At 35.3% G+C, this 72089-nt stretch overlaps 2 protein-coding genes across 5 annotated transcripts; one reads left to right on the top strand and one right to left on the bottom strand.

Moving 5' to 3' along the window:
* Positions 1 to 6787: 6787 nt before the first annotated feature.
* Positions 6788 to 26393, top strand: LOC18439798 (selenoprotein O). 2 transcript variants are annotated; one of them, XM_020670819.2, is made up of 9 exons: positions 6788 to 7114; positions 11427 to 11536; positions 16644 to 16700; positions 16833 to 17132; positions 18583 to 18830; positions 19461 to 19767; positions 24315 to 24588; positions 25572 to 25722; positions 25849 to 26393. In XM_020670819.2, the coding sequence occupies exons 1-8, from the start codon at positions 6797 to 6799 to the stop codon at positions 25713 to 25715; spliced, it is 1758 nt and encodes a 585-aa protein (XP_020526478.1). In that variant the 5' UTR covers positions 6788 to 6796; the 3' UTR covers positions 25716 to 25722; positions 25849 to 26393. The 2 variants fall into 2 exon arrangements, with proteins under 2 accessions (XP_020526478.1, XP_006850019.2); XM_006849956.4 differs by lacking the exon at positions 25572 to 25722.
* A 2345-nt stretch (positions 26394 to 28738) lies between these two features.
* Positions 28739 to 39875, bottom strand: LOC18439799 (Protein kinase superfamily protein). 3 transcript variants are annotated; one of them, XR_016052726.1, is made up of 7 exons: positions 38927 to 39875; positions 33603 to 33768; positions 33463 to 33513; positions 32963 to 33188; positions 32472 to 32592; positions 29726 to 30462; positions 28739 to 29498 (listed from the first exon to the last, which is right to left on the bottom strand). XR_016052726.1 is itself a non-coding variant. In XM_006849957.4 (7 exons), exons 1-7 carry the CDS (start codon positions 39388 to 39390, stop codon positions 29100 to 29102), a joined length of 2121 nt encoding a protein of 706 aa, XP_006850020.1. In that variant the 5' UTR covers positions 39391 to 39875; the 3' UTR covers positions 28739 to 29099. The 3 variants fall into 3 exon arrangements, 2 of the variants coding, with proteins under 2 accessions (XP_006850020.1, XP_088719002.1); XM_006849957.4 differs by having other exon boundaries at positions 33006 to 33188; XM_088862876.1 differs by lacking the exons at positions 33463 to 33513; positions 33603 to 33768; positions 38927 to 39875 and having other exon boundaries at positions 32963 to 33164.
* Positions 39876 to 72089: the final 32214 nt, after the last annotated feature.

The following is a 72089-nucleotide window of genomic DNA, read 5'->3' on the forward strand; positions in this document are numbered from 1 at the left end:
TCGTGTGTGCATAATGTGCATAGACTAGAGAATAAATGCTTTTTTATTATCGAAACAACCTTTATTAATGGATTATACTATTAAAGTATGCGCACCTCAAAACTTTGCCGAAAGATGCAGTTTCGGTGCCAAGAAGCCTTGTAATGACATGAAAATCTACCATCACGTTTGCAATGGCATGAAACTCTACTATCACCCTTAATAATGAAATATAAAGCTTAAAAAATGATGCAGATGGACAAGATCTACCAACGATAACTTTATTTCAAAATGGATAGTTCATAAAATAAAGATGCATTATTTTCATGATTTGAAATTAATATTTTCATATCCATACATCTTGAGGTTGAGATGATCAATTTGAGAGTCTTTTTTTTCCTTGCACTGGAACAATAGATTTTTTAGGTGAATTTTAATTCAATACTATAAGGTTGACACCTTATATAAGCATTTTCCTTTAAAGAAGGGAAAAGCTTTTATATAAGGTGTCAACTCTATACTATAGAAGTAAGCCACACCGTAAGAATATACTGGAAAATGTTGTTTCAACTCTAGAAAGCCCTCAAATTGATCATTTCAAACTCAAGATGTATCGATATGAAAAAATAAAAGATTTTAAGTATTGAAAATAGTGCATTTTGTAACACAATATCTGGACCAGCCATTTTTATGATTTTTCATGTCTTTATAGAAGTCTTCAATCAACACCATTTATTAAATAATAAATTTCATAATTAAGAATAAAAACAAAGTTTCATGCTATCATGGGGGTTTTCAGCACCATAACTGCATCTTTCAATACATTTTAGGGGTGCTCCATACTTTGGTTGTTTAAGTTTGACGCCTTATTTGAACTACACTCGTAAAAAAAGAGCAAATTATTTACAACACTATTTCCCCCCCTTTATTACCATATGAATTTTTTTTTTCCAAAAATTACGACAAGCAACCCCTTCCCAAGGCAAGCATTTTTTTTTTATCCCCAATTGCCCACTTATTTGACAATGATAACACCAGATATGTGAACAACACAACACAAACTATTTATATTCAAGCTCTGTTCAGTTTTAAAAATACCAGATAGTTCGACTTGAGGATTTCCAACAACTTCAAGGTTGTCAAGCAGTGGCATTGCCGAACAACTTATTGGAAGCAACAACGTCAAAATCTTCTTGAGAATGACATAGGGCCTTGGCGGTAGTATTGCAGAGCCCTATGGTGAGATATTTGACTTCATTCTCACCAATGGGTAGGGCCCCAAACCCCACTGCATCAAAACCTTGTTGCTGGTCTCCTAAACATAAAATGCATGGATATATGCTTTTTGCTCAAATTTGATGAAGTAGTTACATACACACGGTTATTTCTTTTATGGGTGCAGTTAGCATACAGATGCATCCGTAGCTGTAGAGGTAAGGTGCACCTTCAAATTTTATCATTGTATATAATTTTGATGTAAAAGGTCCTTAGGATTATCTCAAAATCTATTTTTATATCTAATTATCAAATTTTAAATTTAAAAAATAGTTAAAATCAAGTAGATCTATAAACATATGAAAATCTTGAAAATGGATGGTGTAGATAATATGTTGTAAAATACACTATTTATTAGACTTAAAATCTTTTTATTTTTCATGGTCATACATCTCGATGTCGAGATGATCAATCAAAGGGTTTTTCAACATTAAAACTACATTTTCCGATGGATTTTTGAGGTGCATCCGTAGTTCTACATATAAGGTTGCAACCTTATATAAACTTTTTCGTTCTTTTATATGGCTTTTTAAAAATAAAAATCACACGATGTTGTGATAAGCCACCTAACAATGGGTTCTCTTTATATTATTTTGATTTGTAATTTGGGTTTTCTCTCTCATGACCTTTTCGACCTTTCCCCTCATTTTCTTGGCACTGTATTTCACCAGTGGGTTTTGGTCATGTCGCTTTTACCTTGGTCTTATTGGCATGAGGTGTTTAGTACCTATCCGATTTTTTCATAGCTGGATAAGCGTGGAAAAAGAGAAGGCCTGTTCTAAGGGTATGCTAGTCATAATTTTCACAACGAATGTTTAAAAATATTTTCATATGGTAATATGTTTTGGAAAACTATACAATGAGATCAAGAATGACCTGGAGCCTTAGCGGTAGTATTGTCGAGCCCCATAGTAAAGTCTCTGACTTCATTCTTACCAAATGGTAGGGGACACAAATCCCCCATTGTCTTTACCACTTTTGGGAATGGGGTTGAGGTCGTGGTGGTAGCACTTCTTGAACCTCAGCTACCGGTCAAGGTTTCTATTCCCATTGACGCATTCGAAAACTATTAATTATTTCGAACAATGGATAGGGGCCTGTATTCCCCACTAGTCTACTTAAAAAAGAAAAAAAAAAAGTATACAATTAAATCATTTGCCATTGGTACAAGGTGGTCATAATTAATCTTGATCATTGGATGTGAAATTGGGTGGTTGTATTTATTCCAATGACCAAGCTCAAAGTTCAAAATAAATTTTATCAAACTTTGTGATACACCCTAGCTATCAGATCACATTAGATGATTATAAATAATTATGACATCCTTGTATCAAAGATAGATGGTCTTATTGTATACAATCCCACATGTTATAATAAAGGTGGGGATTTTAAATTTCTCTTAACAAGGATACGAGTTGGGTTAAGTAGGAAGCTAACGTAAAACGTTATCTAAACTTTTCATGATAATAAAAAATAAAAAAAGGTGTGGTTTCTATAAGGTTGCAACCTTGAACAAGTCAATTAAGGTGCACCTTAAAATTTTATCATAAAATGTAATTTTGCTATAAAAAATTCTTAATATTATCGTAAAATCTATTTTCATACCTAATTAGAAAATTTTAGATTAAAAAAATGGTAAAAATCGAGTAGATCTATAAATATATAAAAATCTTGAAAGTGGACGGTCTAGATAATGTGTTGCAAGATGCACTGTTTCCGAGAGTCAAGAACTTTTTTTTTTTTTTTCATATTCATATATCTCGATGTTGAGATGATTGATTAGAGGGCTTTTTTAACATTAAAACAACATGGTTGGTATATTTTTAGGTGCATCTATGATTCTACATTTAAAGGTTGCAACCTTATATAAACTTTTCCCAATAAAAAAACATATCTATGCATAATGAGGTGTGGTTTCTATAAGGTTCAACCTTAAACTATCCAATTAAGACGCACCTCCAAATTTTATCATAATATGTAATTTTGGTGTAAAAAAATCATAAGATTACCTCAAAATTTATTTTCATATCTAATTATAAAATTTTAAACTCCAAAAATAGCTAAAATCAAGTAGATCTATAAACATATGAAAATCTTGAAAATTGACGGTCTAGACAATGTGCGTAAGATACACTACTTCTTGTATTCAAAATCTTATTTTTGTTCATATTTTATATCTCGATATCAAGATGATCAATTATGAGGTTTTTCAGCACTAAAACAACATTTTTTGACGGATTTTTTAGGTGTATTTGCAATTCTACATTTTAAGGTTGCAACCTTGTATAATTTTTTTCCATAAATAATAATAATAATAATAATAATATGGTTTAGGAAAACAATGATGTAGGATACAAGGTTGTACCACGTGCTATGAATGGTGAATTTTGTCATATAATAAATAAACACATATTTCTTTTATTTGGGTGTAGTAGACACGTACTTGCCCACCACAAAAGATGACAAAACATTTCTGCATTAGAGTGGGGCAAAAATTTTGAACTTTGAAACTCCTTATTTCTTGAACCTTAACAAATACAAGGTCATTGTCCATTCAAATACTCAACAATTATTTAAATGCTTATGCATATCATGCTTAAATCTTTATCAATTGAGGTCCCACATAGAGCATTTTATTTTATGTTGTATTTTTCTTATGACTGCGGCTTTATCATATTTTGTAGAGCTACATCCCGCTCAAAAATGCCGTTTTGCCATCAAAAGTTCATGAGACGGCATGCAAATCTATCTTTGCCTTTGAATATGGAATTTGAAGGTTAAAAATAATGCATATGTAGGGGTGTGTGACAATTTGAAACGATGGATGTTAAAACTGGTACAAGGGAGACTATTTTTAAGGTATGAAAGGTATCTTTTTTAAATTTATGATTGTTGAGATTAAGATTATCGGCTTAATTTCTTGTAGAATAATAGCATTGTTTGGGAGTAACTAGTACAAGAGATACTAGCTTTAGGGTTTAAAATGTATCTTTTTTAAATCCATGATCATTGAGATCAAGATGATTGGCTTAATTTCCTCTATAATGATTGCATGTTCTTGGGATTTTTGATGTACTACTTGTATAAAGGTGTTGCCATACAAAATACTTTCCCTTAATTTTTATTTGCTAGTATATCATGTCATAAAAAATGATGCAAATGTCATGTCACAAATGTATCATTTTTTGAGTTTTAAATTTTATTATCGGTATTAGAAATTGATAATGTACTTTTTTTTATGAGAATTTAAGATCATGCTTTATTTTGTTTTCCAAAAGCCTAGGCCTTATACAAACCTCATCCTTTGACCACTAGTGAGTTTGGGCAAGACAATTGAAATGAAATTAATTTGTAACAGTCACGAGATCAATGAGAAATCTATAAATCGTCGCACAAATTAATTTAATTGTAACATTTAGCTGCCAGTGTGTTTGGGCTTGGGCTTCTGGCTTCAAGGTTTGGGCCCATTGTTAAACTAATTATTGAGGCGTCAAGAAAAGGTTGAACCTTCATTATCTTTGAATGAGCGAGCTAACCACATGAGAGAGAGAGAGGGGCTCGGGCTTCTAGAGAGAGAGAGAGGGGCTCGGGCTTTTTTGGTTTCACGGCTTGGACCAAACTTCAATGCAATTATGAGGCGTTTGGAACAGGTTGGACCTTCATTATCTTTGAATACGCGAGCTCACCATATTTTAGAGAGAGAGAGGGTGTTCAGCTTTCAAAATAACATCGTATTTGAATAGGCGAGCTAACCATATTTTAGAGAGAGAGAGGGTGTTCGGCTTTCTATTTATTTTGAGTGATTAAGTAGGGATTCAATTTTTTTTTTCGAAAATACGAAATACTCTATTTATAGGCGGAAATTATAAAAAAGATAGACCAATTTGTTATGTTTTATTTTTTTATTTATAGTCTATATATTTCTTTAAAAGACACGGTTTCTACGAGGCCATGTAGAAAGTCACTTCTTAAAAATCTATTTTTGAGATGGATTTTTGGATCTAATCTTTAAAGACATGTAATCTCTAATATGGAGATCATGAATATGAATAAATAAATAAATTTTGAAAACTAAAAATAATTATTTTGTTGAAAAAAACATTTAGATGGTTAGCTTCAATTGTTTTAGAGGAACCACCTATTTGCATCTATATTTAAAATGAATGCTTTGTATCTCGGGGACCATAAATATAAAAATGCGGTCCCCACAGCATGAAACAAATTTTCTTCATTGAATATTCCATTCCAAACCTCAAATAACTTCCCATTGAAACGAGTACTATTTTTAGCATGCTCTTGCGGGTGCATAACCGCACTTCCGTCGCAAACAAAGGGCGGCCTACGTAAACCTTTTTCCATCTAAAATTGATTATTTTAAGAAATTTTGAGCTCTTATTTTTTAACGGTAAGAAATTTGGAGCTCTTGCTCTTTAATTTATATACGTAGAAATTAGATACTCTCTATTTTTGTCCTAAGTCAGGTTTATATAAGGCGCCCTTTATATAAGGTTCCCTCCTTATACTATTGAAGTAAGGAACATCTCTAAATTTCATATAGATAGTATCCAAACCTCATGATGATTAGAAAATATATCGTGTTCCCTAACCATGAAATTTAAAATTTTTAAATGGTACAATAACTTGTTATAATATTATAATATTGATCAATAACTTGTTAGACATGTCTTTAAAAACAAAAAAATTGTTATAATATATATTTTTTTAAAATCTTAAAATTGTTTTTCTTAACATCCATACATCTCAAGGTCGAGTTAATCAATTGGAGGGTTTCAAATGTTTCTCTTATCGATGATTTTTAAGGTTTATCTTACTTCAATAGTATATGAATAATACCTTATATAACTTTTTTTTCTTTAATATTTGGATGTATTATATTATAAAATAGAAAATAGTTTGATAGGGCTACAACCATTTCATAATAAGTAAAGCCTCACCTCAAAACTCATCGGAAATTGCAATTCTGACATTGAAAAATCTTAAAATCCATCATATCAACTTTGAAAATTATGTTAATAAAAAAAAAAGATTTCAAATCTTAAAAATAGTATATATTTTAATAAATTATCTAAACTATCCATTTCACCCTAAAAGTAAGTGTTCACGGATCCGTAAGTTCTGCACCATGTTTTAATCTTCAAATTTCATAGTTGGTATTGAATATTGATTTTAGAGTTACCTCATAAATTTCTAATGTTCAAAGTGATTTCCGAGCAAAGATTCAAGGTGAAGCTTTACTTTATTTTTACAAAGCCTAGGCCTTACAGAAACTTCTTCCTTTAAATTTTGTATTATTTCAAAATTGGTCTCTAATCTCTACTTTGAAGAGCTTAGTTGTGCAAAAATAATTGGGGCCCAAAGAAATACTCTTAGAAAGATTGGACTTTATCCATTTGATGCATATTTTCTCTCTCTAAATAAAGTACGGAATTGTAATGAAGAGAGAGAGAGGAGGTGCGTATTTTTTGACCAACTTTAGAGAGAGAAAAAAGGGCTCGCATTGAAATCCCCAGGCGTCGCAGCTATGCTGAACCAGATATTAGCCTTCTCCTCTCCTCGCTTGACCCTCTCTCCCTTTCTCTCTCTAAAACCGCGCGTTCTCTCTCTCCTCCCTCGATCTAATCCTAGGGTGTTATGCAAAGCCATGTCGCTTGATTCCGACAACCTTTCGACGGAATTTGCAGAGAGGGTCGAAATTTCGGGCATGGAAGATGCCAGAAAATGCAGTCCCTCCAAATCTCCGGCCATGGCTATGAGGAGGAGTCTTGAGGATCTTAATTGGGACAATTCGTTCGTGCGCGAGCTGCCTGGTGATCAGAGAACTGATGGTCCACCTCGTCAGGTCGCCTCTCTCTCTCTTCCCTCTTCATTTCTGGCTCTCTCTCTTCAGTTATTATTCTCTCTCCCCCCTCCTTTCTCTTCCAAGCTAATTCTCTCTCTCGTAGCTCATCCAGTCTCCATTTTTCCTTCTCTCTCTCTTTCTCGTAACTCACCCACTTTCGCTCTCTGTCCACTATACATATTTGAGAGAGAGAGAGAGAGAGAGAGAGAGAGAGAGAGAGAGAGAGAGAGAGAGAGAGAGAGAGAGAGAGGATATAGTTCCTTAGCAGTTTTGGCAAAATTGCTTATGTTTTGATGGGACGACATCTGAAAGTATTTAATCACTATATGCTTTCACCGGCTTGGAAACTCGATTAGAGATCTATGGCACATTAGAATTTTTATGGAAATTGATGCCTTTCCTTATTCGTTTCTTAGATACGTAACTTTCTTGCCAGATTGGTTGATGCCTTTGTTAAGCGTTTGATGGATTTGTCTGTTCTCTCTTTCTCTCCCCCTTTTGAATTTATCAGGAAGTTTGGCATGAATTATCTTTTCCTATCTTTTATGGTTTCATAAATTTAATCAAATGGCACTATATTTTATTTCATTTGATTTCTTCTTTGGTATTTTATGGCTCTAGGAGACGGGGAGGTGAACCTAAGTTAACATTTTGATGCCAATATAGCTATGTTTTGAGTTTCCACAGTAATACTTATGTTTTGAGCATTTTCGGATTTGGTGATTTGTTTTCAATTTAGCAACGAATACTCCTTGATATATTAAATGAAAGGTCATCAAAATACAAATGCCTTGTCTTATTTTTGAATCTATGTATGTCTTGTTTTATTGATGTATACTTTTGAATTTGGGGTCAATGAAACCTTCTAATCATGAAATGCCTTTGTATCATTTCTGAGTGACCACCTTGGTCGGTTCTCTTACTATGATCTTTAGTGCAAGAGCTTAATTGTTATCGATTTAGTGCTTTCTCCCAACCCCAGTTCGTAAAAATTTGTATCTAGTATCTACTGCGTTCATGATACGATTCAATTTGGGGATTCCTGTGTATAGCATGTTCTGGATTTTAGATTCATGGCAAAATTCATCTTAGAAGCCTCTGGTTAAAAGTTTAATTTGTCCCAAACTAGCACAATGGTCATTGAAATGGATCAAATTGACTAGGAGGAGGTGTTACCCCATGTATGTGTCACCTTCCTCCATTCTAAATCTCTCCCTTTGTATGTGAGTTTTTTCAAGAGAGGATACATGTAGAGAGGTCACTACAATTCTTGTTGCATGGAAAAATAAGGTGCTCTGAATTGGGGCTTGGATCGTTGTTTTGACATTTCGCTGTGGATAATGCACCTCTTAAATTCCTCAATGGCTATTGCACCTACTTGCTATGCTCGGCAGCCTTAGATTAACTCGTGATCTGCTTGTCAAGCTCCAAATTGACTTCTCGCGGGATGGAGGAGCAAGACAAATGGAATTCACCTACCACAGTAGGCGTGTTTGGTTTCCAATAGATCAACATTATCTGGGAATTGGAGAGTCAGATTTAATAAAGAAAGCCTTCGGAGTTTTAGTGAATATGCGTTTGAGTTTGGAGTAAGAGGGCCTGTGGAGCTAGGTTGTGTAATGTGTCGGGAGTCGGGACTCATGATCTACTTAACTTTTTTTGATGATTTTAATTGAATTTTATTAGAATATTGAATTGTTTACAGTTACATTTAGGTATCAAGGAGGTATCAAGATGACAACTGAATGTCTAATTGTACCCTTATCAACTATAGGTATCTCTATGGGATTTGGGGAGTGAGATTTGGATTTGTATTGGAGAGGTGAGTATGATGACGATGATGTTGTGCTCTTTGTGTTTTCTTTATTTTTTTTCTGTTGGAATTTGTCTGCCTGTGGAGCCAGGTCATGTCAGGTCAGGTCAGTATGTTATGTAGGACACTAAGATCTTAACTTGTAAGTGGAAAAGTTGTGGTGAAGTGTCGGGACTTAGGAGCTACTTTTTTTTTGATTGATCATAAAATTTTATTAGAATAGTGAATAATTTACTGTTACATTTAGGTGTCAAGGAGGTATCAGGATGACCACTGAATGACCAATTGTACCCCAATAGACTGACAAGCATCTCTATGGGATTTGGGGAGTGAGATTTGGCTTTGTTTTGAAGAGTTCAGTATGATGGGAAGGAATTCATGTTCTCTCTATGATGCAAGGAGAAATTGTAACAAACCAAAAAATAAAAATAAAATAAAAGTTTGAGAGATTATACCTTTTCTCTGGGTTTGCAAGGGAATTACCCCAAAAGATATTTTCACAATATCAACTTTTTACTGAATTACCAAATTCTCTTCCTTTCACCTCTCCTACACCCATGCAATCTCTCATTAAAACCAAATGTATCACATCCAACTCCCATAGAGAATTGACTACTATACCCTTTAAATCTCTACAACTAAAGAAGATAATAATAATCCTAAAGAAAACTAAAATATCAAATAACACCTTTTCTAAATAAAAAAATAAAAAATTAGAAAACCCTGATTTTTATTTGCATCATATTCTCCCCAGGTTGGGAGAAGCTCGACCTTGGGCTTATAGAACTCAAATCGTTTAAAGGCCTTTTCAAAAGTTGGTGATGCAATCCTACCGTGCATCTCGATACTTTTTCATTAATAAACCGATTGATCAATTACTTCATGCTTATCTTGAAGTAGGACATTGGGATCTTGGGCTCAATCGTGATTTCTTTTGCTTTTTCAAGTTCCTCTTAAAACTTGGGAAAATCAAGCTAAATGTCAAGATCATGATCATGTGGCTGCTCCTCAGATCATGTATCTTGCATCCCAATGTGATTGTCACATTCAAGATCGGCAACCCTAGTTAGTCGTGGGCCTCTATTCATCTCTACGACGAAATCTAGTGTCGGATCTTCATGGTTGTGAGCACCCCTTCTTAAATAATAGTATTGTCCAACCGTTGTAACCGTTGATTCATTTCACAAACTTCGGTTCAAACATCCTACGTGCTTTTGGTCAAATTTTCTAAAACTTTTCCCAGGCGATCATCCATAGCAGGATTAGCTTTCGGTGGCATTGCAATAGCTGGATCTTACTTGCCCTGATACTAACTAATACGGGGAGAAATAGTAACAAACCAAAAACTAAAAGTAAAATAAAAGTTTGAGAGATTATTATACCCTTTCTCTGGGTTTGCAAGGGAATCCACCCCAAAAGATCTTTCCACAAGATCAACTATTTACCAAATCACCAAATTCTCTTCCTTTCACCTCTCCTACACCCATGCAATCTCTCGTCAAAACCAAATCTATCACATCCAACTCCCATAGAGAATTTACCACTCTACCCTTTAAATCTCTACAACTAAAGAAGATAATAATAACCCTAAAGAAAACTAAAATATCAAATAATATATTTTCTAAAATAAAAAAATAAAAAATAAAAATTTAATAAACCCTGATTTTTATTAGTGTCACTCTATGTCTTTAATTTTTTTAATAGAATTGGTGTGCTGCTACTCTCATTGAAGGAGTGCTCCAAGGGGTAAGACATATTGTACAGTTTGTGGTTGGGGAGTGGATGGCTGCTGCTCCCTGGACCCTGGTTATTGGAAAGGTGGTCTAGGGTTTAGGGTTTAGATTAACTGTTAGTAGCCTCTCTCTGTCTCTCTGTCTCTCTGTCCTCTTCTCTTCTCTCTCTCGCTTGGTATTAAAAGAAGGTACTGGTAGCTGATTATAGGACTTTGTGTTTGTAAAACAGTGGTTGTTGATGAATAGGACTTCCTCTCTACTAGAACCTAGATCTCCCTCTGTTCTCCATCTGAAAAAGTGGGGACTTTTATATCAAAAAAAAAGAAGTGCTAGGAGCTTAGAAAGCTACTATGATTGAAGGCTATGTACTTGAGGGTTTGCTCACATGAAAATCGGGTGTTTCACTTTGTATGTATTTGGAGACAGATGCACCACTCTTCGGGGTGGCTACTTTCTTTTGGCTTGGATACAAACACATAATTTTATGAATGAAAATTAAACTGAAAGAAAGGCAGAATGCATTTTGATATGATACCTAACTTACCTTAATCTTGAGCCATATGGAGGTTTTACGAGTAATTTGTTTACTATGCTTGGTGGCCTTAATATAAGGCATATCTGTCTTTCTTTTATTGTATTTTAAGTTATAAAACTTGTAAGAATTTTACCTTTTTTTTTTACGATAATATGTGGAAGATTTTATTCATTGTAGGTCATTTCCAACTTTTTACAGATGTGCTTCTTGCATTGCTTCATTACTTTGCAGGTACTGCATGCATGTTATACAAAGGTTTCACCATCGGTTGAAGTGGATAATCCTGAGCTTGTGGTGTGGTCTGAGTCAGTTGCCGGGTTACTGGATTTGGATCCTAAGGAGTAAGTGCTTGATGCTTCCTTGACGGTGAAAGTGATGGTATATTAAGAAGCGTTTTTTTTCTAAAAGAATGTGCGATGATTAGTCATGATATTTCAATAGTTTTAGTTCTCTCATTTTATACATTGTTGGAATGTGTTCCAGATGGATCCATCTATGGAAAATTTCACAAGAATTTTCTGTTTCGTTCATCTCCCTTAGAGTCTACGATGTAAGGCAGAATCTGATTGTTTGAGTTTAAGGCCATATATGCCCCAACTCAGCAGTTTTCGAAACCATAGCTCCATTGATCATCCTTTAATTGAATGACGCAGATAATTTAGCTGCGGGCCTTGATGTAACATGCTTACATCATTATCTATCAGAAGAATTCTAAAGTTGTAAGTTGGCAGTCACCTGCACCTGAGCTATAAATGCAAGACTTCTTCCAGATTACCTCCTATTAATTCTTGATGATGTGGCCATTTTTGTCTGTGAAGCTTCAAATGTATGTCCGGACATCAGATAGACGTGTTAGATTACATATAGGCCCACTGTTCATCTTCACATTGTGGCTAGTATATTAATTTGTCCGATGTAGCCTCTGGGCACTAGAGTTGAATAAGATATAGTCAACTGCATAACTATTTTCATGTTTCTTGGTGACTGCCTTAATTATGTGCCACAACATTTGCTATAGCAGGCTTGCCTGTTGATCTATGCTACTTTGGTGCTGATTATGATATTATAGATTGCTTCTTTGACATAGTTGTGGGGGAAGCACCACCTGTTGATGCAAGTTTCTTTTTTGAATTAAAGAATTGTAGGATATGACAGATTATTGGAGATTGCTCGTAGAAAGAGTGGAAGTAAACTAAGGAGGGAGTAAGAGATGTTGTGGAAGAAGAAGAGTAGAAGATGGTCAAGAGTTAAAATGAGGGACTTTTATATAAAAGAAATGTAAGGAATGTTGGATTGAGGAAACAAGGAAATTAAGGCTGGGGCTGAGACATTCATGTATAGAAACTCTGCCTATTGCGTGGTTGTTTAGTCATGAACTGTTGTAGCAGACGAGGCAAGTCTTGACATCTTGGCAATGGGAGGATCTTGTTTGACAGAAGAGCTGTGGGTGCATTTGTTGAGAGAAACGGAAATCAGTTTTGTGTTTTTTTGTTCTAAACGTTAGTAGTTGGTTAGCAATTTTGGAAACCGTCAGTAGTTTTTGAAAGGGGTTAGTGTTGGTAGGAATGGAAACCGGGACCGGTAGCTGAGTCATAGGTGGTGCTACCACCTTGACCTCAACCCCATTCCTAGGAAATTAGTTTTGTTGTTTGCCCTTTTCACTCATTGTGTTTTTTTCCTTTGTGTTTTTTTGGGGGGGGCGGGGGGCTGGGGTGTGGGTGGGTGGATTTGGCGGTGTTTGAAACTCATACACCTCGTAAGTTGGAATTGATCAGATGGCTTTCATAAATCTCAATTTTTTTGGAAATTTGTGCCTAATGTCTTTCACATTTTGATTTAAGAGGTGCAATGGCTGGGATCATTGGCTTCTTAGATGATCGCCATTATATCAATCAAACCAGTGGACAGACTGCAAGGTGGTTGTTGCAATCTGGAATCCCTTTTGTGGCCTGATTAGGACTGTCATTCATTATTCTTGGTGATCAAAAGCTTCAAGACGTCTGTAACCTTTGTTCAGCCAATTTAGTTGGTATAGCAAGTTAGTCTCTAGTATGCATGAAAGCTTGGATTTTGGTTTCCTTGTTGGAGGTGGTTGAGCTAGGATCTGGAGAGAATGCTAAGAAGTTTACCTGGTGGAATTGTGTTAGGAGGTTTTGGAAGCTAGGGATTTTCATGTCCAAGATGGTTGTTGATGGGACAGAATGAGAGGAGATGCGATCAAAGTTCATTGAGATTTTGTCAGAAAGCCTCGGTAGGATTTATGCGCAGAGGGTTGCTTCATGTATGAGAATTTGGATCTCCTATTAGGAAAGCATTTGAGGTGTACAGTGGAAGGCAACTAAGAAAGTGGTGTGGGTAGGTGAAGAAGGATGGGAGGATGACTACGTCAAGTCACTGAATTTCTAGCTTCACAGTGATGTGTCTAGTCCTTTCTTTATTTGAATCAGTGTTCGCAAAACCGGCCGATCTAACCACTTACCTCCCAGTTAGATCGGTGGCCGGTTCCGGTTTTGGGCGGCTTTGGTGATCAACCGGTATTTTAAACATTAAATAGAATATTACTTCAAATTCATATCAAATGTATTAGAATGGCTTATTGGTTAGCTTTGATGTTGAAGTTTCACGTGAATCATGTTCGAATCCTGTCGCCAGCAGCTTTTCTTTTAAGAATCCATTTCTCCTTGGTTCAAAAAAATTACTTTTCTTTTAAGAATCCTTTCTCGTTGGTTCAAAAAATTACCTTGTCTTTTAAGAATTCATTTCGTAGGTTCAAAAAAATTACTTTTCTTTTAAGAATCCATTTTGTTGGTTTAAAAAACATTACCTACCCACCGGAATCGAACTCGAAACAAAAATTACCTACTTACCGGAATCGAACTCAAAACATTTTATAAAGAAGTCTTTTATTATTAGACCTTGTTACCAATACACCATTTACTACAAGATTGGCAAAAAGAAGGGCCTATATATATAACTTATTTTTTTTTCATTTTCTTTTAAAAATAAGAGTTGGCCAAGTCGATTTTTTTTTAACATTATTTTAATATTCTTTACATTATGGTAAAGATTAAAATTTTTTTTGGTCATTGATACCCACTTTTATATTTTCCCATCTTTTTCAGAAACTTTTAACGCCATTTACTACTTAGTTGACAAAAAGAAGGCCCTATATTATATATAACTTAATTTCTTCTTCATTTTCTTTTAAAAAAAAAGAGTTGGTTAAGTTGATTTTTTTAACTCTATTTTAATATTATTTACATTATGGTAAGTATTAAAAGAAAATTTGGTCATTTATATTCACTTTTATGGAGTTATCAAAAAAAAGATATTCACTTTTATATTTTCCCATCTTTTTCAAAAACTTTTAAAAATACCCCTAGGCACAAATTGATTCGTTAAAATACATTTTTTGGATTAATTTTCAACTTCATTTGAGTGTGTTTTGTTTTATTATATGCTTTTCATATTTTAATATATTATTTTTGTATCTTTTTCATTTTTTTTAATATTTTTTTGATTGTTCGGGACTTGCCCGGTTAGAAGCGGTTGAATCGGCCGGTTTACCGGTTAGGCCTGTTAAATCGATTCCGGGCCCATTTCCGGTTAACCGTTCCTGTTCAATTTTGCAAACACTTATTTGAATCCACTTGAATGTACAATAATTTCGCATGACCTAAAGAATAACAAGTTAGCTGAAACGGAAGATTCAAATGGCAAGCTCACTGGGCTTGCGCTTGATTGTTTAAGAGTTAACAATCTCAACGAACTTCCCAAGTTCGAATCCTACCACTGAACTACCTAAAAAGAAAAAAGCTGCTGCAATGAAGGAATCTTACACGAGAAACCAAATCTTTCTACAAAGTGCTTACACAATCCCCCGAATGCCTGGCAAGTCCCTGATCTTTCTGTTGTTGGCTGTGCTTGACAAGCTGCTAACCATCTATAATCTACATAGTAGGGGAATCCCTGACAGGTGCATGCTGCGCAAAGAGCAGCCTGAATTACTCAACTATTTACTTCTCCAATGTAAGATGGCTTCAACAATCTGGTCACAGTTCATTCAATATTTCGGGTTAAGCTGTGCTTGCCAGCTTCCACAGATGAGCTGCTGAAGCCTTCCCCTCTGATGCTGGCAAAGGGTTTTTCCTGTGAAAGTTGGTTTAGATGCTCACTTTGACTGACCATAATCGAAGAATGTTTCAGGGCAAGTATTCTGAGGCACTCAAAATTAGGAGCAGATCAAACACCTGATTTTGACATGGGCAGTGGCAAGGAAAGGATTTTGGGGGATTTTATCAGTTTTACTTGGGCCAACAATGCAGAACTATAAGCTGGAGTAGAGTCCCTTGACCTTGATTTCCTCAAATTTTGTCCCAACCTCCCTTGGCTGCTACAAATCTTAACTTTGATTGTTGCTCAAGGGAGGATCAAGGGCTTTTGCAAGTCACACAAAAGCTCCATCGTCCTCACCGTCTTTGCTCCTGCTGACCCATGCGGTTTCAATAGGGCAGAGACTTGGCTCTCTTGATAGGCATTAGGTATAAATTAAAATAATTATACATATGAGTTATTTTGTTAAAAAGGTACAAATAAAATAATTACCAAAATCAACTTTCAAAAGTAAATAATCAAAATTAACCATTTCTTTTATCTATGGGTAAATGTTCTTGTACTTGCCATGGTAATAAATATCACCTAGAGAAATAATCAAATTCTATGTGAAAATGGATCATAAAAATGAAAAATTCAAGCAGTTAGCATTTAGCAATCAAATTAAATATAAGGAAATTTGTCAAAATGCATCTCAGATATTAACTATTTGACATTTTACCTATCTGTTTTGATTTAATTTAAAAATACCCATCAAAATACACATGTTCTGAGTTGGAATAGTAGAGAAACAGTAAAATGTTAAATAGTTGAAATTGAGGTGTATTTTGATAAATTCCCCTTAAATATATTGCATTCATGCTGTGTGGATATCACAAAGTTAATTGTTGGCGTGAGTGATGGTCATGGACTTCTTGTTGTTGTAGATACTGCTAAGTTATATTGGAAAGATTTTCTTTGATGTTTTACTTCCTAGTTCAACAATGCATGGGCAATGCTTGATTGTGCGGTAGATTGTTTAATGCATGCACATGGTCCGTACACATTGCAAAGGAGCATACCTGCTATTAGTCAAAATGATTGGATGCTCAAACAATGTGCTGGTTGGTGTGGACTAGTATATGCTTGTTCATTCACTTTCATGTGCCAATATATTTTTTTACTGGCAATTAACTTCCTATCATATAGTCTGAAGCTCTTTTATGTTTTTCGTTGTCATTAAAGTATCTGTTTTCTTCTACAATTATTTTCCTACCATTATTTCCATTTTTCGTGTTTTCCTCCAATATCGTTATTGACTATAGTCTTGGTTGACATTCTTGGTTAATATTACAGATTCGAAAGACCAGATTTCCCACTCTTTTTCTCTGGGATGTCACCTTTGATTGGCGGGTAAGTGGACGTGGTTGGGTCTTAAATCTGTCTTTGAATGGACATTTATGTTAAAGAACAAAAAATAGAATTTTAAGGGACCAATGGTCTTTTTCCTTTTTCTAGCTCTATACTAATTCTCTTTTTTGTCAGGCTGCCTTATGCACAGTGCTATGGAGGGCATCAATTTGGCATGTGGGCTGGCCAGTTGGGTGATGGTCGAGCCATAACCCTTGGTGAGGTGTTGAATTCGAGAGGTGAAAGATGGGAGCTGCAACTTAAGGGTGCTGGGAAGACCCCATATAGCCGCTTTGCTGACGGGCTTGCAGTCTTGCGCAGCAGCATCCGTGAATTCCTGTGTAGTGAAGCCATGCACAGCCTGGGAGTCGCAACTACACGTGCACTTTGTCTTGTCACAACGGGGAAGAGTGTCACCCGCGACATGTTTTATGAGTATGCTATTTCTTCTTTTCCTGGGTCATATATATTCAGCTACTTGATATTATTTTTGCAGTAATCTAGGTTTAATTGAACTATTGGCCAGTTTGATACTATTTTTGAAGTAATCTAGGTTTAACTGAACTATCAACCAGTTTGATAAAAGAATACATTGAGCTTATACCAGTTCAGTTATTTGAACATAATGATTCACATCATCAATCGATTTGGATTCTTGATTATTTGGATTGAAGTCAATAAAATGTACAATCTATGAAGTTTAATGTGTGCCCTTTTGATTTAGTGTCTTTAGCTTTATGCTTAGAATTAGCGTCTTAAAATGCGGGATGTGGTCAGGGGCGCTGATGCGGCCATGTGGCTCAATGTGGTTCAGATGTAGGCGCATCACCCTGATGCAGGCAATAAACATAAATTTTTTTCTAAAAATATAAAAAATAGGTTCATGCTTGAAAAAAATATGGAGGTGATTTATGAGATAGTTGGTAGTAATTTATTCGTTAACTCCAATATTATTTGCTGTTGGAGACTCTAAATCCCCCTGATAGAAGACAATTAGAAAATAGAGACTAGAAGCCTGAAAGTAACTTTATAGAGGACATCATACTATCAGAAATATCCAAAACTTTTGCCTCCTTTTTTTTTTTTTTTTTTTGAACTGTTTTTTATGATAAAATAGCCACCACTATGGCTATTTTTTGGGTTTTGGGGGTTTTGCTCCCCCCAAAAGAAAAAAAGGTCGGGGCGGGGGGATTTACCTAACTGCCCATGCTTGTGGGCATTATTTTCGCTCACTCGCTTGGGCAGGGATGTGCCCACATATGCGGGCGCATGCCTAAAAAGCGCATAGGCACCTCAAGCTGCATAGCACATGATGGGGCCGCATACAGTGCTATGCAGCTGCATTTTAAAACACTGCTTAGAATCTCGTTGATAATAGGGTGAGGTTTTTTTATAAGGTGCCCTCCTTATACTATAGAAGTAAGGTGCAACTTTATATTTTGCTTGGAGATGTAGTTTCAAAAAGCTTATAATGGCTTGAAACTCTATTTTCATCTCTAGTTATGAAATTTAAAATTCCAAAAATGGTATAGATTGAGCAGATCTATAAACACTTGAAAATAGACAGTCCAGATAACTTGTTAAAAGATAAACTATTTTTAGGACTTGAATTTTTTTTTTCTTTAGATTCATATCCCTCGAGGTCGAGATGATCAATTGGAGGGCTTTCCAACACAGAACTCTCTCTTCTAGATGATTTTTGAGATGCACCTTTCTTTAATAGTATAAGGTTGATACCTTGTATAAAACTTATTCCTTGATAATATGTTATATTTGTTAGCAGTAGGAATATATGGGTCAGTGCTTATGTTGTTGAATGATACCAATTGTTTTGAAGCACACCTAGAATCCTGATTCATACTGATTAATTTCTGATTTCTTGCAGTGGTAACCCCAAAGAGGAGCCAGGAGCCATTGTTTGCCGTGTGTCTCAGTCCTTTTTGCGATTTGGTTCATACCAGATACATGCCACAAGAGGCAAAGAAGACCTGGAAATTGTTCGTGTCTTAGCGGACTACACCATCCGCCACCACTTCCCCCATCTTGAGAATTTGAGTAAGAGTGATAGTTTATCCTTCAAAGCAGAAGGAAACGGAGCCTCCACAGTGGATTTGACATCAAACAAGTATGCAGGTGACTTGTTTGATTTTGATTCTTAGTAGTTCCCTAGGTTTCATTTATTTCCTTTACCATGGATGTAGATTATTTTTCTGTTCTGCAAGTCCACAGTGCATGTAAACTAATTGATGATGTGGGTATGTGAAGTACAAACATGAACAAAACAAGTGGGATAGTTCTTTGAAATGTTGTATGAAAGAAATACAACGAAGGAAATAATAATAAAAAGGCATGATACTAAAGGCCATATACACAATGAAATATTATGAAGAACTTCAGACATGTTTGTCATCAAGAATTAGAATTGTATATTTGTGTCATTTAATGGAACAATACAAGAAAAAGATCAATATTTGCAAGTAACTTAAATATAAAATAAAATAAAATGCAACTTCATACATTGTATGCAATGTTGTAATTAAACAACTTTAGCACATTCTGGTCATGTTGAAAAGATTAGAGTTGTTGTAGCTTTTTTCAAGGAAGATTGGGTAGATCATAATTAAAGGAGGTCACACCTAGGTGGTCCAATCATGTGCTCTAAGGCTCTTTCCCTCTTTCTTTCTTCTACTCTTTTCTTGTTTTCCATGCTTTGACAGGAACTTTACTAATACATTTGTACTTTTCTATCTGTTGTATTATCAGCTTGGGCGGTTGAAGTGGCTGAGCGCACTGCCCTCTTGGTTGCTCAGTGGCAGGGTGTGGGCTTCACTCATGGTGTTCTAAACACGGATAACATGAGCATTCTTGGACTCACAATTGATTATGGCCCTTTTGGGTTCTTGGATGCCTTTGATCCTAGTTATACCCCAAACACAACTGATTTGCCTGGAAGGAGATACTGTTTTGCAAACCAACCGGATGTTGGGCTCTGGAATATTGCTCAGTTCACTGCAACTTTATCTGCTGCCCAGTTGATCAGTAATGAGGAATCAAACTATGCCATGGAAAGGTATGTGTTTCTTCTAAGACTGGAGAATTCTTTGGATTGGTCTGACTGGTGATTTGAACTTCATTCTGGATTTGAATCCACAACATCAAGGTTGCAGTTGCGAGAGCCTTCAATTTTACCCATGGGCTTGAACTTGAAACATCGTGTATGAGATGAGTTACTTCCATGCAGCCGGATATAGAAATAAGGTTCTTGGCCCAAAGTGTTTAATTTTTGAAATTTTTATCATGGTTTAAACTGTTGTGTAAGGAATTCAGAGTGAATTCAGGCAAATACGCATGCCACTTTTAAAAGAAAACCTTAAATTCTTTTAAAAAATATGCAAGCCCCTTTTAAAAGAAAGTAGAAAAAAGTAAAAAGAAGAAGTGGAAGGCATGGTTCGAGAGAGAAACAGTCTCGAGAATAAAAACACCAACTGCCATTAACATTGAAGGAAGCCTCTCATCTCTCTCTCTCTCTCATTCTCTTTCCTTTTTCTCCCTTGCATAAATAATGTGCACGGTGTGCGAAAAAAGAAGGATTAAGGGAGAGAAACAATAAGAAAAACCATGAATGCCATTAAGATTGTAGAAACCCTCTCTTCTCTTTTGTCTTTTTTCTCCCTTATTTGCACTTTGAGAATGAAGTTATACATTCGAAATTGACCCCATTTTTGTTGGTGAAATTTATAATCGTACCCTTCCATCTTCTCTTTACACTATTCTAAATGTACTCACTCCCACAAACCAAAAGCACAAACAGTTGCCTGCCTAGGTTTCTAGGCGGCCGTATCCGACTTTTTAAACACTAGTGTACCGTTAATTTAGGATGTTATTTTTTCAGGCTCCGAGTGTATTTTATTTTTTATTTTTTTATTTTTTTCATTTTGGTTGCTAGGTTAAGTGTTACATTCCCATGTTTGGGTCCCTAAAAATAGCCATAGGTTGGGTTTTGCTTAAGGGAGCAAATGGACAGTTTGCTCCAACGGCGGCTCGGAATCATTTTAGTTGTAAAGAAATTGTTGAGTGTCATATGGGTTCGGCACTTTATATAACACTTAATTTTTTTCAAGTTAAAGTTGAGTCCAGCACTTCAAGTGGTGAACCCGTCTCTCCCAAAATAATTTCTTCCTACAAAAAAAGGGACTTAAAGCAGCGATCCGGTTCCCACATTTTTTTAATAATTTTTTCATTCTTTTTAAGTTCTTTCAAAATTTTATCTTTTTCTTGACCAATCTCATTAAGAGAGATGGTCCTACCCCTGGTATGTGCAATGGGGGCAGCCACAGGCCTAGGCAAGGGACATGAAGTGGTAGAGTGAACCACTTTTATATTGTCTTGCCTCTCAATATTTTCTCACATTTCCTTGATGTGGGACTTAAACTTATAAGCTAGTAACATTTATACAAAAAGCTTATACATTTATACAACAATGTTAACATTTATATAGAGGCCTAGCCAGGGAAGGAGCGCACTCTGTGAGAACCCCCTTTGAAACCCACTTTGCACCTTTTTGAGTTGCGTTTTTCTTTTTTTGCAAGTCTCTGGGCTGTATAGATTTTTTAGCTGCAGGTTTCTTTCTTGTAAGCCTCTGGGCTGTATAGCATTCGTCTTTTGAACCACTTTGTACATAACTATGTATAACCCACCTTGAGTGGGTGCTCTGCCTTGGATGAGGGAGCAATTTTTTGTACATTCCAAAAAATAAAACACATTTATACATTAGCTTATAAGCTAGTAACATTTATAGTACAAGGCTTTAACACTCTAATATAAAGCTATTTTATATAAAGCATTTGTATATAGCTTATACTATTGACTGAAAGCTTTCCTCTTGTTTTCAATCAACTTTTGGTCAAATTATCACCTTAAACAATGAAATGGCAGGAGAGCTCTACTCATTTAACAACTGTAATTTTTTACACAAAATATTGATATATGTTTAACCTACAAAATTGGTGGGTCGATAAGCGATTTCCAGAATATAAAGCTTTTTTTCATATAAAATGTTTCTATGTAGCTTACATAACTATTAACTCCAATTTTTTATAAAGCTTCCGTGTAAGCTATTAACATATATAGAAAATCTTATAGAAGCATAAGCTAGTAACATTTATAGAAAATCTTATATAAAAAATTTATTTTTATATAAATACTTTTATATAGAAGTTTTATATAAAGTCATTAGACAAAAGCTTACAAGGTAGTAACATTTATGCAAAAGCTTATATAACCGTTTATATAAGCTTTTGTATATAAAAGCTTATAAAAAAAAGTTTACATTCAAATGCTTATACAAGAGCTTACATACAAAAGCTTATATATAAAAGCTTTTGTATACAATGGGAACATGGTGGTAGAAGGAGCTTTTAGTATAAATGAAGGAGCTTTTAGTATAAATGAAGGCGGAGGTCATAGATATATTCGTAGGATTAGGATGTTGGAAGTGAAAGAAGCTTTGAAAATGATGAAGATAGGAAAGGCTTTAGGACTAAATGGAATCCCGATAGAAGTTTGGAAGTGCATGGGGGAGATTGGTATTGACTAGCTGACGAAGCTGTTCAACAAGGTGTTGAGAACAGAGAAAATGTTAGACGAATGGAGGAAAAGTATTGTGGTACCTATTCACAAGAACAAAGGAGACATACAAAATTGTGCAAACTATCGATGGATCAAGCTTATGAGCCATACTATGAAGCTCTGGGATAGAGTGATTGAGCAACGACTGAGGTATGAAACAAGTGTATCAGAAAATGAAGTTGGTTTTATGCTAGGAAGGTCAACAACCGAGCTATTTTTCTACTTAGGCAACTGATTGAGAAGTTTAGGATGAAGGGAAAAGACCTCCACATGGTCTTTATTGATCTAAAGAAAGCTTAGGATAGAGTACCTTGAGATTTGATTTGGCGGATGTTGGAAAAGAAAATAATCTCCAGACACTACATCGACTTGGTGAGAGATATGTATGATGGATCGGTAACTAGTGTACGAACAACTAGTGGAGAGACGGGTGAGTTTTCAGTGACAATAGGTCTAATCAAAGGCCAGCATTGAGCTCGTACCTCTTTATGGGTGACTTAACTAGGCACTTATAGGATGAGGTACCATGGTCCATACTCTTCGCAGATGACATAGTATTGATCAATGAGACCCGAAATGATGACACACAGAGAACTTTGGAGTGATGCTCTAGGATCCAAAGGTTTTAAAATTAGTCGGACTAAGACATAGTATATGGAATGCAAGTTTAGTAATATTAGGGGTAGAAACGGGGAAGTAGTTAAGATTGGTGGTCAGGAAGTACAAAAAAGATCGGATTTTCGATATCTTGGGTCGATAATCCATAAAAATGGAGAGATTGAGGAAGATGTCTCACATTGAATTATAGCGCGTTCGACGAAGTGGAGATGTGCAATTATAATTTTATGTGATCGCTGCATACCAATGAAGCTCAAGGGCATGTTCTATTGGACAACTGTGAGACCAACTTTACTCTATGGGCGGACAAAAAACAAGATGCCCATAAAATGAGTGTAGCGGAGATGAGGATGTTGAGATGGATGAGTGGCAAGACAAGAAGGAATAGAATTCGAAATGAAGCTATTCGAAAAAAATTTAGGTGTGGCACCAATAGGCGATAAGATGAGAGGGGAGTAGACTTAGATGGGCTGGCCATGTGTGGTGTCGACTCAGTACAACACCTGTTAAGAGGTGCGAGTTAGTACATGTGGAGGATTGAAAAGGGCAAGGGGTAGGCCCAAAGGACGTGGTTGGAAGTAGTCCGAAAAGATATGTGGACTTATGGCCTCACTAAGGGTGTGGTCTTTAATAGAGCATAATAGTGGATCAAGATTCGTGTAGCCGACCCCAATTAATTGGAAAAAGGCTATAATTATGATAATATAAAACACTTCTTTTTATTAGCATTTGCTGTACCCAAATCAATCTCGATCACTTATTCCCTCTCCGGAAACATAGCAAAATCTTGAGACTCCATTGTTTACAAATTGGTAACTTATATAACTTACAACTATTTCCTTGTTTAGGGAAAGTTTGTTGTAGTTAGAGAGCTCAATAAGGAGTGTCATTCTATGAAATAACTCGAATTTCAAATCACTATATTGATACATGATAATCATATAATTTATGGATAATTTTATACTCTTTTAGATCAATTTTATTGCAATGAGTTGCATATAAAACTTCATTTTGACTGTGAATGAATGTAGCACAAACACCCAAGACATGAGACAAGTTCTTAGTATTTATTCATTTTAGGTAAAATAATGTAAAACCAAATGCAATACCCCCATTTTTTTTTTGAAACCTGAAAAAAATTAGATTTTTGAGAAATTTTAGCAATTTTTTGAAAAATTTTAAAAGCCGGATCGGCTGATCAACCAAATTGGATCACCAATTCGCTGATCTGGACCGGTTTCTAGGATGATTGATTTAACCAACCAATCAAGGTTTTCAAACATTGGTTAAAACTAAAATCGTATCTAACTTCAAAAGGCAAAATTTACCAGGGTATGTTGTGATGGGTACATTGTCTTTTAACTGCAACAGATATGGCACCAAGTTCATGGATGAGTACCAGTCTGTAATGACCAGGAAATTGGGCTTGCCCAAATATAACAAGCCATTGATCAGCATGCTTCTCAACAACATGGCAGTTGATAAAGTTGACTACACAAATTTCTTTCGTTCCCTCTCAAATATCAAAGCTGATCTCACCATTCCGGAAGATCAACTGCTTGTTCCACTTAAGGCGGTTTTGCTGGATATCGGCAGGGAGCGTAAAGAAGCATGGATTAGCTGGGTGCAATCATATATATTGGAGGTACTACAACTTTTTTATACTTCAAAAATCATGGGTCTTGAAAGGGATGGTTGTTGTCTTTTTGTCAGTTTGACTTCACTTCGCTGTTAACTTCACTTGTTTGAAAGAGGAAACCGGCAGAACACTGTTCCACTCGCTCAATTACCTTGAATGCATTGATTTACAAATAAAAGAAAAATGAAGTTAGTCATGGCACTTGCTTGCCCATGTGCATGGTTCTTTTCTCTGTTGGTCTTTCTGTTGAGAGTACAAACTTATATCTACATTCCATTAGTTGATGTATTCCCATGTAAAATGGGTAGTGAAGCTGGTGTATTTCTTGGAAAGAGAGAAGTGGACTTGGTGGCCGATGGCCCAACAAATTTGAAATTCCTTGTACTGGGTTCAGGTGTTGCTTCCTTTTGTAATCCTACCCCTTTCTTTATCGGAGGATATCACTACTTGTAGGGCTGGCAACGGGCCTGCGCTGGACTGGGCCAGTGCTGGACTTTGCCCAGCCCTATTCCTCTGAGGGCCAGCCCAAGCCGGACCCTAGCCCTAGCCCTAACAGGGCCCGGCCCGGCCGGGTGAAACTAAAGAAAAACCATGCAAAAAAGATAAAGAAATAAGGGCCAGGCTGAGCCAATCCAGACCGGGCCTGTCTTTGCCTGGTCCTCGCGCCACATTTTAGGCCTAGGCCCTAGTTCTTTAGGGCCCGGCCACCCGGCCCCATTGCAACTAACTACTTGCACAAAGAAAGGTTTCTTGTTATTGCTGTTAGTTTCTACCCGTAAAACTGTTGCTTTGCATTCTGCCCAAGTGCCTGTTAGTTTCTTAATTAACTCAGCAAATTGGTTGCCTGTCCTTATAGTTGCATTTGGGGATGCTGTGTGTATCATAACCTTTGGTTATCATCGTCTTATTACTGTAGTCATAGTCATGCTTGCAGCTGTCATCATCTGGAACATCATTTTTATTGTTTTATCTCATCATGCTCATTACAGGGTTCTGCTCTTTTCTCATCATCAACCTTGGTCATAATCATGCTTGTGGTTGTTACGTTCATTATTATTGCCCACCTTTTATACAATTGGGCACAAGTTGCCAGTGTTGTCATGTTCATCATCACCAACCATGGTCATACTTAGGCTCAAGGTGGTTCTCATCTCAGTATTTATTGCTTGTTTATTGCATCGGGCATCATACTTAGGCATATCGTCATCCATAAACTAGGTAGTTAACATCATCGTCATTGTTAATATTTGCTTTGTATTTACACAGTTGAGCAAAAGTGGCATGGCAGATGAAGAGAGAAAATCACAAATGGACTCCGTGAACCCTAAATACATTTTACGGAATTACTTGTGTCAGAGTGCCATAGATGCAGCTGAGCAAGGCGACTATAGTGAAGTGCGAAGGCTCTTGAAAGTGATGGAGAGGCCTTACGATGAGCAAGAGGGGATGGAAAAGTACGCTCGCCTCCCCCCTGCATGGGCTTATCGGCCAGGTGTTTGCATGCTTTCTTGCTCTTCATGAGGTAATTGCTAAGAGGCGAAGAAAAAAAAAAAAAAGAGGAAAAAGTGAAAGAAGTAAAAAAAGTTGTCAGTCGTTACAGAAAAGAGGTATAAATGTAAGTTTGATGTAAATAAACAGCCGTTGTCTTAGACGCATTTATCTTAGATTTTCCCTACTGGGTTTTGTGGTGATGAATGTGTTGTTCACCTCGTGCTTTTGAGTCATGAGTTTCTTGGTGTTGTCATGACATTGATTCAATATAGAATAGTTAAAAAGGAAATGATAAGAAATTCATATTGATTTGATGGCCATGAATTTTTTTGCTCATCAAGCTTGAGTTGATACTCCCTTTATTTTGGTTGTGGGTTTTATTTGGCAAATTAAGAAAATTCTCTCTTGAGTAAATTTGAGTTGCGGTTTTCTTTATTTTGTGAATATTTGACCACATGGAACGGACTCCAGGCAAGGGTGGCCTAATGTTATAATATGATATCTTGAATTCCAGTCAAGGGGACAATTTATGGACATATCAGGGCAGGTTACATCTTTGTTCAGCCAATGAGGCTGAGCTGCGGGCAGTTAAGTTTGGAGCTGTCAGATTGGAAGAAATTTACTGAGGGTGATGATACAGGGAGATTCTTTGAATGTTATCAACTGGTATATGCAACACGAGAAAACACGATGGAGATGAGATCCTGTATGCTCAGCAAGGATGTCAAGTGCTGTTTAGTCATATCCATAGAGAGCGGAATGGAGAGGCAGATGCATTGGCTAAGGGTGCCACTATAGTGCATCGCGCTTGTAACTTCCAAAACATGGTGAAACCCTGTTTAGCATTTTTTTTTTTTCAAAAAAAAGGGGACATTTTGAGTTCCAGCCATTCGAGGTCTTGGCTGCACACGGTATCATCTAAAGTTTGTGCTGAAATTACAGTAGCTTGGTTGCTCCTGGAGTTTGTTTTAGAGACATTGGATATAGAGGTTGGAGCTGAAATTACGGTAGCTTAATTCCTCTTGGAGTTCAGTTAAGAAACATTGGACAGACGTTAAAGTCGGGTTTTAGTGGTCTGAATTCTTAGGGATTCAATGAGAGAGATTTGGCACGGTCATGGGGACTTACTGGGTGAAGAGATTTCATCTGCGCCACTTTGCGCTAAATTTTTTTTTCCCAAATTGAATTTCCTAATGAAATGGACTGATCTCTCAATAGGGCTAAGGTTCCAGCTTGTTTAGGTCGCAATGGGAAAGGGACTGGGGTCGTGGCGGTAGCACCCCGACACCCTAGTCACCATGTAGTCGATTCTTTTCTCTCTTATACTACCTCATTAACACCTTCAAAAAACAAACCTAACTCTGAAACAATCTGAAAAAAAGGGTAGGGGCCTATCTTCTCCACTGAATTACCCAAAAAAACTAGTGAACAGGATTGGAGGTGGGGAGAAGGGTAACTATAGGGTGCGGAAAAGAATGCCCATAGGTGGTGGAATCCAGGTGGAGGAGAGCTAGGTATGGGGGCATTGCTCCAGGCAATTGTTTTCTACCGTCCTTCCAAGTAACTGCTGAGACTCCTTAAAGAGTTCTTTCGTAGCAGCTGCATCAGAGTGCCGGAGGAAATGTCATATTGGAAAGTGAATTCTTCTTGCTATTTTTCTATGGATAGGTTGATCCCTTAGCGTCTCTTATCTATTGCCACCATTTGAGATTATTTACTTATAATACAAATATATGATCAAACTATATACAAACCATAATATGAGTATTTACCATCAATACAAGGTCGAAGTCAACCATGGCCAAATAAGGCAATTCATGGCATCCCATACCGTAAAGCGAAAGTCTAAAAGAAAATTTATCAATCCTTGTGACATCCCAAGCAGTTAGATTTCACATTTTATGGCCATGATTGATTGTAACCTCCTCGGACCAAAAGTAGAAACCGGTACGAAACTTGGTCACCCAAAAATCCAAATCAGGTTGTTGCTTCCCATTTGGATCACCTGAATTTGGGCATATGGTCTCAAAAAAATAAAAATATAGAACCAAGAGAAGTCGGTAAATTCTGATGCTTCTCCAACCTAAATCGCCCACCTCTTGATCCCAATCCGTTTTGAGCAATTCCTAGTATCAAACACACATAAGCAAAGTGATGGGGGAAGCGATAAGATTCAGCAAAGGGAGTCGAACTTCTGGGTTCAGCCTTATGGATGAGGTTTCTATAAGGCGTAGGCTTTATAAAAACAAAATAAAGCCTCATAACAAATCTTTACCCATAAAGTACTTTCGACGACAAAAATCTCAATTTCCAATACTGATAATAAAATTTGAAACTCAAACAATAGTACAGATCTGGCATATATGTGAACAATTATTTTTAAGGCAAAATGGACAATCTAAATAATTTGTTTTAACATATACTATTTTTAGAGCTTGCAATCTTAATTTTTTTCACAACCTTAATGTACAAGTGGAGATGATCAATGTAAGGTTTACGGTGCTCGACTTGCAATTTTCGCTGAGTTATGAGGTGAGGATTTACTTCTTTTGATCGGGCTGCAGTCTTATCAAACCATTTTCCTTTTCGTATTTAAGATATGTAGAGATGTTAATCATTTGCACAAATTTATTATCGAGAGAGAGACAGAATGAGAAAGAGCCTCTTCTACCAATCTTTATCATTTTATTAGTAAGGCATTGAAGCAACCATCCACCCCCCAGTCACATCAACTATACAATTTCTCACCCCTCAAAATGCTCCAAACCAAAACTAGAGAGAACTTTTTCATAGAAAAGTCAAACCCTCATCACCAACTCTCCCTCTCTCTCTCAAACCCACACCAAAAAAGAGAATGGAAAACCCAATGACAACAAAAATTTATACGCAAATTCTACATAAAATGTCACAAAACCAAAGCCTGAGACGAAGCCTCAAAACTTGTAAAGTTTGCAGTAAATAATCATCTGGTGAAATGGGTCTTCCACTCTTGGACCCATTGCTTTAATTTCAAATATAACTAAAGCTCAAAAGCCAGCCCACCCGGCTGGCTGAGTCCGGCTATCATCCATACTTTTCGGTTGAGCGATATGAGGATTTGGAGGCGCAAATCGTTGAGAAATACTGGCCTGGGTTGAAGTCTTGGTTATATGAGGGCCATCCTTGTTTGCTGCTACGAAACCATCTTGGCCAAAGCCCCAAGCATCAGCTGATGAGTACAAGCTCGCTGTTTGCTTGGTTTGGTGGCCATTTGTTGGCCTGGTTGATGTTTGCTTTGGGTTGCTGTTCTTAGATGGGGGAGGCTGTATCTTTGCTGGTGTGTCTGTAAAAGCTTGCCATGGCTTTGAATCAGGGGAAATGTTTGAGGTATTGTTCGTCTGCATGCCTTCTTGGAGTTCCCATATGGATCCTTCTATCTTATCCCTCTACAGTCAAGGAAAACCAGAAAAAAAGTGACAAATGCGTTCAGTGCTGAGATTCCACACACACAGATAATCGCGCACACAGAGAGAGAGACAGACAGAGAATCACATTTCAAGAACAATAAAGAAAATGTCATCACCTTCAACACAGCCCACCTACCCCCAACCCCGCCAACTACAAATGACAGCTAATTGATAATCCAATCTTCCAAGTAAAGAACATTGCATACCTGAGCACCAGATTGCCAACTTCCAGGTGATTTATGGCTCTGCTGGGCCTGAGACTGAGAGCTAGCACCCACTTTCGAATTATCTCTATTCGACCCTGCTGCAATAGCTTGTTTTAGTTCTTGAATCTCCTGTCTCTGAGACCTGCAAATGGCTGTGAGCTTCTCATACTTTGATGCTACCTCTGCCTTCTCTGCAACAACCTGCTTCAACTGCTCCCTCAACCTCTCCACTTCCCCTTGCAAAGATGAATCCTCTTTAACATTATGACCATCAAAGTCAGTAACAAAAGAACCAAAAGCTTCATTCTTGTAAAGCCCAGAAGCCTCATTGTTCGATGACTTCACAGTAGTATTACTCAAATTTTCAGAAGAGCCAGGGCCTGCTTCTTCCGAGTAAAACCTAATCTCAAAATCCTCTGAAGGGCCATCGTCAAATCTCTTGATGACGTTTTGCCCACTCCTCTTGAGATGAAGCCCTGGTCTTTGATGATCTTTTGGTGGGCTATGTTTTGAAAAGGTTTCGGGCTTGGATTCTTCATCAAATACAGGGCCTTTATCCTCTGAAACTGCAGCAGTTTGGGCATGGTGGGACATCCAAAATGCACCCAACGAGCTTCCACTGCCTTGTGAGGCTACTTGAACGGAAGGGGAACGATGGTTTTGTTCTTTAGGTGTGGGTGGAGAAGGAGCAGTCCTTCTAGGCATAACATGAGTCCTCCTTGAATGGGGGCTAACACCTACAAAACAGTTTGAAACCAGTTCTAATCATGCGGAGAATGGGAAAGAGTGTAGAAAACACAGCCTGCATGGTGGAGATAGAGCACAGTTCTCCATGTCAAAACATTCATTCATCTGACTACAGTTACCACAGTTAATCTCCAATACCACGCTGTGGTAAACTTTCACAGTAAAGTGCAATACCAAAAGCAATATAGGGCAATTTTAGGTGGCCATGTAGGCGTGAAAGCATAACCATTTTTCCTTTGGTTGCAGAGGCTAGTTGGATTTGACCACTATTTCCAGTGCTTCTTAAAACGGAGTTTAAAACAAGAATGATGGAATACTTCCCACAATAGTATGTTAAAATAGTGGAATTCATGACCTTAAGGGTCCATCCAAACTGGCCCATAGTGCATTTCCAAAAGTATAATAAGACTGTTGTAACTTTTTGAAGGCCAAAATACAGCCCAAGGTCTGAAAATAACTAGTATATTAAATTGTAGGAAAATTAATAGTTATCCTCCTTGACCACACTTTCTGAGCATGCCCCACCTGAATACTTTCTAAACCACACCACTAACCCCAACAATTTTTATTTTTACGTCCACCCCAAAATGTGCAGTTGCAAAAAAAAAAAAAAAAAAAAAAACGTGGCTTTTTTTCAAGACAAAAATACCCCTTGTACTTAGGATAGTTTCTCTCTTAAAAACTTGAAATTTTCGAAAGAGAAACTATCTTAAAATGTTTTTTTTTAAATGTGTTTTTTGAAACTATCTCAAAATGTTTTTTTTTCTTGAATGTGTTTTTTTTGAAACTATCTCAAAATGTTTAGACTTTGCTAAAGAAATTATCTTAAATGTCAAATTTTTACAGAGAAACTATCTCAATTTTTAAGTTTAGAGAGAGAAACTATTTTAAATTTCAAGTTTTAGAGAGAGAAATTATATCAAATTTCAAGTTATTCATTTATTGACCAGCTTTAAATAATAGTTCTCCCTCCAAAAACTTTGAGATGGTTCCTCACTAAAAATTAAAATTTGCGATGGTTTCTAAAAATTTTGAGATAATTCATCTCTAAGAAGTTTGAAATTGAGGTAGTTTTTCTCTCAAGAACTTTTAAGATAGTTTTTCTCTCTAAAATTTCAAATTTCACGTTTAAATGGAAACTATTTTAATACACGACTGGTATTTTCATCTTAGAAAGGCTACCTTCTTAATTGGGGTGGCCAATGCAAAAATAAAAAGCCATTGGAGTAAGTGATGTGGTTTAAAGAAAGTATGACAAGGGGGTGATAACTAATTTTCCCAAAATTATATGAAACATGTACTGGAAAATTATATGAAACACATACTGTACACAACTGGCATTTTGGTATATGGAACAAAATGGGAAAATCCAGTCGGAGTTCCCGATGATGATAATGGAGATGGACGCTTCCCCCACACAGCTATATGCTTCTCGACATGAGCTAAATCTCCATCATACGTCATTGGGAACAAACAGTGGATGCCCTCCTGGTGTAGAAGAAACCATACACCAGTAGAATAACTTCCCTTAAAATACACTCGGCAATATTGTGATGTTTTATATTTTCCCATTCCCAACAAATTACCATGTCATTCATGGAGGAGGCCACATTGATCAAGAAATAAAAAATAAAGAAGTAATTAGAATTTCACAAAATCAAACAGGCACACATTTACTATAGAAAGAACCAAATGACGTATTATTTCTTTTCTTCTTCTTTTTGATAATGAACACACAGGTACACATCTATGGACTATTTCTTTTCACCATTTAATCTAGAAAGAACTAAATGATGGATTATTTCTTTTCTTCTTCTTTTTGATAATGAACATACAGGTACACATCTATGGACTATTTCTTTTCATTTATTTATCACTTCTTTTAAGTTACTAGGTGGATGATAGTTACATCAAAGGCACTGGAGAGATGACCAGACCTTCCAGGGCTATAAATAAAAGGTATTGCCCATTATTTAGTAGTTTTTTGATCCCATTATACCTTCTTTCTTTTGGCCGTTGACAGATGACATGTGTGCCTCAGATGCTGCCATTGATGCTGGCTTCTCTGGTGCCTGCTTTTGCAATTCCACTGGCAGTTGTTCGTTAACATGTGACCAAACCTGTCACAGCATCCAATATGTTCCCATCAAGATCGTTGCAAATATACCAAGTCTCAGAGATATAGAAATAAGGGATATTATACTAATCATCGATGGAGACTGGGAAAACATAGTCCATTGGGTTGGTGAAATGAGGGATGGTGATGGAATTGGGATCCACCAGAACAGGACATGACCCCAATAGTGGGTTGACACTCTCTCTCTCTCCATCACCATCCATTATTCCATTGAATGGTCATGACTTTTATGCAATCCATTGGAAAGTAGTATATAGTATAATTTCCCATAAACAACTAGTCTCCTGGGTTTCCAGTTCTCACTAGAACAGGCACTCTAAGACTGTCTTAGGGACAAAACATCTAGGACTAACCTAGTCTGAGTGAGATGAATGGCCAATCAAGCAAAGCCCTTGCCTGCATGATATCTGGTCTTGTATCTGGAGAGGCTTGAAGCATGTCCTTGATCAAGCCAGTTATGGCTGAACTATACTTTGGCAGCTCTGGGATACGATAATTCCCATTCAGAATTTGTAGCTTTGATTCACCATCAAACGCGGACTTGAGATAACAGATTCTGTACAGAAGGCATCCAAGAGCCTGCATACAATTCGATGGAGATTTGTATTCAGAGATAAAGAGATGAATGTATTTTTTGTTCACTCATAATGTACTTTGTTCCTTTCAAAATAGAAGTTTCTATGAATCTCTCTTATCAAAGGTAGATATGTGTAACACATATATGCAAGTCTGGTGATCTTTACGTGGTTGCAAGTCAGATAAAAATAATACTAGTAATACTCAGAAATTAAAATATCAAGCTTCAGCAAGAAATGTCTAAAAAAGACAATAAAATGACATAGCAGTGACATACCCAGATGTCAACCTTCTCATTGATAACTTCTCTTCTGAACAGATCCCACATCTAGGAAGAATGAAAAACTACAAAAGATAAGTAAACAGTTCCTTCACCGTCTATCAAAGCAAGGGAAAAACTGAAGTTCTTGAATGAACCTCAGGCGCTCTGTATGCTGGGGTAGTATGCTTCCGTATGTTGTCTTCTTCAATACCCATCTCCTCAGGTCTCTCAAATCGTTTATGATTGGTTGAAGCGCTACCGAAATCACACAGTTTCCAGGTTCCATCAGCACTCAACAAGACGTTCTCAGCTTTCAAATCCCTAAACAAAGTTTTGAAGCATAAGAAAGCAAGACACGTGTACTTAGAAATCAAGAGAAACTAGTCTACAAATATAAAAAATACGCACTCAAATGATGTTACACATCGACAAGGTTAAAATGCATGTGAAACACTTAACTGGAACTTTTTTGGATGATTGTCTGGTATTTTCAATTGAAACCAGCGATTCTTTTTCTAATAATAAATATGGTGATTCCATCTCCCATTACTAGAAGCCTGGATATCAGTAATTCAATAGCAATCACTAGTTCCAAAATCCAAATATTCCAAAAATTTGAAACTTGAAAGTGTACCTGTATATTTCTTTCTTATTATCACTGGAGAGGAATACATTGAACGTAATCACAAAGTGAATCCATTAATTGATTTAATAACCAATTAAAAAAATCCAATTTAAATGGTTCACCTAACTGTTGATCTGAAGCAATTTGGATATTTATAGGCTCAGCATAAAAAATTGGTGATTAATTATGGTTAACGCATTGAACATCCACAATTTACACCTACATTTAGCAGTCTAAAACGGAAAACGATCCATGCGTCAAAAGCCGATCCTGTGCTAGACCCACAATGACAATGCACTGTCATGCATGTCCTTCATATGTATCTCCCAAATCCCACCATTCCAAAATCACTACTTATGTTCAAAATATGCAAACATTAAACTCAGAAGGCAGAACTAATGATCAATTTAAGAAGGCACTTAAAAGTTTGTGTTAAATTGTTACCATTTACCAATATACAAAGAAGAGGTTTCTCGCTAATTCTGTAAGCTATACTATTATGAACTCCTTCATCATTGATTTTAGCTATACGGCTACTAAGTTAATCTTTTTAATATATAACTACAATGATTAATCTATTCATCATCTGGTTTATTGGAAAAGAATTTCCTCATTATTTAGATAATAAAGATTTACTAGTTGAAATTTATTGAGAATCTTATCTTATGCCATATGCTTTTTTTTAAAGTGTCCACTTTTATATTGTATAAAGTAAGGTTGTACAAGCTGTCAAAAAATAGGCTGCCCACAAGTCGGGAGTGGTAGGAATCAAAAAATTATGTGCATCAAATTGATTACAGAAATTAAGACCAAGAACCCAAAAACCGGAGAACTCTAAGCTCCTGCCATAGCAGCTCCTTCCCTAGCGAGAGCCTCAGCTGCGTGGTTCGACTCTCGCCAAGTATGCATCCATGAGACGTGAATATGCCCGCATAGGTAAAAGATTTCCTCAAAATGAGCGGGTCTCCAAGGGGGTATGGCATCCCCCAAGGCCCACAAGATGATGTTTCTAGAGACTCCTTCCACGACCAGTTCAGTGCTTCAATGAGGATTAAAATTTTTTAGACCTTCCAGGAGGGTGAGAGCTTCTGCCGTAGTGGAGTCAGCTCGGCTGATGTGTTTTGGCGAATGAGAAAAAGGAGAGGCCATCGTGCTTTCTAAAGATGCCTCCAAGGCCAGCCGGTCCTGGGTTGCCAAGCGAGCATCCGTCGAATTTAAGTTTGGTTTTGCCTAGTTCCAGGGGTCGCCAAAGGGATGCTCGAGGGATGGCAGTTGGCCTGAGAGAGAAGAGTGACTGCCAATTAAGGTGGAAGCCCGAGGCTGATAAGTGTTGAAGCAGCAATGGTTCGAGGTCCAAAAATTTACCATGGACTTGATGCTGTCCCTCAAGGCATTGAAAGGGGTAATGCGGCCTCGGAAGATGCAATTGTTACACTATATCCAAATGGCCCACAAAGTAGCCGCTATTGAGGCCTTCCAGAGCAAGGTAACCCAGGATCAGTTAAATAGTAGGAGTAGGTCTTTCAACAATTTGGTGGCTAAGCTGCAGTGGATGAAGAGGTGAGAGTTTGTTTCTTCATCAAAAGTGCATATCATGCAGTGGTTAGGAATGATCTTACCCCGTTTTTGTAGTTGGTCGACTGTCAAGACCTGCTCTGACAAGGCCGATCCAATTGAAGACCTGGATTTTGGGAGGGATGAAGCAACGCCAAGCTTTGGCAACAATGGAGGGGGGGGGGGAGTTTATGGTAGAATCACGAATACTGGGAATGTACCATCCACAGTCAAGGACCCTATGATTTTGTCGTCACCATGGGGAGAGAGTTCAAGGAAGGCAGTGACCTCTCTGTCGCGGAGATGTGATTAAAGTTTGGATTCCAGGAACGAGTGATGCCTATGAGTCGAAGAAGAACTGCAACCGAGGTGTTGGTGTCTTTGGCCGGGTAGAAGAGATTACGAAAGAAATCTTCCGGGGGTATATCCTGTCTAAAGGTCAAACCATAAGCTAATTCTGCTTGCCCTCACACGGAAATGAATGTTGGCATTAAATGGGTGTAAGCAGTGCATAAATGATCTCCAAGCTCTTGAGGGTGAGTTGAAGGCCGTGTTGTGGGGCAACTAGAGGGGTTAGAGTAGACTTTATTTGTGGCACAGCACAGTTTGCCACAGATGACCCTCCTGGGTAGTCAAACGCCACCACCATTCGCCCAACAAGGCCAAGTTGTTATGTTTGAGAGTGTGGAACCCAAACCACATAAAGTTGAGCATAAGTAGTTTGAGGTGAGAGGCAACGGGGGCCGGGCATGTGGAAGAGGGACATTGGACAGGGTGGGCTTAATGAGGGTTACACTACCTGCTGGGGATAGGATCTCCCTTTCCGGGTGGCTAATTTGCAGTCAAAGTGCTCCCATTGCCTAAGTTTAGACTTAACATGGCAAAGAGGGAGGCCCAAGTAGGTAGACGGTAGGGTGTAAACTGCACGGCCCCACATGTCAGCTAGATTCTAGGTGGCTTGTGGTTCAAGGGCAATGCCTATCATTTTCGATTTGGCCATGTTCACCCTAAAACCAGTGGCTAACTCAAAGCACTTGAGGAAGAGGAGTGAATCGACCTGCTGCTCGGAGGCCCCATAGAAGAGTAGGGTGTCATCAAAGTATTGCAACTGTGAGATCACAGGGGCCTCCATTGCTAATTTTGAAGCCCTTCAAGAGGCCATGCTGGTACATTCTGGCCACAAACCTACTACACGCCTCAGCCACAATGGTGAAGAGAAAGGGAGACCGGGGTTCCCCTTGACAAAGGCCCCTAGAGGAGGGGAAGAAGCCCTTTGGGATTCCATTGGTGAGGAAGGAAAAAAAGGGGTTGGAGATGCAACCCCGAATCCAATTTCACCAACGACTACCAACGCCCATGCGGTGGAGAGTTTGATCCAGGACCACCCAGTCAACGTGATTGCAGGCCATTTCCTTCTTGAATTTTATGGGGTTTTGGATTTGGTTCTAGAGTGCATACACTCATGTGCAACGGGGGCTCCATCTAGGGTTTGGCAGTCTTTCTCAAATGCCCCTTGATGGGGGGCAGGGGGATACACCTAGCACCTCTTAGAGTCTGGAGGCCAAGACCTTGGCCAAAATTTTGTAGGAACTGTTGATTAGGCTTATCGGTATGATGTCCCTAAGTTCTTCTGCCCCTTCCACTTTGGGGATAATATCAATGAAGGTGGCATTCATTCCTTTGTTAATAACCCCTCTCTCATAGAACTCCTCAAATAATGAGAGTATGTTAGGTCGAAGGGGTTCCCAACTTTTTTTGGAAAGGGCTATGGGGAATCCATTGGGCAATTTTGGAAAGTCCTATGGGGAATCCATAGGGTAATTTTGGAAAGTCCTATGGGAAATCCATTGGGTCCTGGGCTCGATCCGGTCCAAGCTTTGAGATGGCTTTGAGGATTTCGTCTTCGGAGAAAGGACGTTCCAGCCAGAGGGCTTTGTATGGAGAGATGGACAGGAGGGAGAGAACAACCATTTTTGGCGATGGTTTGGTAGGGAATTTGAAGAGTTGTGTGAATAAGTCAATGATGGCTTTCTCCATCAAGGGGGGTTGGTCAAGGACAGCACCATCCACTATTAGCTGGGTGATGGTATTGTCTCTTCTCTTAAATTTTATAGAAATATGAGGTTGATCAGTGTGGTGTGTCCATGGAATCAGAGAGACCTAAGGGAAAAATAAGTTGTCAAATGTCAAGTTGGGTAGCTTGTTGGGGATAGGCAAGGAGGCATCCATCACGGTAAGAGGATCAACATGTACGATAGTGCAAGGGTTCTTTTCCGTCAACTGTTTGCCATTGCCTCAATGTGGGAACTTATGAACACCACCAAACATCTTGTAGGGTGTCAAACCCCTCCAAAGCGTCACTTTTGGCTCACTGGCTATACCTGAAAAGGGATTTCCAAAAGACCATCTCCAGCACCATAGCCTTCAGTTTCTAACTTTCCAGAAATCGTGTAAGGAAGTTGGAAAAATAATTGACTACCTTTTCCAGTGCTTTTGTGAGAAACATGAGACATGTTAATCCGAGAATTCTCTGGTGCTTGTGATGCCCTTGGGAAAGTTAACACCCATTTGACAAAGGCATCCCAACAGGAAGCACATTTTGAAAGAATTGACTGCTGGCCATGTTATGGGATTGTGAAGGGGATGCAAGAATACTCAAGGTGCATATTCTAGAGGTGAGATGCTATGAGAACATATGAGGCCTTCATCATTTCATGGGCTCTAATCAATAAAGACTCACATGACCATAGTAGAATCATGATGCAAGCCCAAGGTTTAGTGGCATAAACTTCCAAAGGGACATCCTTGAAGCTCAATTCTGATGTGGCCTCCCTAAATAATCCCAAAGAGAGGGCTATGAAGAGCAACACCACCTTTGGTGGTATGGATCCTAGTCCTTTGAAACCTTCTCCAGATGCACATGCATCCTATCCTACATCTGTTCTGTTGTACCATGTATATGTAGAGTTTATACTGTTTGCAACTTCTTGAGCAAATATATTCCAATTTTTACCATTTTCCATGGAAACATTTTTATTTATTAAATTATGGATCTTTGTCTCAGACATAGATTCATACTCCATAATAGTTTCTTATCGGTTTTCTTTCCAGTTCTAGCATGAATATGGTCCAAAAATTGGTTTTTTTCTTGTTTAAACATTCATCCAATACTTCTGGCAGTGGCAAATGTAACTTTATATTTGACTAATTACAAATATCTTGATTCACAAAAGTTATCCTGTAAAAAATAAACTCAATATCTCGCACATAATTCAAACACCCAGCATCAGAAACAATTACCTATGAGCAATAGCTGGGTTTTGGCAGTGCATTGCAAATACGGCATTGCAGACATCCCTAAATATCAGTAGGATCTGCTTCTCTTCAAAATAGGCAGCACCCCTGTTCTCCAAAACAGTGACCAATGATTTCTCGCAAAATTCCATCACCAAAAATGCCTCCTTTGTGCGCCCCATGTCTAAGATTGTATGGGCCTGCAAAGCCACAACATTTGGGTGACCCTTTAGCGATTTCATCACAGAGAACTCCTTCTTTACCAGATCGAGAGTCTCTTCATCGTTGCAGAAGATGTGTTTCATGGCGAACTGCTTTCCTGAAGGGCCAACATCTCGAACAAGGTAAACACTCGAGAATCCACCTTCAGCAATGGTGTTCCGAACCTGGACCTTCAGGTTCCCAATATCAATGCTTCGACCCTCCAGACCCAAAGGTTCTTTTGGCATGAATTGCTTCAATCTCCACATCCTGAAATATCAGCAAAACCTAGAAAAACCAGGGTTTGCTAATACTAGACCTTGAATCACAATAAAAACAAAGGTTTTCAGTTGTGAAAGCGGAAACCCTTGGAAAACAGAGCACTTTTTGAAATTACAGAGGTTTTCAGGAGAGATCCTTGGAACCCTAAAGAAACCAGGAGTTTTCCACTGTTGGATATGGAAACCTTAGATAAAAAAGCAAGCTTCAGGTGCAAGGATTTAGATCTTAGAAACTAGAAGCTTTCAGCTACACATAATCGAAACCCAAGAAAACCAGATGTTTTCAGCTCCAGATCTCCCAAAATCGTAGAAAAATGGTTGTGTTAAGCTACAGATCTCGAAAGAAAGAAAAACCAGATAGCATCAATATGCAGATCTCCAAACTCTCCAAAGCCAAAGTCTTGGAGCTATAGATCCGGAAATACGAAGGTTTTCAATAGATGCAGATCTAAGGATTAGATCAAAGAGGCCTGAGACAATCGAACATGGGTTATGAGCATTTAAACCCTTTATTGCAGAGACGCCATGCAATGGAGAGCATAGAAAAACCAAGAAAGGACTCAACATGATTTGGTTACCGAAAATGGTTTGATAGGGCTGCAGCCCTATTAAAACAACTAAAGCCTCACCTCATAATTCACCGAAAATTGCAATTCTAAGCAAATCTTTACATCACTCCGCTTGAACATAATGGTTTTCCAAAAAAAAAAAATTCTAGGGTATATTATAATAATTTATTTAGATTGTCTATTTTAAAAAAATAAATAAATATTTATAGATCGGTAAGATTTGTATTTTTTTAATTTCAAATTTTATTGTTGATGATGAAAATTGATTTTAGAGTATGAAGATTTCTGATGCCAATGATGTTTTTTATACAAAGATTTGAGATGAGGCTTTATTTATTTTTATAAAGCCTATGCTTTATAGAAATCTCATCCATAAATATTAAAAAAATAGATCATATGATTTTAAAAAAAAAAAAAAACTATTTTTGGGCTGTTAATTTCTTTTAAAATAGGATGTTGTTTATATAAGGTCTCAACTCTAAATGTCGAAGTAAGGCATCACTCATAATTATGGTAAAAGACAGTTTTAATTAGTACTTAAAAACTCTGAGATGACCTAAAAAATTGCTTTTATTTCTAAATGTAAAATTAAAAGTCCAATAAGTGATGCAGATCAAGAAAATCTACAAATATTTAAAAATGTAGAAATAGACCGTCCAAACAAACAATGTGCTACAAAATATATTATTTTTAAAACTTGAAATTAATTTTATTTTTTTTTTAATAAGTTAAGATGGTTGGATATGTTTTTGGTACGTCTTTGAGGTGCACTTTTCTTCTACATTATAATATTGACACCTTATGACCTTTTTCCTTTAAAGTAACTTATTTTTAAGGGTTAAATTCTATTTTTTTCATCATCACCATGGTGATCGTGATCAATGTATGAAATTTTTGCTCCGATGAATTTTTATAAAGAGATCACATTCGAATAAAAAGTCACTAGAAATTTTTCATTTTTGAAAATAGAAATAGGAAGGAATTAGTGCATTATCTTGCATAAATTCACATAGATGAATTTTGGACCTAAAATTTCGCAAGTCAATATCATGAATTTAAATTGCAAAAATATAAAAATTACAAATTTTTCATATGATCATGAATTTGTAAACAAAGCTAAATTTTGAACCTTAAAAAGTAGGTCATTTTAAACTTTATTTTTTAACCGTTCCATGTTAAGTTTCCATAGATCATCAAATCTCCATTATTTTGAACTAAAATCATGGAACTAAAGTGGAAATGCAGCTAGAGTGAATTGAGATGTGTTTCAGATCCTAAATCCTTATCCAAATCAAGCAGACATACCTTATTGAATTTTTCTGAATTTTAACGTTTTCTAAACTCTTTTATCAATATTTAGTTTGTAAACTGATTCAGGCTCGGAATCACTTGAATGACTCAAATCAACAAGGATACTAAGTCCAAATAACTGACCAACCTTAATAACTCAAGGGGAAAATATACAAAAAAACCATTTATCTTTAATACAAGGCCGTCATAACCATTCTTGTCTGTCATATTTCAAATCAGGTGATTGTAAGAGTGTCATTTATTAGACTCAAAGTTTAAAATAAATTTCTCGAACTTTGTGACACACCCTAAACTATCCAATTTGACATCTAATGACTAGTAGCAAATTGTAATATTCTTGTAACAAAGATAAATAATCTCATAATCTACAATCCCAATTCACGCTCAAGACTTGGAAAGTTCAAGCCTAAGTTTGCATTTTGAAATATTGATTTGGAATTCCAAAACAATGCAGATCATATGATCTTTGATGCGTTGATGTGAACAGTCGAAAAGATTGTACAAGATAGATCATTCTTAAAGCTGAAAATTCAATTTTTTGAAATAAATTTGGTTAAGCTCAAAAGTCATGTTGATCATAGATTTTTGAAAGTGGACTAGGTGCATTGAGCTAAAAACCCGGCCCTGGTAATTATTTGAGAAACTTTCTCTCGAACAATGTTATAAATTGCAAGATGTCCTAGTTCATTCTCTCTCTCTCTCTCTCTCGCCTAGTTTCACGATGGTCTCTCTTACTCGTGCCTTGGTTCATGGTGGTGTCTTTCTATCAAGCTATGCTAATTGTATAGTGTCCAGAGGGAATGGGCTTGGAGCATTGGTGGTTAGGTGAGCGGATGTCTCAACATGATGTCCAACCTTCTATTTCTGCTTTTTCATATTAAAAAAAAAAAAAAAAAAACTGTATGGTTTTTGGATAACAGCCGAACCAGAAAAATAGTTTGACCATTTTATTGGCATTTGGATTAGGTATCAAATCAGTGGGGTGAGAAAAACAACTCAATACCTAACAATATCCGGAAACTTTCACAAATATGATGGGGGATAAGAGTACAAGGAATGGCCAAAAAAAACAATGTATTGCATTGGTTGAAATAGTAAAAAGGTTTGTTACAAGGTGGTTGCAATTATTAACAACTATCTGACATAAAATTTGATAACTTGGATGTGTCACAAAGTTCGAAAAAACTTCTTTTGAAGTTTGAACTTGGTCAATAGAATAATGGGAAAATTTCGTATAGAACCCTAATTCTTCATATTATTTCACGGTAGGCCCTCATTCCATTTTTATTTCAAGTGGCGTAAGGAAACTCTTAAAGGTTTCACCATACCCCCTCATTAGGAGATGAGGGGGTACAGTGAAATATTTAAGAGTTTCCTTATGCCGCTTAAAAAGAAAAACAGAAAGAGGGTCTACCACGAAACAATATGAAGAATTAGGGTTTTATATGAAATTTTTTCTAAAATAATTGCAACCACCTAATTTTACATCCGATGGTCAAAATTAATGTGACCACCTTGTACCAAAAAGTAGATGGTGTCATTCTATACTTTCCCATAGTTAAAAGAAGCTGTAAGTGGTACATATGGATAAACCAAAAAACCATAAGAAATGAATTAAAAAAAGTGCCAATCCTCCTTGTATTATTATAACTTTTCCTGTACTAATAACTCTAACTAAAGCACAATCTGGATTGTCTATTACAACCTATAAATAAGAACAATAAATAGTAACTAAAAATGCATGAAATGACAATCCATTCCAAAACTATCAATGTCGCTCGCGGCGGTTCATGTTTTGAAGGTTATTTTTGGGCGAAATCAGTTTTGGCGATCGGTGGAGAATTTGAAAGAGAGTAGCAATAATTCCAATTTCGAGTTACAAACAAAAGAGTCCGACAATTTGGAAGATACATTGCTTAGAAGCCGACTAAATGAAAAGTCCAGTCCTGGTGAACCTCCCTGCTTGCACTAATGGTGCATGGGACCCTCACTTTTTGTTCTAGCCATTAGAAGGCAAGCTTAGGGCCCTGTTTGGTGGGACAAACTTTGGAAGAAGCCTATTATTTCCCTTCACCAACACCAAAACTTCTTTTCGAGAAAAAAAAAAACAAGAAAAGAAAACTATTTTTCCACCATAACCCCTTACTTAGTGGAGTTGTTGAGTCATGTAAGTGGAGCGGAAAGTCACGTCCACAAGGACAATCACTAAATTATTCATCAAGTGAAATGATTTGCTCTTCCTATGGGACCATACTATGCATTTGATTCCTCAGGGCAAAACTAGGAATGTCTTTTGTATCCCTAGTTGTAAAGATGTAGCCTTTAAAACCTAACAACCTTTCTCAAAGAAAAAAAAAATGACAAATAGGGTTCTTCATAAACCATCCAATTCTCGGAGGGCAAGATCTAGATGATCAAGAAGTTGAAAATCCAATTGATGATACTTAGCCCAAAATTTCCAATACAAAAAAAAAAAAAATCTCCTTAGTTACTATTTTGCCTGAGATAGTTGTTGTACAAAATGCTCCCACAAGAATATGCCATACGCTTTAATTAATATTGGCAAAAAAATAAATTGGTTTTCGGAGCATTTATCTACAAAGAGACCATTTATCTTTTGTACATGGATGTCACAATTATTCTTGTCTCCTAAATTTCAAAATGGGTGGTTGTAAGAGTATTGAATAGCCACAAAGTTCCAAAAAAAAATAATCTCAAACTTCATGACTCACCCAAAGCCATCCAGTGACATCGAATGAGTTGGAATGATTGCGATCTCTATGTACAAAAGATAAATAATCTCTTTATAGATAATCCCTAATAAATAACTCTCTTGCTTCGTGGAGTTGTTAAACACAGATGGAGCCTAAGATAATACCCACATTGATAATCTTAATTTTTTATTATTTAATTATTTCAAAAAATGGATGGTGATGCCCTCTAATGTATCATTTACTATTCATTAATAGGTCTGCACCTACTTTTCCTTACAACATAAGAAGAGGAATTTAACAAATTACCCATAAGAAAGATTATTTGACATTTTGTCCATTTGCAACTATTCTAATTCAAGATCAATGTTTTTTTATTGGTATTTTAAAATTAAATGAAACAATATAGATAAGATGTTAAGTTATTCATGTCTTATAAGTATTTTGATAAATTTCATATTTAATAATAACGAGTATCTAATAATAACTAGACCACATGTAACTGTTTTTTCTTGGGTAGTATGCTTCTAGTTTGTGTTTGTCTTACAAGACAAATGCTTGTCCCTATGATCCACTTGGCTGAAATTTATGAAACCAAAATTTTTTACAAACTTGAATTTGACTAATTCCAATTCTTTAGATTTCTTTTGAACCTAATCTCTCTGTGTTTTTCACCATTATCTCCAAAACCCAATATATTTTGGGGTTTCTTCATAGTCTTGTTTTAGGATCTCATATCTACGTTTTCAAGAATGCTTTTAGACTACCAAGTTTGGTATTATCTTCATGCTGAGTAATTTAAAAGAATGAAAATAAAACAAATAAATAATCTATAATGCTTTGCTATGGGGCACATAGTGCAGGTAATTTACTTGTTTTATCATTGCACCCACAGCATGGGATGCTTAAATCGTGTTTTAATGGTTTAGAATATCGTATTTTTATTTTTTTAAAAAATGATATTAATCGAAAATTTTAGTTTTAGGTTCATTTTTATAAGTAATATTGAATAAAATTACTAAATAAATTTGAATAACAAATATTGACCAAACTAAATTTCGAGGTATTTGGTATTTTTTTATTTAAAATTATATTTATAAAAATACAGCAACACACCAAATTTTAGATAAGCATTTTATTTAAATAAAAAATAAAAAATAAACAAGGGGACTAATTTTTGGCCGTTGGATATTGCCATATGTGATCTCAACCATTGGAAGGGTGTGCACCCTTCCACCCGTTCACATGATGTTGACGAGAACCTTAACCTTTTTAGAATCCAAATGAAATGTCCTCAACCCTTAGAGTTGTTTTAAAGACCCTTCCACATATATAAACATGATCAACATCTTTTTTTAAAAAAAGAGATACACAAACATGAATATTAAAAAGTTGGCAGAATTGTGTACTTAACTGGCTAGAAACAAAATAAGCGAGAGAACAAACCATAATACGAGAAATAAAGTAAAAATACATGCACCAAAAGAACATAAAGATTTATGCGGTTCACTGTAAAATGGTTGCATCTGTGGGCATCACAAACTGAAATCCACTATACTAATAAAAGTTACATCACAAATTTTGATATGGAGTTACTTTTTTTAATCTTCAACAAAACCGAATCAAACGCTTTTAGAGCTGTTCTCCCTACTTATTGGTATCACTTGCTGATCTCTCATATATATTTCACAACTGAACTAATGTCCAAGAAGAGACATATATCTATTCCACAGCTAAACCACTATCGACAAAGAGAATCTTGAAATAAAACTAAGCAAACTTTTTTAGACTTGCTCTCCCCAATCGTGTCACCTGCCGATATCTCATATCTATTTCTCTACTGGTATCACCAGCCGATCTCTCATATCTATTCCACAACTCAACTATTGTCCAAGAAAAAATCTATATTCCACTACTAAATTACTGTCTACGAAGAGAACCTTAAGACTTAGATTTTTTCTCTGTAAAAAGAGAACAGTCTCTCACTTTGTAAGAGGCACATCGTAATATTTCTCTCCATGTAAAGCTCTCTTCTCTCTATTAGGAGGGCCCTATATTTTTTCATCTCTCAACCCATATATTTGAAGCTAGGGATCGACACTAAGTAGGAAAATTCTTATAGATGTTACATGTTTATCAAATACCAAGAGACATATACTCAAGAGTCTTAATCTTTTGGATTTCTATTTTCTTTTGAAAATTTATGAAATATTAAATCCCAATATCATTCTTAATTCCACATAATATGTGATTTCCTGATGTGCGCGATTTTGGATATTACCATATCTAACAAGAGAAACCTCAGAAAAGAAAATAAAAATTTTGTACCTTATATTTCCCTGAAAAATATTGTCCTAATAGTCAATGGAGATCATCTAGTTTTTGCACGGTCAGATTAGGTGTTTAAGAACTCAAATACTCATCAAATAAAAGGATTCCATAGCCATCATCATCATCCGAGCTTTATCGATACTATTTGAGAGAGGTTGCACGAGCCTATTATAATATTTTATTTTATCAAGGGTCATACATCAATCAGATCATAAATCATTATATTTATTTTCGTTACTTCCATCATTTGTCCTTTCTCCTGCTAAATAGTGTTAAGGTTCAAAATTTGGACCTGGACCCAACCCGCCGAGTCCAATTTTTAGACCCATACCTCTTGGGTCCCGGTTGGGGTCGGGTCCATTGCCACCCTTGCCGTATCTAAAAAAAACAAAAAATATAACATTAGGGTGGGTATAGTATAAATCGAATAAAATACGGTCCATTCTATAATTGCCAAAGACTCCATCAAACCATGAAAATCCTGTGTGCACGGGTAAAGAACAGAACCACGAGGAAACTGTTTACCGAATATTTCAGCACAAAACAATCACGATATAATATTTGATTATTTTCTCCTGAAACTAAGATCCCACCCCCATTCCCACACTCCCTCTCTCTGTTTTTTTTTGTTTGAATCTTATCTCGTATTATAGTTCTGGTTAATCTCTCAATCACTGTCAAACTCTCTCTCTCTCTCTATTCTTAATTCCATCACTCTTGCTCGGTGGTCCCCTTATTTTATTTAACTTTGGAAAATCAATCTTTTCTCTCTCTAAAAATAATCCTCATTCAAACAGTTCAAAGCATTATTGATGGAATTGTTTTCTTTTATATTAGACAGCTTCTGCAATCACCTTTATATAAAGTAACTGAAAATTAAACATAAACCATGAAAGGAACCGACATATTTCAGCTAAAGTTCAGATCCCGGAGGAAAAAAAAAAAGGAAAAAATAAGAAACCCAACTACAGATTAAAGAAAAAGAGAAAGGATAACAGAATAAAAGGAAAGCGGAGATAGAGAGAGAGAAAATAAAGCAGTTTCCATATTCCTGAACTTTGTCTAAGTCCTTTAGAAAATACCTCTTTGACTCACCACATAACCCAAATTCCATTAAATGCACTGATGCATAAAAATGTAGAGAGAGAAAGAGAGAGCTGAATTTTATCTTTGTCCTTTAAACAACCCCAATTTGAACCATTACATAACCTGAATTTCACTGTGATTGATGCATCAAAATGTGTGTGTGTGTGTGTGTGTGTGTGTGAGAGAGAGAGAGAGAGAGAGAGAGAGAGAGAGAGGTGAAAGAAAAGAACCATAATAAAAATTATCTTCTGCTTCTTCATATCCATTGATCCTTCTAAATGCTCCTAGCCAGCATGTCCTGATATCTCCTGTAAGACTCTTGCTTCTCAAGCCTGAACTTCTCATGAAATGTAGCTATGAACTTTTCAGCTAACCTGTCAATTTCTTCTACCTCTGAAGCAGCCGCAAATTCATTTCCCGGTATATGTTCCGGCTTACTTTCGGGCTCATGACCGGCAAAGAAAACCGAGCTCCATGATGGGTCGTAGTCAAGCATCTCTCTTCCACTGTCATGAACCTCCTCTGCCTTTTCTTCACTACTTGTGTCCACAATGGACCAGTTGGAGTGGACCCTAACATCTCTCTTCATTTTCTTCCTTTGCTTGATGAATGTTGAGACCATGGTTTTGGCCTTGACAATGGCCCTTAAGACCTTTGCATAAGTCTTGGCCTGAAACACTATCCTTATCGAGCTGGGGCATGGGTTCTTCATTTAGAGGACTTTGACGAGGGGCTTATGGAGAGCTTGCTCTCTCTCTCTCTCTTAATGAATGGCAGGCCAGAGAAGCAGCTTGATTGTGCTCTCTACCTCTCTCTCTCTCTCTCTCTCTCTCTCTCTCTCTCTCTGTAAATATAATCGGTACAAGCAAGGGGGCGGTTTTTAAGTGGCTTGAGTGATGCCCCACATCTAACTGAACTCTGAAAGCAAGCGTCGTGAGATGTGTTTTTATAGTGTAGGGTAATTATCAAGGAAAAGGTTTATATGATGCTGAGGCTCCATTTCAAAAATTCACTAAACCAGGTCGTTTTGAAGCCCAAATATCCTCAAATTCATCATATCTACCTCTAGATTTCAAGTTAGTTTTGAAAATAATGCAGTTATATTTTTAGACCATCAATTTTTAAAAATTTCAAGTTGTTATAGATATGCTCGATCTACACTATTTTTTAAGTTTTAAATTTTATAATTAGCGATGAAAATATACTTTAAGATTATCATAAAGATTTCAGTATTGAAACCATATTTCTAGACACTATTTTAAAGTGCACTTTACTTTGATTATTTAGAGCTTAGGCTCTACATAAACCGCATCTAATTATCAATAGGGTGGCGTTTTTTATAAGGTTGAGGCTCTAAATAATTAAAGTAAGACTAGCTTCTAAATAGTGTTGAAAGATTTATTTTTTTAGTACCAAAAATCTTTGTGATGGCATAAAATTTTATTTTTAAATAGAATTTAAAATTTCAAAAACTTAAATAATACATTACAAGATGCACTATTTCCCAAACTTGAAATCTATTTTTTTCACGTCTATACATCTTGAGGTCGAGACGTTCCTGCTTGTGAATTTTTGAGGTGTGTTTTAATTTGATTGTTTAGAGCCTTAACCTTATATAAATTTTTTTCTTATTAATAATATATTTTTAATAAATTTGAATAATATCCAAATTCTTTGAAATCTATTTACATCGCTATTCTTTAATTTTTTACTTCTTTTTTTTTTTTACCAAAACTATCTTTTATGGTTTTATTAGAATTGTGATATTCCAACGCCTAACTCTCTGGGCTCAAAATTTTATATATCATCACGGTACTAATAATACCGTGACGGTTCGACGTCCTTAAACAACCATCACAGTCCTATTAGTGTTATGATGATTCAAGGTTCTTTGGACAATCATGGTTTAACGCCTTATTTCATAGCCTTTCATAGGGACCACTACATTCTTATTTAGTACCGTGATGGTTTAGAAAATAATGTTGAATCGTCGTGGTACTATTCAATGTTATTTGATTCGCTTTGGTGAGGAAAATGAAGTATTTTGGTGCTTTGATTGATTTGGAGGAAGATTTAAGATGTTTTTAAAAAAATTTAATATAAATAAATTAAATATATATATATAATATATAAAATAATGGAAAATTTTAAAAATAAATTTTTTTAATTTTTAAAATTAAAAAATAGTTTTATATAGGTATTTCATTTTGACTGAAGCAGCCCGAAGCTTCGACCAAAGCAAGCCGACCTTTGGCAAAAGTGGTCCAAATCTGATCGAAATGACAACACCACGCTTCTTTTCGCTTCGGTTTATGCTTAAAATCTGAAGGCTTCGGCCTCTTCGGCGAAACAAAGCGAATTTAATAACATCGGTACTATTAGTACCGTGATGGTGGACCATCATGAATTCATGATTGTAATAGAACATGAAGGGTATTTTTGGTAAAAAAAATTATAGAAAATCAAAGAATGGGTATAATATAGTTCTCAAAGAATTTGATATTTTCAAATTATAAAAAAATACTTATAAGTGATAAAGGTTCTTACATGCGAAAATTACAAAAATGCTACATAATGGAGATGGGGCAATTTCTATAAACCGTTTTTTTTAAACAAGTAGCATAGGAGAAAGAATAAATTACGTAATTGACCTTTGTTACAGATGAGAATTACACCATGTCCCTAAGGATCATGGGAAATTATTGTCTTTATGTTCATCACCATCCACTCCATCACCACCGTCCAATGGAGTGGATGGTGATGGATATGAAGCGAACATTGTATTCGTCAACGGAAGGGTATATGGCTTCCTCTAATCCTTAGGGCTTTAGGATATGTATGTGGTACTCGGCGAGTGTGCTTTCACCTTCCTTTCTCGTCGCTCTTGGTTCTCACTAAAAATCAATTCGAGGAAAGAATGGGCTTCATATTGATATACATCATTATGGATGTACATGTATATATCTCTTGATAAGGTTAAGTATCTAGAAGATAGAGACCAAGTTACTTGATCATCAAGTTATCATACCATAATTATTTTTTATAATTGTGTGATTGTCCTCTATATATAGACATACTTCTTGATATAAACATTCATCCATTCATCCAAAATAATGAAAATGTAGTCATACTTCTTGATGTAAACATTCATCCAAAATAATGAAAATGTAGCCAGTTAGGCTTTGGATCCGTGGTTCAGGCCAGATCCGTGGACATTAGGCTTTGGCTTGGACATTAGGCTTTGGCCTGAACCACGTAAATGTTGTGTTCTATCTTCTTCTCTCTCCATTCTATGCTCCACAAATTCATAAATGTTGTGTTCTATTTTCTTCTATTTCCATTATATGCTCTCACAAATTCTAAGTTGTGTTCTATCTTCTTCTCTTTCCATTATATGCTATCACAAATTCTAAGTTGTGTTCTATCTTCTTATCTTTCCATTATATGCTCTCACAAATTGTAAGCTGTGTTCTATCTTCTTCTCTTTCCATTATATGCTCTCACAAATTCTAACATGGTATCAGAGGGAAATTTTAACATATATGCTCCTCGGCTCAGATTTGAGCTCGCCAACCTCAAATATAAAATCGGGAACTTTCATAGTAACGAAGAAAAATCTGATTTGCTCCTCTACCAAGCCTCTGGTCTACCACGGAGAGTTTTCATCTCATCTCCATATACATCATTATGGTGATATATGTATATATCTATTGATAAGGTTAGGTATCTAGAAGATAGAGACCAAGTTACTTGGTCATCAAGTTATCATACCATAATTATCTAACATAGTATCAGAGCTATAGACTCCTTGTTTCAGATCTAATATTGAGAAATTTCAAAACCATCTACAACCACCGATCCTTGTTGATGTGTTGGTAGCATGACCTTTATTCTTCCCTGATGTCCGAGAATCGAGTTGGTAAAAAGAGGGAGAGAGACGTGATAATGATTCTAGGGTTCCCTGTGAACGATGGCGATGTGAAGCGAGTGCTGAATATTATCTAGGGTTCCTTTTCTCAAATTTCAACTGCAACCCTTAACCTCCAAATCATTGGCATGGATCAATTTGCTATGGTGGAAGAATTGACTTTTCTTATTAAAAATAACTTACCTTGTAAGCATCTCATTCTTTCAATGGAAAATGTCCTAGTCAAATTCCTTCAACGAAATACATGCTTCGAGGTTGTCTTGGAGCTCGTATCAATAAATCCTTACCACCGCATGCTTCTACATCGTCTTGCAGAGATTTTCGAGTTAGCACATGAATCTGTTGGGGAACTCGTACCAATAAATCCTTACCACCGCATGCTTCTACATCGTCTTGCAGAGATTTTCGAGTTAACACATGAAACTGTTGGGGAACGAGATGATCGTCATTTAAATATGGATTTAAATAGTTTTTTTTTTTAAGATGTGGGCTTTTTTCTAGAAACCCAATTTCATTGGCATCTTTTTTGATACGATTGTACTCAAAAGGGAAAAAGAAAAAATTTGAATTTTGCAAGTTGTTGTTTCTTCGCATCCACACTCAACTTGAGGGGGAGAGTATAGGAGATATGGAGATGAGATGAGTAGAAATGAAGTCAACATCTCTAAAGTAACTACTAAAGAAAATCCAGATTCTGGCTCAGTCCAACTACTATGCAAATGGAAGTTATGATCATATTGATTCCAGAGTTCCAGTCTCCAGATGAGAAGATGAAGATGATGAAATTTATAGATCGAAGTCGATGATCAAGAGTTCCGTCTCCAGATGAAGAAATGAAGATGATCGAATTTCTCGATCCTGGCTGATGATCAAGTTTTCTGTTCCTTGATCTTGTTTGATGATGGAGTTTTCTGTTGCTCTATCCTATGTGATGCTCGTCGAGTTTTTCGTTACTCGATCTCGGATGTTCCGAAGAGAGATAAAGAAATATCCTTTTCTTTTAGAAAGATAAAGCCTCTAGAAAAAAAGAAGCCTCTAAAGAGAGAAATCTTTAGAGAAGGCTCTAAAGAGAGCGATCTTCTCTAGCTTCTGAAGAGAGAGAACTTCAAAGAAGCCTAGAAGCCTTTGAAAAGAGAGATCTTAAGAGAAGCCGCTAAAGAGACCTCTGAAGAAAGAGATCTTCAAAGAACCCTAGAAGCCTCTGAAGAGAGAGATCTTTAGAGAAGATTTTCAAAGAAAAAAGTAGAGTGCCTAAGAAAAGTTGTTTCTTGGAAGACCTTATAGAGAGAAAATCTCTAGAAGAAAGTAGAGGGCCAATAAAGGTTGTTTTTTGGAAGACCATGATAACATGTGATTTTTTTTTGGTAATGTAGTATTGTTCAAACTCGAGAGAAAATCTCTAGAAGAAAGTAGAGAGCCAATAAAGGTTGTTTTTACCATGATAATATGTGATTTTTTTTTGGTAACGTAGTATTGTTCAAACTCGAGAGAAAATCTCTAAAAGAAAGTAGAGAGCCAATAAAGGTTGTTTTTTGGAAGACCATGATAACATGTGATTTTTTTTGGTAATGTAGTATTGTTCAAAATTGAGCTGCTTTGTGTCAAAGCATATTGAGTTTGATGGAGCATATTGAGTTTGTGGGGGAGTGTTGGGATATGGATATATTAGGTTCATATTGATATACATCATTATGGATGTATATGTATATATCTCTTGATAAGGTTAGATATCTAGAAGATAGAGACCAAATTACTTGGTATATATATATATCTCTTGATAAGGTTAGATATCTAGAAGATAGAGACCAAATTACTTGGTTACGTAAATGCTATGTTATATTTTCTTCTCTCTCCATTCTATGCTCCCACAAATTCATAAATGTTGTGTTCTATTTTTTTCTTCATTCTATGCTCCCACAAATTCTAACAAGTATATGATTCTTTCCCATTAAACTATAACAATATAAAATAAAATAGAGGTAAATTATAGCATGGATCTTAATACCACCGTCCTTCAATTGGAACATGTTGTAGATGGAGTTTTCGACTATCACATAACAATATAATTATCCTCTCTTGTTTTTGTGGATCTTTTTTGTTTTTTCTCTTCTTCTTTTTTTCGTGGTGTGGATCTTCTCTTTCACCCATCAATCTGGCGTGGCAATGCACCATGTCGATCTTCTCTCTTGCACATGCACCATTCTTGTATCACTCTCTCAAACATACACATCCACTACTCTTGAGAGGCAATGCGACACTCGCTCATCCACTCTCACACACACATACACCATTCTGGTATGGCAATGTAACATCTCCCTCTATGACAGTGGGCTCGTGGTAAAGGTGATTAGAGCGGCAATTATCACAATGTGACATCTAGAATTCTATTCTCATTAAGTCCAAAATTAATATTAAAATATCTCTATATGCGAGTATAGTCAAGATGTATTTTTGCCACTACCAATGCTCTCTATCCTCTCGACTTGGGGAAGGTAAGAGGGAGGGGTGGCTAATTTCAAAACTCTTTTGAAACACTTAAATTTCCATTTTATACTTTTTAACAAAGAGAACTAAAGAAGGAAAAGTATATAAAGAGACCATTTACTTTTAGCATAAAGAGGTCACAACCATTATTGTCTATCAAATTTCAAATTAAGCGGTTATAAATGTATTTTTGACTAAACTCAAAGTCTAACAAAAAATTCATTGAACTTCGTGATACACCCTAAGCCATCCAATTCAACATCTAATGATTAGGATAAATTGTGACCTCCTTGTACTAAAGATAAATAGTCTCATAATATATACCAAAATTTGGATTTCGCCTTTGGATTTCTCCTTCAATTCTCCACCAAAATTTTAGGAAATTTCAAAATGATCCTTTTAGATCCTTCTAATAAATATATGTCATGATTTGCTAGATCTAAGCCCTTGTTTTGAAACTTCTATATTTGAAATTCCATAAGTTCGTTAAACTTGAGTTCGAAATCTTTGATTTCTCACTAACGTTTTTCACCAAATTAATTAAAATTTATCCCAAAATGTTCCTGTAGCATTGGTCTACAAAAGGCCTAACAAAGTTTACTATATCAAAACTAAAAATCTGAAAGATTTATTTATTTATTTATTTTTATTTTTTTTACTATTTTTGGGTTAGTTTTCCACCATTTTCATTCCTATTTTTTAAAATTTGAAATGTTTTAGCTCGATTTTGATTTACCTCTTATAGTATAGAATAAATATTTTGATGCTGAATGATTAGATTTTTTATGTAATTTTCTACATTTTTGAACATTTCTATTATTTTTAAATATTGGCTAGTTTGGTTGGGTTAGCTCTTCGAGTCAATCGACTCAACCGGACCTCGAAGCAGCAAGTCTTAAATAATTAGAGAATGTTATTTAGTTCGAATAACTTAGTTGTACAAATTATTGTAGTGCCCCTAACTCTTCAGGTTCAAATCCTGAAGAGGGATAATTTAACATTTTTTAACATATTTATTGATATTTTGAGGAGGTATCTTAGTCAAATGATACTTAAAAAATAACCTTTTCTAGTGTCAAATAAATGACTAAGGGAAACTTATTTAAAGAGATTGGTTACCTGTTGTACAATAAGGGCACAATAAACCCTAACTATCGTATGTGAAGATTGAAACTTGGGATATTTCACAAGTCTCAAAAAATTTTGTTTAGACTTTACGCCTAGTCAGTGCTAGACCCCTAGCTATTCAATTTTAAATTTAGTGGCAAGTACTAATTGTCACCTCCTTGTATCTAAAGCGAATAATCTTATTATCTACTTTTTCTTTAATACATTAATGCCTATCTTCTGATTAAATTTCAATATACCCATAAAAAATATATGATATTGTTTGGAATAGTTGTAAATGGGTAGACTGTTAAATAATTCATCTCATATAGGTATTTTGATAAATTTCTATTCCTTTAATAATTTTGTAAAATAGTTGGACTGTAAGTGATATTTTCTCCAAAATAATCAAAATGTTATAGAAAGCATCAAAGGCAAACTACCCAGGAAAGTAGGGTTCATGTCACACCCCAAGAATTTACAGTACTGTTATTCCTGAGATGTGACAGACAAAACATATATACATCTATTGATAGGACAAATTTACAGTGGCGAGGTCTTACATAGTAAGTAAAGAAAGCTAGCACAACAACAGTATCTTCCAAGGTTGATCTTGACTAGCACTCAAAATGAATCCGTAGTTATCCTGAAAAAATGTTTACCATAGTTTGATGAGTTTGGCTACTCAGTAAGTGATCATCATAATCCTAAAAATAATCATGATTGAAAGATATCAATATTTTTCAAAATGAGATCTATTAATAGAAATGCATCAACAATTTCACTTTCAATAATTGCATAATTAAGTATAATCCGAGTAATTGAAATGCTTATAACACTTTTAACGACAGTACATAATTCAAAGGATTTCACATAATACCCTACTGGCGTCCCAAGTAGGTCACATATATACCCCATCAACGTCCTGATGGGTCCACTTAATCCCTATCGGCGTCCCAGATAAGTCCACTTAATCCCTGCAGGTCCACTTATACCTCACCGGCGTACCGGATGAGTCCACTTAAACCCTACCGGCGTCCCAGATAGGTCCACTTATATCTCACCAGCGAACCGGATGAGTCAACTTGCATACTTAAATTATTTCTAAATCTCTTTAAACATTCGAAAGCAGCAATATCATGTACTCAACATATCACTGAAACCATTAATATGAATTTCACTTAAACCATTAATAACAGTCACTCTCTATAACATTTCAAAAATAACCAATCAAATATTTTAGGCTCAAATTTAGAAAGGTAGCAGTTTGTAAAGGCATTCTAGCATAATTGCCAATTTAATATGTATAGAAAAACTCTTATAAAAATTCAAGAATACGGAATTATCACAATTTATGGAATATCAATTCACAAATAAACATTTCACAATAATACTATAATCAATTGAAAAAAAATGTCAATTTTTTAATAATAAGGCAGTCATTTGCACATGAATTTTACAATGTCTAAATATTCAAAACAGTAGAAAGAAATATCACAATTTTACTAAAAGCAGAAATATCACATTTATTTCTAACAATAGACAAGAAAAATAAATAAATTTATTTTTCTAATTTACAGCATTCAAAATTTCTAACATAGATAAAATATCACAATTTTTATTAAAAAGATTATTTTTCAAGATAATGAGGTCACGTGCGCATAAAATTTATCGCGCCTAAAATTCATGATAATAAGCAGAAATAATTATTTCATTTTATTTTTAAAAAGAATGGATTATTTTTCGAGACAATAAGGTCACTTACACATAAAACTGATAAAATAAAGATCCTAGACGGAAATATCACTATTTATTAAAAATAGACTATTTTTCAGGAAGACGATGTCACTTACCCACAATTATTTGAGAGGGAGCTTCCGATAAAAATTTTCGGTTCGAGAGAGAAGTTCACTGTGTTTCGACCAGAGAGAGATCTCAAAGTTTTGTTTTAGGGTGGGAGTGCTCACATCCTCTAGTTAAATTCTTATAACGTATTATTATATTATTTTCTTACGCTCTACCTCATACCTGAGGTGTCGCGTTAAAAGCAAACGTTTATCGTACGAAAACCACGTCCGCTAAAGGACGCTGCCAGCTGCAAGCAGCAGGAGGCAAAAGCGGGGAAAGGAAAAAGTAAAGGCAAGCAAATGTTAATTCAAAGCAAAAGTTTTTGAAAACAGTGATGGTCCCCAAGGACCATCATACTCAAACAGAACATCACCTATTTATAAACATATTTTCTCCTTTTTTATAAAATATAAATATATAAATATATAAATATATAAATATAATATATAAATATATAAATATATATATATATATATATATATATATATATATATATATATATATATATAAAAGAAAAGATGGGATTAGCCCACTAGCTCATATAAACATATAAGCCTAACGTTCTAGATTGAATTTGGGTCGATCTGACGATCACGGATGTCCGGTAGTATTTGAATTTTAGGTTTTTTTTCTACAAATTCAAATCATTTGAAATTTTAGGCGTGTGTTCATCAAACATAGGTGAATCTTTGAAAATATCAAACAAATATTTTACATGAAATAAATTGATAAAAATACCCCTGAAATGTTTCGAGGGGTATTTTTGTTATTTTATTTTTTACGGATAATTTTTTCATATTTTTATTATGTGCGCCTTGATGAGAAGAACACACCTAAAATTTTAAGTGACTTGGATTTTTCAAAAAAAAAAAAAACTAAAATTCAGATACTACCGAACATCCGTAATCGTCAGATCGGCCCAAATTTAATCTGAACCGTTATGCTCATTTATTCATATGAGTTAGTGGGCATATGAGCTAGTGGGCTAATCCCTTGAAGGATTTTAAGTAAGAATCTGATTACACCCATACCATTTTAGAACGAGTTCGATCTCAATTGATTTCCATATAAATCGACAATCCTGATCGAAAACTCACGAGGTTTTAAACAAGTAAACCAGGACCATACCATTCACATTTGGAGGAGACGTAAAAGAAAGTGGGGACAAAAAGGGGGCACCGCAATGCAATGAAGAGTCTAATTGAAAGATGGGTCCTATCATAGGAGATTGAGCCTTTTCGATATTCGGTGGGACCCACCCCAAGGAGAACTCACGATTTCGTTTCACGTTATTGAGCGAAAATGTTCTCAACCGTATCGTGTCGTGTCATGTCGTGTCGTGAGTAGGATGAAGTTTCTATAAGGCTTAGGTGCTATGAGAATAGAATAAAGCCTACCTCAATATTGACAATAACTCAAAAAATGTATGGATATTGTGGATCTATGAACGTTTGTTTTTAGGGCGAAATAGACGGTTTAGATAATTTGTTACAATATATAATATTTGAAATCCTAATTGTTTTTTCAAAATCATAATGTTCAAGCCTAGATGATCGATGAGAAGGTTTTCTAATGCTTGAATTGCAATTTTTGATGAGTTATGAGGTGAGGTTTTACTTATTTGGATAGGGCACACCATTTTCCTCAATGAAAATGTACAAAGATAAATATTTCCTTCTTCATTTCTATTTTTTTTCCAAAAGTCATGCTAAAATCCGGTGCGATTCTTAAAAGGTAGTTTTTCATTAAAGGGCATGTTTGGTACGTGTGAAATTTTTTTCTGTAAAAGTATTTTCACATAGAAAAGTTCCCCCATATGATTAAGTGTGAGATTTTTCACGGTGTGACAAATGTGTTAGGATCAATTGGTATGAAAATTTTCATGAAAATATATTTTTACAAAAATATTTTCATGCATACCAAATGTGTTCCGTCTTCGTCTCTTTCCAGTAATTTCTATAAAAAAACACATTCTCAAGTTTACAAGGAGCTTGAAAACCATGATCGTGAAAATTTATATGACTTTCAGATACATATAGTGTTAAAAATTGGACTGGAGCTTGGTCTCGTTGGGGTCTGGCCCAAATCACCCTAGCCCAACTTAGCCGAGTCCAAGTGGACTTAGCAATGCTAAATAAAAAATTGAAAATTTGTGGAAGAATTGGTAGACTCTAGCAGTTGTAGGGGTCCTTGGCATGAAATACATGGCTCTCAATCCCAACCAGACTCATACGATTCTTAGTTAGCTCGACAATTTTTAAATAACGGATGAAAAAGCACACTCAAGCCCACAAATTTTTTATTTGGGGTGAATAAAGTCCACTAAATCCAACATTGAAACTTGGTGCTCCAATGTATACCCCCCACTCTTCGTCTTGCTTCAAGAGAAAGGAGGGCAGTTACAAGATGGGGAAGGGATGATGCTTCATCCATCAAATCAAAATAATTGAGACTTATTACAAATAGATATGCCTTACAGATCAAAAACCATTGACACCACTAGAGTTAAGGTTTTTTAGTATGAGATAGCTCTTCATGTAACCATTGCCCTATTCGATTGACATTCATGGAATACTTTACAAGTTGGCTGTTCATGTTTTTTGCTCCTTGCTTGATGTTATCGATGGCTGCTCTCACAATTATTTGCCTATGTATTCATTTGGGCAAACGTAAGGCAGTAGGAATCTTGCAAAAAGAGAGTGCACAAGAAAAAGAAAAAAAAAGAAAGCGTAGGTCAGTATGCAGTTGGTTTTGACTTATTTTTATCAAAAAGAGAATAAAGTTTGATATATAATTTGTTTCTAATTTCATTTAATTGGTCAAATCGGTTAAAATAGGTTGGCCCGATCGGCTAAAACAGGTCAAACATTGATTTTTTACTAATTTTTTACTAAACTCGATTTTTACTATAGATCAGACCAATCAATTCATTTTGACAACTTTATTTGTAGAATTATGTAAACATCTAATACATTTATATTGCAAGAGAGTTCATGGATGACAATTTAAAGAAAGTAGAGGGAGAGATTTCGAGACTTTTAAAGGGAAAAATACTAGCATTAAGAAGTTTTAAATTCAGACTCCTCATTATTCTCCCTTACATATATAGAGCGCTCAGAGAGGACTTTTGTGATGATCTTTCAATATAGCTAATATTTTAAAAAATAATATTTGTTAAACTCTTTTATTTGATTCTTGAGTTGATCAATAATTTCAATTGGAGTTTTCAATCATTTGTAATAATTGGTCATTTTTTAACTAATTGTCTCCAAATTCACACTCCTATTTATCTTACCTTAATAATATTGATTAACCCTTCAATTTTGTTTATATATTATTAAATAAAAGTGCAATTTTTGTTATTTTCCACTTTAAAACCAAAGTCTTAATTAATTCACAAAATTGTATGAATTGGTTTTTTTTTTAGTGAAAATATTTATATTATACTCAATTTTTTTTAAAATGTTACTAGCAATTTCTATTATTTTTGTTTGGATATAGGTTGCATAAGGTCGCAACTTTAAACAATCAAAGTAAGGCACACTTCCAAACTTTGTTATCAAATACAATTTTGTGTAAAAAATTCTTAGGATGACTTGAGAACCTGTTTGTGTCTCTAATTATAAAACTTTAAACTCAAAAGTGGTTCAAATCAAGCAAATCTATAAACACATGAAAATCTTGAAAATAGACGGTCTAGATAATATGTTGCAAGATATATTATTTTTAAGACTTAATTTTTTTTATTTTTTAAATCCATACATCTCAATTTCAAGATGATCAATTAGATAGTCTTCCAAAGTCAAAATATCTGTTTTCGGTGGATCGTTTAGGTGCACCTTAATTCTACAATTTAAGATTGCAATCTATTAAAAAAATTTCATTTAGTTTAAGGCTTCTAAGAAAAATCCCCGAGAAATCCTATGTAACCTTAAATGGTAAAATTAAGGTACACTTTAAAAATCTAGCAGGAAAGGTTGTGTTAATCTTGGAAAACCTCTAATTAATCATCTCGAGATCTATGGAAATGGGAAAAAAGAAAAAAAAAAAGATTTCAAGTATTAAAAATAGTACATTTTGCAACACATTATCTAGACCGTCTATTTTCAATATTTTCATATGTCTATATATCTACTTGATTTGAACCGTTTTTTAAGTTTAAAATTATAATTAGAGACGAAAACAAATATCCAAGCTATCTTAATTAGTTTTTACACCAAAATTTATTAAGATAAAATTTGGAGGTATGTCTTACTTTGATTGTTCATTACTTTGATTGTTTAAAGTAGCAACCTCATGAAAACCACACCCTTGGGCCTGACGTGAAGTTCTTCCTCCTCTTATCGCAAAAATTTTATGGTGTACAAAGCCCCATAGAGAGAGAGAGAGAGATTAAAATATTGAAATCAAGATGCAACACTAAAACCAGAAGAAAACATAAAAATCAAGATACAATAAATTTTTTAAATATAGATACAACCGTAAAACACTAGTCAGCTTAATACCAGACAAGCCTCCAAAGCAAATTTAATAGGAAAACTAACGAGACCACTTACCTTATACAATTAATTTAGACAGTTGGATGTGAAATTAGGTGGCTGTATTTATTTTATTGATTAAACTCAAAATACAAAAGAATTTTTTTGAAACTTTGTGACAATCCCAAGCTATTAAAATTTTACATTGGATGGTTATATAAATGATTGTGATCTCCTTGCGACAATTGCAATAGGTAAATAGTTGGTTGTTACAATTTTGAAAGCCAAAAGATAGTATACTCCCACATGAGTATACTATTTACTTACTCCCTCAAGTACAATCCTATATAAGATTAATTTTAGGACCCCAAATTTTGGGGATGTAACCTCTTCAACCCCTAGATTAACCTTAAAAAAAAAAAAGATCCTAATTGCACCCTCCATGCACCTGAAAAATATATCTCCCGATTTGAATAGAGACCGTCTAATTTTTAGATGTTACAATATTGTCTCAACTTCGGAAACCACTAACTTTTTCTAAAAACTGATTGGTAGTCACCATTGATCTACAAACAAAAAAAAAAAAAATTTCTCAATTACTAGAAAAATCGTGCCTTTTGATAAATAAATATAGTTTTGAAAAATCTACAATCAACCATTTGGACATTGATAACCACAGATTTGAAAAACATAATATTTCAAGCTCTAAATGATCTTTGTAAGATTTTTAGCCTGGCTTTTTCGAATGCTGAAAGATGTACAAGATCTTTTACTTGGGGGAGCTTTAAACTCCAAAGTCAACTGTGAAAATAGATTTTTAGGCCGTTACAAACGTTTCTAAAACCATATGCATTTCCATGTAGGATTTGAAGGGTAACTTTACAAAATATCGAATGGCTCCCGCAACCTCACCAAAACTGTACACCCTTCATCATTGATAGCGATTTCATGAAAAAAGTTTTTATAAAATCTGGGCATTACAATAAAAAGTAAAACTGCCTCTCAAAGCTCCATTGAATAATGCAGTTCTCATACAAAAAAACCCTCAACTTGGGCATCTTGAACTTGACAATTATTGATTTTAAAATAAATAATTTTAGAACATAAAATTCACATTTCTTTTAACACACCAGATTTACATAATTTTCGGAGCTTCAAATTTCATAATCAAGAATGAAAATAAATCTTTAGACCATCGTAGAGGCATCCAAGACGAGAATTGCATTTCTCTAGAAAAATTTGAAGGCAAGCTTGTTAACATAAGGCCCAAGCCTTATAATCACCCCAATATTAGGGGGTGGAAATGGGTCAGGTTGGGTCCGGCTGGACCCAAACCCGGACCCGACTAAAAAATAATAAATATATATTTAAATATTATGACGAGAATTGCATTTATCTAGAAAAATTTGAAGGCAAGCTTGTTAACATAAGGTCCAAGCCTTATAATCACCCCAATATTAGGGGGTGGAAATGGGTCAGGTTGGGTCCGGCCGGACCCAGACCCGGACCCGACTAAAAAATAATAAATATATATTTAACTATTATGTTAAATATATACATGTGTTATTTAAATATTATAACTAAACTATATAGTTATATTTATTTAAATATTATATTATTTATATAATAACACGGACCCGACCCGGACCCAAATAGTATTCAAGGTTTAATATTTGGACCCAGACCCAGACCCAACCCATCATGTCCAATTCTTGGACCATACCTAGACCCGGGTCAGGTCCAGACGTCGGATCCGGTCCATTGCCACCTCTACCCAATTTCATGCGTTTCTTTTATCTAAGTTGATGAGCCTAGGTATCATTAGGTGGTGAGGGCTAGGGATCTATGCCTCACCTTCCTTGTATCATTTGTTGTGTATTTGTTTGAAGCATGGGGTACGTGACGTGCACCTTTGTTATTTCTCCCAATTATTGGAGCAAAAGAAGCAACTCATTCTTTTGGTGTGTGCTCGAAAAGTTGCAGCATGGTGAAGAAAGAGTCTAAATCAGAAGCCCTCATTTTATGACCAATTCCCAAATCATTTGCACGTGGGGTAGGTGCACTTTCTATTGATCCCAAACCGTGTGCAGATATCGATTTGTAAAGGACATGAGATATTTTGGGTGGAAAAGATTTGTGGGATCACCTGCATGGTATAAATGTCTTGTATATATTATGTTCTTTCCCCTAAGTTAGAAGAAGACTAATTTCGGAGGATTTTTTAATATAAAATGTTGGGAACCAATTAAGAATTACTAGATGAAAAAAATCTGAGGCTTTTGAATTTTGTAGAACTTAGATCACATACCCTTCTACTTCTAGAATTGGATGATCTCTATTCAAATTTTGAGACAATTTTTTCTAGTGTGTAGAAGTGCAGTTATAATTTTATCATTTTTTATTAAGGTTCGAGTATGGATTGAAGAGGTTACACTTCCAAAATTTGTGGGTATAGATTGGATTTTACCTGAAGTAGTTAAACAATGTACTTCCACGGGAGCATAAAATCTTTTGGCTTTTCAAAAAGTAAATACATGATTGACATTCTACAAGTTGTTAACCGTTTGGCCTCTCCCATCTGGAGATGTTTTACAGTGTACAACGAAAGTGTTACTGGTGCTTTGCATTTTTCACCACTACTTCTTTTGTAGTTTTGAGTTACTAACCTGCTGTTCACAGGCAGGTTGGTAGGCCATGATGAAGGCGAACACTAGCTAAGCGATCAGCAGGCACTAGCGCAATGTTGTTCGCCTTTATTAACTGAAGTAGCATAGCGAGGACTCACTGAATGAAGTCCTCCATTTCTTTCAGAGGTGCTGAGCCGCAGCACGGTAGTTATTACTTAGTGACATATGAAATATGGCGACGTTAAACACATTGGGCTTTTCTTTCGGTACTCTTATTTTTACTCAAAACCTAGGTTTTGAGAAAGCATACTTTTAGTATGGTTTTGTCGGACTCCAAATCTGAGTTTTTTTTTTTTAATGGGTAAGTCAATAGTAGGTATGGAACTACCATGACAGGAATGGAACTAGGACGTAGCACTAATAAATTAAGTCTAGGACTGATGCCTAAAAATCGAGTTCCTTTGGGGTCTTTTGGAACTTGGGTTTTGAGTGAAAGAAAAATGTAAAATACCTCATTTTGAATAAAACCTAGATTTTATGAACTTAGATCTATAGAAACTATGATTTAAAAGGCCCTTAGGCCTTGTGTTGTCCTAACTTCGTTTTTTTAATTGTTTGGTAATATAAAACTTGAGTTTTGAGTATATGCTGTTTGTATGGCATCTGATGAAACTGAAGTTTTATATCCATAACTTGGAGTCACTTGTTTGTCAACATGAGATTTGCCTACCATCTATTTTCAAGTTGTAAGGGTCCTTCACGTTTTAGAAAAGGTATACAAAGAGACCATTGACCTTTTTGTATAAACAGATTACAAGTCTTATTGACCATTAGATGTGAGATTGAGTGGTTGAAGCCATGTAACTGAATAGGCACAAAATCCAAAATAAAATTTTTTAAGTTTTGTGAGACGCCCCAAACCATCGAGTTTCATATCCAATAGATAGAATTGAATGTGGCGTCAGATTACTAAAAGTAAATAATCATGTAGCATACAATCCTTGATGTTTTTCTTTTTTTTTTATATGCTATTTATTTCCATAATTTCAAAGGTTAAGGTTAATTCTATATTGCTATTTTTTTCATGAGGATCAATTTAATTCATTCCTTGTTTTTCTTGTTAAATTTTTTGAAGATCAAAGTTCTTTTTTTGAAATCTATTCTTCGCCAAAATTTGATTGGTGATCAATTGTGAACCTGTGCCGTGATTTACGCTCATATCTAATTGCTGTTTTAAATATCTTTAAATTTGGCATTTCTTTATCTTTTATTCCCAAATTCACATTTAATTCATAAACCTTTCTGATCAATTCTAAAAAGTAAACGGCAAAATATCTAAGAAACTTGGAAATAGAGAAGAAAGACACAAAAAATACTTAAAGAACCTGCAAAGAAAACCTCAATAAACTCAGGAGAGAGGACATGAAAGTTCATAAAATCCAAGCTCTAAAAACAACGCAAGAAATGCTTGAAAAACTGCCAAAAAAAACCCCCAAAAAAGAGCAAAAAAACAAAAGCATGACAATACCTAAAAAAACAGAAAAGAAACCCTGCAAAACAAAACAAACGACATTAAACCCACGAAAAGAAGTCCAAACAAAAGAAACTGGAAATACCTGAAAAACCTACAAAACATAGCACAGAAGTAATAAAGATACCTAAGAAAACTTGGTAAAAAAAAAGAAAAAGAAGAAGAAGAAGCAAAAAAAGGCATGAAAATACCAGAAATATTAAAAGAAATGCCAAAGCAAGCAAAAAATATACGAAAACACATAAAAAGTCGCAAAGAAACCCCTAAAAATTGCAAAACAACATTTATAATACAAAAAAGACCACAAAAACATAGCACACGATACCTTGAATACACTTGGCAAAGAAGAGATCAAAATACCTAAAAAATGGCACAAAAAGACATGAAAATGCTTTGGAAAAGTGAACAGAAAACCCCAAAAACAGAGAGAGAAATAAAAACGTAGAGAGAGGTTTAGTAGACAGATAGAGGTGCTTTTTAGTTTTTATTTGAGCCAAAAAAATAGCAGTTAAAAATGGTAAATTAGGTCCAGGGAATTGGAAGATATATATTTTTAGAAACCCTATACCGATAGAAATTGTTTAAAACCCTGGGTCTATGGGGGAAATGGTATATTTCCCCCCAAAAAAAAAGAAAACAAAAAAGCTAAATAGATTTGAAATTGAAGTAATCTAACAAGCTCCCAAAAAAAAAAAGCTAAATAGATTTGAAATTGAAGGAAGCTAACGAGCCTTGCTTTAATGGCTCTACGACATTCAATGTTTGATTCGTTCTCAAGCTTTCGATGCCCATCTGACCATCATCACCATTTGAGCTTCTATGCCCTCTTCCTTGGAGCTTCGAAGCTCATTGTTTTTACATTTGGAGCTTTGAACTGAGCTTCATTTTCAGGTAACACACGTTAGCTGCACTTTCTTGAAATTTTTGTTTTAGTTAGCTATGCTCCATGCAGTTAACTGTATTTATAGAAGATAAAACACAATTTGGGGCTAATCTTTTCTTAGTTGTAGTTTCAAAAATATTTTCTTAATTGTTTTTACTGTGGTTAACCGAGACCTATGCTCTGTTCTATCTTCTATCGTTGATTTTATGCAGCTTTAAGTCTTGAAGCTAACTGCATTGGATCTACAAGACCCAATTTAATTTAGAGAAATTTACGTACACACACTATTATCAAATGGGAAATCTTTTGGTAAAAATTACAACGACCACCCCCTCCACTGTGCATCTACTCCCTTTGGCGAAACACTTAGCTACATTGAAATTTTTTTCTTTTTTTGTCTAAACTTTTGAGAACCATATAGTAGTTACTATAAGAATATTTTTAAAAGAAATATTTTAATTTTTAATTTTATAACAATTACCCATTAAAAATTTGGACAGTCTCCATTCAACCTTGAGGCATTAATTTTTTTTTATAACACATAGAGATATTATTTTGGAAAAGTTTTTTGCTGAGATTATTCTAAGGCTTATAGAGATTAGATCCCCGAGACCTTAAAGTGTCTTTAGCATAAATTTTTCCTGAGGTACTAAATAAATAGTATACTCCTGTCGGAGCCAACAACTTATTCTCTTTCTTCTTTAGTGTGTAATTGTGGCAAATAATAATGGGCGCCCAAAGAAAGAGCTGGGGGTTCGTAACAATTGTTTTTCCTTTTTTCTTATCAGAAATGGAAAGGTTGTTAAGTTGAAGCTACATATTTTCATCTTCTCATGTTAGCAAACTTAGGCACTCTCAACCCTAATGCACCACTTGCATCTCATACACACGATAATGTCTAAATTTTACATATGATAGCTAGATACGGTCCGAGAATTCTTTTTAATAAAATTAGAAATTATTTAATTCTCTTATCGAATGCTTAAGACTGTCCAAATTCTTTTGTGTGTTTTTGTTTTTTAAAGATGCAGGTTGTATAGAGCTGAGGCTCTAAACAATCAAAATAAAGCGCACCTTCAAATAGTGTCAAAAAATGTGGTTTCAATACTTAAAATCTTTGTAACAGCCTTAAAATATATGTTCATATTTAATTATAAAATTTAAGGGCTAGCTTTTTATGGTTCCCCTGCAACATAGAAGTGCTATCCTCCCCCTTATCGAATCGTCTATTCTGAATGGAGGGTTAAGATTGCCCCAATCATAATGTCATGTCTCTACATTATTTTATTTTTAATTTTTTTCTTTAAACTATTTTGACACCAAAATTTGGACGTCCATTCTTTTATTAAACTCGCTATAGCGAAAAATAAAAAAAAAAATATTTCACTAAAATAAAATGATCAAAATACCCCTGAAAGTTTCAAGAGGTATTTTGGTTATGATATTTTATCGAAAAATTATTTTTAATATTTTTTATAGGTGTGCCCCAAGGAGAAGATAACACGTACCAAATTTCATATTCACACAATTTGTATAAAAAAAATAAAAATAAATTACTTTGATATGTCGGATCTAAGATCAAGAGGTGAATGATTCTCTTCATCAAAATTGGACGGCTAGATGGTAGGGGGAAGATAGAACTTCTATGCTGTAGGGGAAGCATAGAAACCTTTCCCAAAATTTAAAGCTTAAAAAATAGTATAGATCGAGCAGACCTATGAAAGCTTGAAAATCTTGAAAATTAGCAGTATAAAAAGGTGTTACAAGATTCACTATTTCCTAAACTCGAAATCCATTTTTTTTCTAAAGTCCATGCATCTTGATGTCGAGATGATCAAGTTGAGGAAGGGTAAGGGCCCAAATCCCCACTGACTTACCATGTGATAATGGGGCTGGGGTCATGATGGTGGCACCACTTGTGCCGCAGCTAAGATCTAAGCATCCATTCTCATCTAACACCATCAAAAACCACTAACGATTTCAAAAACAGGTACGGGCTCATCATCCCCACTGAATTACCCGAAAAAAAAGAAAAAAAAAAAGAAAAAAAGATCAAGTTGAGGATATTTGAGAATCAAAATAACTTCTTTTAGTGAAATTTTTGAGGTGGACTTTCTTAAGCTCTATATAAACTTTTTCCCTTTTTTTTAATAATCTACTATATACTTAACTAATTTCTATATTTAATTTTTTTAAATTCTTTTTTATTGCTTTTCTAATTCCATTCTACCATTGACATTTATTTTGTTTATATAAATATTGTTCTGATAATCGTATCGGGAATTTCTACTTTTTGTAATAATTCTTATTTTAACTTGATTATTGATATTTAGCAAGAAAGAAGTTTCTGATCAAGTGAAAGTACTCAAAAGGAAAAGCGATTTGATTGGTCTTGTTTTGGAGTTTATTATGTGAAGATTTTAAAAGAATTAGAATAAAAAAAACATCACGATGTGAAATAAAAACTCGCACTCATATTTATTATTTGTTAGTAACTTAGACAATAGAGCACTAGATTGAAAAGCCAAACCCTCTCAAACAATTGCTAACTCATGAGATTGCAAAGGATTGTTGTAACATAGACAATAGAGCACTAGATTGAAAAGCCAAACACTCTCAAACAATTGCTAACTCATGAGATTGCAAATGATTGTTGTTTAAATTCCTTATTGGCAAGTAGTTGATCATCCTAGCAACTTTGGAGTTTCCCAACGTCAATGACTGCAACAAGTTGAGGGAAAGGGGTCGGGGCCTGGTCGCTTTTTTTTTTAGGGGTGGAGGTGGATTTGTCCAGTTAGATTGGTTGAATCGGCCAGTTTATAGGTTACTCGTAGGTCCTTGGCCGGTTTCCGAGGCAATATATCCAAAAGAAAAAAAAGAAGGTGACCATATGTGAAACTAAATAGTTTGAATTCTGACTTGCTGATAGGAACATTTTGGACCTGCATGTCCGTTGAGTAATTAAATTACATGCATGTCCGTTGAGTAATTAAGTGATTATGGCATAATAAGCAGCAATACAACATTTGAAGTTCCAATCCGGCCATCTTAAAAATGGGATTTTATTTATGAATACATATACTATGCTCTTAGGGGAGCATACTGTATACTAACTCCCTCGATCAGAGAACCTACTTGGGAGGTTTTTTTCAATTTGAAATATTGGGATAAGAATCACTAGATGAATGCTTAAAAAAAAAAAAAAAAAAAAAAATTAAAATAATCTCTATTCAATCTCAAGACACTATTTTTTTCAAGTGTATAGAGAGCACAATTTGGAATTTTTTTTATTGAGATTAGTATATAGGTTGATGAGGTTACATCTCCAAATTGGGTCCTAAAGTTGTTCCTAGATTGAGTTTACGTAAGGGACTAAATGTACAGGATCTCCCATTAGAGCATGAAATCTTTTGGCTTTACATTTCCAATCCGAGAACATTAAAAAATACATCTTATTTGTTTATCTATTATTTTATATATTAAGCTAGAGGGGGACCCTATTTAGTCTTGAGACAAATGCCTTTTTTTAATGTCAATTTTGCTCTCTTAGTCCAATGTTATACCAATTCTATCCCATTTTCCATTTTTGAGGAACTTTAATGAGATTATCCATTTATTTTAGGAAAAATTTCGTATAGGTCCCTAAGTCTTCATATTATTTCATAGTAGACCCTCTTTCTATTCTTTCAAGAAGTATAATGAAATTTTTAAGGATTTCACCGTACCCTCTCATCTCTTATTTTCCTCTTTTATGGACCTTTTTACCACAAAAATTAGCCTCAGCAAATCTTTTTATACTATTTTAACTCAAAAACTTTTTAATGGGTAGAAAGAGAAAAAGATGGTTAAAAAGTTTTTGGGTTTAAATGATGTAAAAAGATTTATTGAGAGCTAATTTTTATAGTAAAAAATCAATAAAAGAGGCAGATAAGAGATGATGGGGTATGGTGAAAGCTTTTAGGGTTTCCTAATATTGTTTGAAAGAAAAACAGAAAAAGGGTCTACCATGAAATAATATGAGAAATTAGGGACCTATACGAAAATTTTCCATTATTTTATGGTATATGTAGATACTTTGTTATTTTTATGAACTTTGGTGAGATGAATTATGTAGAAGTTTTCTATTTTTTTTGTAACTTATGTAATATGTCATTATAATGATAAATAATTGATTAGTCTTTCTCGAATTTTTTAGAAACTTTAGGTTTAACTTTTTAGGAACTTATATGATAGCCATGGATTTCCATTCACCATGATGAGGTGTTATAGGAAGGGGAAGGATAAGGTCTTTTGTATAGGATGAACAAGATATTGCAATTGCGGATACCTCACAAAATTCAAGCTTTTTTATGATCAGTAATGCATGGCAAGATTCTCACAATGGACATATTAAAGAAGAAGAGGAGAGTACCAGTCCACATTTATTTAACGTGGAAAAATAATAAAGAGAAAGAAGATCATCTATTTTTACATTGTAATAAGGGAAAAGTTTATATAGCGCCGAGGCTCTAAACAATCAAACTTGAACCTATCTCAAAAATTTCCCTAGAAGAGATTGGTTTGATGCCCAAATATCTTTAAATTGATCATCTCGATATCAAGATGCACGAACATGAGAAAAAAAAATGGAGTTCGAGTTTTAGAAATAGTGTATTTTGTAACGTATTTTTGAACCGTCAATTGTCAAGTTTTTATAGATCTTTTTAAGCTTTAAATTTTATAAATAAATATAAAAATATATTTTAAGGCTATCACCTAAAGTTTTAGTATTGAAACCACATTTCGCTGACAGCATTTGAAGGTACGTTCTAATTTGATTGTTTTGAGCCTATGCTCTATGCAAACAATAAGGCAAAGAGGGATATGGGCGCCAATACCAAATATATTTTTAAATTAAAATTTGATGGTAGTTCTTTGAAGAATCCTAACTTAGTAGGTGTGAGAGGCTCGGTAAGGGATTATGTGGGTAATGTTACTTTTTCATACTCTTTAACTGTCCGGCTCGACAACCGCAAACCATTGGGAGTTAGTGCTTTGCAGCAGGGATTAAGGTTATTTTTGCGCGTCAAGTAGGGACTGTGATCATAGTGGAAGGAAGACATGGCTAATCGGATGACGAATACTGTGATCAATTTTGGTTGCAAATTTTAGACATGGTCAATCGGATGACGACCACCTACATAAATGTTTATTGAAGGGTAAAAGCTTTCAATTTTTCTTCAACGACCCGAATATTCAGGTAAAAAAAGTGGGTTGTGATAAGTAGACAGCCAACGTAAAATTTTATCAAAACTTATTTTATCATAAACAAATCTAGGTGCGGATGATTTGGCTAAAAGAATGCTTTTTTGTTTTTGCTCCCTTTTTGTAATTCATTCAGTAATGATCTTTATTGAAAAAATTAATAAATTCTGGTGCAAGAGAGAGAGATTTGTATCCAGCTACTGGGTAGAGAGACAACATAGGTTGCTTGCTGTGTAGAAGCGAGAGAGATTTGTATGTAGCTACTGGGTGGGTAGAGAGAGAAGGTAGGTTGCTTGCTATTTATAAGAGAGAGAGAGAGCCTAACATTTGTATTATTTGTGTGAGAGAGAGAGATTTGTAGCTAAGAATTGGGTAGAGAGAGAGATTTGTATCTAGTAATTTGGCAGAGAGACCAGATAGGTTGCTTGCTATTTATAAGAGAGAGCCTAATATTAGAGAGAGATTTGTATCTAACAATTGGGTTTGGGGTGAGTCACGAAGTTTGGTAATTTTTTTTTAAATTTTTTTGTTGATTCAATAATATTTTTA

The sequence above is a fragment of the Amborella trichopoda genome, chromosome 3 (genome assembly GCF_054954075.1).
Source record: "Amborella trichopoda isolate Santa Cruz 75 chromosome 3, AtrichopodaSantaCruz75HAP2 v2.0, whole genome shotgun sequence".
Taxonomy (NCBI): domain Eukaryota; kingdom Viridiplantae; phylum Streptophyta; class Magnoliopsida; order Amborellales; family Amborellaceae; genus Amborella; species Amborella trichopoda.

What these genes read in the sequence shown, in the direction of transcription:
- LOC18439798 (XM_006849956.4), top strand. Translation starts at nt 6,797, where the DNA reads ATGCTGAACCAGATATTAGCCTTCTCCTCTCCTCGCTTGACCCTCTCT. An exon ending in CTGGATTTGGATCCTAAGGA is followed by an intron (nt 11,537 to 16,643) that starts GTAAGTGCTTGA and finishes TTAATATTACAG; the next exon opens with ATTCGAAAGACCAGATTTCC. An exon ending in GACATCAAACAAGTATGCAG is followed by an intron (nt 18,831 to 19,460) that starts GTGACTTGTTTG and finishes TTGTATTATCAG; the next exon opens with CTTGGGCGGTTGAAGTGGCT.
- LOC18439799 (XM_006849957.4), bottom strand. Translation starts at nt 39,390, where the DNA reads ATGTGGAGATTGAAGCAATTCATGCCAAAAGAACCTTTGGGTCTGGAG. An exon ending in CAGCATACAGAGCGCCTGAG is followed by an intron (nt 33,514 to 33,602) that starts GTTCATTCAAGA and finishes CATTCTTCCTAG; the next exon opens with ATGTGGGATCTGTTCAGAAG. An exon ending in ATGAGAAGGTTGACATCTGG is followed by an intron (nt 33,189 to 33,462) that starts GTATGTCACTGC and finishes AATTGTATGCAG; the next exon opens with GCTCTTGGATGCCTTCTGTA.